The sequence below is a fragment of the Salmo trutta genome, chromosome 7 (genome assembly GCF_901001165.1).
Source record: "Salmo trutta chromosome 7, fSalTru1.1, whole genome shotgun sequence".
In the NCBI taxonomy this organism is placed as follows: Eukaryota; Metazoa; Chordata; class Actinopteri; order Salmoniformes; family Salmonidae; genus Salmo; species Salmo trutta.
This window is the reverse complement of record NC_042963.1, coordinates 49,279,011-49,339,958: the sequence shown is the minus strand read 5'-3', so window position 1 is coordinate 49,339,958 and position 60,948 is coordinate 49,279,011. Positions and strand designations below refer to the sequence as shown.

General features: G+C 44.2%; 2 protein-coding genes and 1 pseudogene across 2 annotated transcripts; 2 read left to right on the top strand and 1 right to left on the bottom strand.

Annotated features, from left to right (window-relative positions):
• Positions 1-464: 464 nt before the first annotated feature.
• On the top strand, positions 465-43,188 carry LOC115197596 (transmembrane protein 263-like). Its single transcript, XM_029759258.1, has 3 exons — positions 465-684; positions 1,412-1,520; positions 39,213-43,188. Exons 1-3 carry the CDS (start codon positions 679-681, stop codon positions 39,491-39,493), a joined length of 396 nt encoding a protein of 131 aa, XP_029615118.1. The 5' UTR covers positions 465-678; the 3' UTR covers positions 39,494-43,188.
• On the top strand, positions 17,222-17,929 carry LOC115197595 (glyoxalase domain-containing protein 4 pseudogene; annotated as a pseudogene).
• A 9,233-nt stretch (positions 43,189-52,421) lies between the features above and the next one.
• Positions 52,422-55,601, bottom strand: LOC115197594 (carbohydrate sulfotransferase 1-like). Its single transcript, XM_029759257.1, has 2 exons — positions 55,309-55,601; positions 52,422-54,085 (listed from the first exon to the last, which is right to left on the bottom strand). The coding sequence occupies exon 2, from the start codon at positions 54,050-54,052 to the stop codon at positions 52,760-52,762; it is 1,293 nt and encodes a 430-aa protein (XP_029615117.1). The 5' UTR covers positions 54,053-54,085; positions 55,309-55,601; the 3' UTR covers positions 52,422-52,759.
• Between the last annotated feature and the right edge of the window lie 5,347 nt (positions 55,602-60,948).

Genomic DNA, 60,948 nt, shown 5'->3' with positions numbered 1-60,948 from the left:
CTGTGTGCTCGATTTTATACACCTGTCAGCAGTGGGTGTGGCTGAAATAACCAAATCCACGAATTTGAAGGGGTGTCCACATACTTTTGGTGATATAGTGTATAGGCCAGTAGGCATTTTGCCTTTTGTGCTTGAGAGGAGTATTGCTATATAAAATTTGGCCAAGTAAGCCTACGTTAACATTCGTTTTTCAAGTATTTAACAACTATCAATTTTCGCCATTTCTTAATTGTGTAAATAACCTACATCTCTGGATCTAGTCTTCTCTATCACCTTCACTGTAAATAGATACCACCTATTTTGCACCTGATACGATTCCTCATTTATTTTTTATTTATTTGTCTTTTCTATAGTCAGTCACCTAAAAGTGCCTAAAGCTGAACCAATATGCTGCTGCTGCTCCTCATTGAATCATTTGACTCGATGCTATCCCCTTCCGACTGAAAATCACCATTACAGCAGGTTACAGAAGAATTCCGTAAACATCCCAAGCGTCACTTCCGGTTACATTTTGACAGCAAAACACTGCACATTTTAGCTAAACGGAACTCTGATTCTCGTTATATGTTTATTTTAACACATTTTGTGTTTCATGCTCCACATTTATTAGCCAATTTTACTTGTGTGGCGGAATTGACAGTGTTCAGAAAGAGATCAGTCTTCTGCTTCTAGCAAAAGATGAAAGTGAGTATATGGGGGGGATTATGTTTTTGTTGTAATCGTACCGTTAGCTACGCTTTTGAAATGCACGTCTTTGGTAGCAATCTCACATTTTCGCATTCAAGAAAAATAAAAAGTGTTTTTATTGCAATTGTATGACAGACGTTTCAGGTAGTGTACAATGCTGGTGTCATACAGGAAAATGAACACCGTGAACATCACTCGTGTTCCTCCCCCTTAATAGCCAGCCCACTGTGATGCTCTTTCAGTGAAAACAAGTTATTGTTTGTTTGCTACGTATGTAGCGACCTCACTGCTGCAGAACATGTTGCTGATTACTTTGTGTTCGTGTGTTACAGACACGTGATACACAGCAGCCACTTTGACATGATACTGTAACAGTATTGCTGCTGTCTTTATTGTCGGGCCAATTATGAGTGTGTCAATGTAATAGGATTAGGATCACAGTTTATATTCTATTATTCTCAATTCTCTAGATCAAACATAACGTTTTCATTTTAAGCTTTTTTGTTTTTGTTTTACTTTCTTTATTCTCAATGTATTTATTTGATCCCTGCACTATTGATCAACATAGGCACACTGCATGAGATTATTATTATGTTATCATGCATGATGTCCTCATTTAAACTACGAAATGCAACTACCTATATGAGATATAATAGCCCAATATGATATTATTTATTCAGTTAGGCCTATGTGGATGCAGTTCTCACACTGACTTGTCCTGTAGGTTCCTGATGAAAATGAGGTGGTGGAGGAAGCCAGTAGCAGTTCAACATCAGTAGACAACTCCAACAACGAGGAGATTCCTCCTTATCTACGTGAAGAACCTCCTGAAGGTACGATCATGCTCTCTAATTAATCAGATATATCGGAGTTTCGATTCAAACTAACTACTGAAAAGGGCTTTAACATTGAAACGTATTTTTTTGTGTTTGTGTCTGATGAGTCCATTGCAATGAACATTAATCAACATGGGATATAATTTATATCCAACGTTCTCTGATGTGGATGTCTTGGTTTCCTTGCACCATGATCTTATAGAAATATAGATTACAAGAATTAATGTCCACTCAGAAACCACTGTAACAGCAGTTTGTATTTGCTCTGAGAGGGCGTGCATCCGTCGTTCAGAAATAGTCAAGTCATTCGCCTCATGATCGTGTCTGATGATGCAGTATATCTGATGATGCAGTACAGCCTAACGGCCAGCAGAGGGGCATATTGGCCAACAGAAGGTTTTGATCATCATTTAACATGCAACAACATAGAAACAGTAGGTGGTAGTGAAGCCATATCCCAAGACCTAGGCTCTATCTGTGATTTGCCGTGCTTAGACAGGCTAAAATGTAAGGTTATTGGACATTACTTCAGAGTAAATGCTACATTTAATTCAACCAATTATTCTGCACTACAACCTTGTATGCCAATTCGCATAAGACGAGGCTGCTCTAAAATAAAATTATATGAGGCGATTGCTATCTGTCTGGTGGGGATAATGAGATATTTCATTTCTTCAAGACACAGGCTTGAATCCCAAAGGGCATCCTATTCCCTATATAGTGCACTACATTTGACCAGAGCCCTATGGGCGCCAGTCAAAAGTAGTGCACTATGTAGGGAATAGGGTTTTATTTGGGACAAACAGAACTGTATGTAAATGAGTGAAATCATGATCAACTAACTGACTCATAATTATTCCAGATCTTCTGATACAGGCTATTGTTGGGTTCAAATACTATTTCAAATCAGAAACTATTCCATATCTTTAGAAACTTTTATCATTGGCTTTAGTCTGCCTGGAGTGCCAGATGGGGTTTGCACTTTTCCAACTATTCTATTAGTTCAATTGTGCCAGGATAGCGCATTCAAGCAGGTGAAGTATACTGCTCAAAAAAATAAAGGGAACACTTAAACAACACAATGTAACTCCAAGTCAATCACACTTCTGTGAAATCAAACTGTCCACTTAGGAAGCAACACTGATTGACAATAAATTTCACATGCTGTTGTGCAAATGGAATAGACAACAGGTGGAAATTATAGGCAATTAGCAAGACACCCCCAATAAAGGAGTGGTTCTGCAGGTGATAACCACAGACCACTTCTCAGTTCCTATGCTTCCTGGCTGATGTTTTGGTCACTTTTGAATGCTGGCGGTGCTTTCACTCTAGTGGTAGCATGAGACGGAGTCTACAACCCACACAAGTGGCTCAGGTAGTGCAGCTCATCCAGGATGGCACATCAATGCGAGCTGTGGCAAGAAGGTTTGCTGTGTCTGTCAGCGTAGTGTCCAGAGCATGGAGGCGCTACCAGGAGACAGGCCAGTACATCAGGAGACGTGGAGGAGGCCGTAGGAGGGCAACAACCCAGCAGCAGGACCGCTACCTCCGCCTTTGTGCAAGGAGGAGCAGGAGGAGCACTGCCAGAGCCCTGCAAAATGACCTCCAGCAGGCCACAAATGTGCATGTGTCTGCTCAAACGGTCAGAAACAGACTCCATGAGGGTGGTATGAGGGCCCGACATCCACAGGCGGGGGTTGTGCTTACAGCCCAACACCGTGCAGGACATTTGGCATTTGCCAGAGAACACAAAGATTGGCAAATTCGCCACTGGCGCCCTGTGCTCTTCACAGATGAAAGCAGGTTCACACTGAGCACATGTGACAGTCTGGAGACGCCGTGGAGAACATTCTGCTGCCTGCAACATCCTCCAGCATGACCAGTTTGGCGGTGGGTCAGTCATGGTGTGGGGTGGCATTTCTTTGGGGGGTCGCACAGCCCTCCATGTGCTCGCCAGAGGTAGCCTGACTGCCATTAGGTACCGAGATGAGATCCTCAGACCCCTTGTGAGACCATATGCTGGTGCGGTTGGACCTGGGTTCCTCCTAATGCAAGACAATGCTAGACCTCATGTGGCTGGAGTGTGTCAGCAGTTCCTGCAAGAGGAAGGCATTGATGGTATGGACTGGCCCGCCCGTTCCCCAGACCTGAATCCAATTGAGCACATCTGGACATCATGTCTCGCTCCATCCACCAACGCCACGTTGCACCACAGACTGTCCAGGAGTTGGCGGATGCTTTAGTCCAGGTCTGGGAGGAGATCCCTCAGGAGACCATACGCCACCTCATCAGGAGCATGCCCAGGCATTGTAGGGAGGTCATACAGGCACATGGAGGCCACACACACTACTGAGCCTCATTTTGACTTGTTTTAAGGACATTATATCAAAGTTGGATCAGCCTGTAGTGTGGTTTTCCACTTTAATTTTGAGTGTGACTCCAAATCCAGACCTCCATGGGTTGATAAATTGGATTTCCATTGATTATTTTTGTGTGATTTTGTTGTCAGCACATTCAACTATGTAAAGAAAAAAGTATTTAATAAGATTATTTCTTTCATTCAGATCTAGGATGTGTTATTTTAGTGTTCCCTTTATTTTTTGAGCAGTGTATTTTAAATAATCAAATAGTATTTCAACCCAGGTCTGCTGTTAAGATGAAGACATTCATACATCTGTCTTTCACGCTAAGGCCTTCCACTTTCCACACTTTCCTCCCAACACATTACATTAATCAGATCTAGGCCTAATTGTGCCTGTCAATATCCAACTTCAGTGGAAAGAAATGTAGGCCTAACTCACCTAACTCCTAGTCCCATGTGTAAAGAAAGCATCAAGTAAAATGTTATTTGTCACATGCGACGAATACAGTGACATGCTTACTTACAAGCCCTTAACCAACAATGTAGTTTTAAGAAAATACCTTAAAAAAAAGGTAAGAGATAAAAATAACAAATAATTAAAGAGCAGCAGTAAATAACAATAGTGGGGTGATATACAGGGGGTACCGGTACAGAGTCAATGTGGAGGCTATATACAGGGTATTACGGTACAGAGTCAATGTGGAGGTTATATACAGGGGGTACCGGTACAGAGTCAATGTGGAGGTTATATACAGGGGGTACCGGTACAGAGTCAATGTGGAGGTTATATACAGGGGTACCGGTACAGAGTCAATGTGGAGGCTATATACAGGGGGTACCGGTACAGAGTCAATGTGGAGGCTATATACAGGGGGTACCGGTACAGAGTCAATGTGGAGGTTATATACAGGGGGTACCAGTACAGAGTCAATGTGGAGGCTATATACAGGGGGTACCGGTACAGAGTCAATGTGCGGGAGCACCAGTGTCGAGGTAATTGAGGTCTGTCAGTACATTTTAGGAAACATGAAACAGAATACAGATATAAACTCTGCCTTCATCTTCTCTTTGAGAAAACTGTTTTTATGCCTCTCTCTTTTTTAATGTCATTTGTGGACACTACAAAGCAACTCATTTATGGTAATTCTCTTTCTGGAAACAAACAAACCCAATTTTTGGTCAAGGACTGGAAATAGCTGCAATCTGATTCACCAAAGTATCACTGCTGTATATTTGAAACAATATGTTGCTATAATTTATAAAGGCATTGCCAGAATGTGAAGTTATTACAGTATATCTGGTGATCAGGCTATATTAGGGCATTGTGCTGCTTTTGGGCTTTTCATCCCACGTTGAAACTATTGTATTGCATGCCAGTTGGTATGAGCTTGGTATGGTTATTTTAATTGCGTGTATCTGATGTCTGGTAAAATAACTAGGTTGCATTTCATCCCTATCCCAATAGTTTCCTCTCTGAATAGCCTATGTGAATGTTAAGTGTTTTACATCCTATAAAATTCTGCTTTTGACAATTTCCCAGCATGGAGTCAGTTGTCGTTATCAGTCTACAAGAGTTTAAATTAATTTATTTTTCATCACCATCTTGTCAGAGAGGTATGTGTAAGTCTTTCATAAGAGGAGAGGAACTTAAAGTAATTTTCTACTTTAGTAGTTCTTCATTTTACCCAGCTGCAGTTGAGAGCTAGTCTAAGACCCAGTACAAATCTGTGTTCTCTGTAACCTAAACAAACAGGATTAAAAGAGAAAATGCCCAAAAGGATATGCTGTGCCCATGTTCACAGAATCAGCATCAGTCAGCCAGTGTACTGTGTCCCTAGAACCCATCTGTTCTACTGGGCATGCCTTCTATGCTTACTTTTCAATCATAGAAAGGTTGATTAGTTCCAGTGGGTGGCCATTGTATTGCATACTGTACCAGATTGAATAGGCCTAGTTGTTGTTTTTTTCTATTCGTTTTTTATTGGATGCGATTGTGAACGATAACCATGTCAGGCATTAAATACATTTAATTGACCAATTATATCGTTCAGTGCAGCTCAAGGACTCCATCCTATAGATAATGTGGGATGTGAAGTTAGGAGATGTCTATTTACTTGCCATTATGTTCACCTGCAGTATGAGTACTGTACCCATCAGAAATAAATCGTCAATTAATTACATAGCTACTTGAAACAGTCATTCAAATGACAGTCACACATCCTCAGTAGAAACCACTACAACACGTCCTTCACATCCCTTCCAAACCACTACAGCACGACCGTCACATCCCTTCCAAACCACTACAACACGACTTTCACATCCCTTCCAAACCACTACAGCACGACCGTCACATCCCTTCCAAACCACTACAACACGTCCTTCACATCCCTTCCAAACCACTACAACACATCCTTCACATCCCTTCCAAACCACTACAACACAACCTTCACATCCCTTCCAAACCACTACAACACAACCTTCACATCCCTTCCAAACCACTACAACACGTCCTTCACATCCCTTCCAAACCACTACAACACGTCCTTCACATCCCTTCCAAACCACTACAACACGTACTTCACATCCCTTCCAAACCACTACAACACGACCTTCACATCCCTTCCAAACCACTACAACACGTCCTTCACATCCCTTCCAAACCACTACAACACGTCCTTCACATCCCTTCCAAACCACTACAACACGTCCTTCACATCCCTTCCAAACCACTACAACACGACCTTCACATCCCTTCCAAACCACTACAACACGACCTTCACATCCCTTCCAAACCACTACAACACGTCCTTCACATCCCTTCCAAACCACTACAACACGTCCTTCACATCCCTTCCAAACCACTACAACACGTCCTTCACATCCCTTCCAAACCACTACAACACGTCCTTCACATCCCTTCCAAACCACTACAACACGTCCTTCACATCCCTTCCAAACCACTACAACACGTCCTTCACATCCCTTCCAAACCACTACAACACGTCCTTCACATCCCTTCCAAACCACTACAACACATCCTTCACATCCCTTCCAAACCACTACAACACGTCTTTCACATCCCTTCCAAACCACTACAACACGTCTTTCACATCCCTTCCAAACCACTACAACATCAGAACAGCCTAAAAGACAGGGCTTGTTTGTTCTTTGTCATAACTTCTTACCAAAGTTTCTCCAGCGGGTATCGGCTAGATTTCCATCTGTTGCGAGTTATTAATAGAACCAAATGAAGTTTGATCGACTTTTCCTCCCTGTTTGTCCTGTTGTGTTTTGTGGCGCGGTGTAGGCTGCTCCATCATGCTGACAGGTCCAGTACACATCAGGGGAAGACGGTGATGTTCAGAGTAACTGTGATGGATGGACTATCACACAGCTGAACTCTCAGCCAGACACTGTGTGTGTGCGTGTGTGTGTGTGTGTGTGTGTGTGCGTGTGCGTGTGCGTGCGTGTGCGTGCTACTCCCCCCAAGTCCTATCCCAACAGCCTGTCCACCTGTGTCTCTGCCTAGCTTTTCATTAGAAGGAGAACACTTCCCAGCTCCAGTCTTCTGTGTGACCCGATCCCAGACATCATGTAAGATCTTCATTTGAGCTAGTTTGCTACAGCAGGAAAATAATCCTGCAGAAACAGGAAAAGTTAATTGTTATGTAGATGATGATTATTAGGGGACATTTCTGTAGGGGTTGATACATCATGTCTGACATTTCAAAGTGGAAATTACAAACTTCAGAAGCCTTTTTAAAACTCAAATATTGTACATAGCAGGAAAGTTATCCTGCTACAGGGTGATCAAATTGTGTGGCTCTGTGAGGTTACACCGTATTAATCAGGGCAGCAGTGTGCTTTAAACGACATCATGCTTTCCATGATTGTCATCAGTATTTTGAAACGATAGAGCCATTAGAGTTTTATCCTACTAATATAATCAAACAGAAGCCTATCACTGTGGCTTGTAATGGAGGGGCTATGAGTTATGTTGTTGTTTATACTTCTCAGGCTGCTGTAAATGTATCCATCTCCAACACCGTGAAGTGTGTGTGTGTGTGTGTGTGTGTGTGTGTGTGTGTGTGTGTGTGTGTGTGTGTGTGTGTGTGTGTGTGTCCGTCCGTCCGTCCATCTCCAGGAAAGCCCTCCTGCGAGGAGTCAGGGGGAAGATGACCATTCTGTGTTTAATGAGCAGGAAACACACACACACACACACCCTATTTCCTACACTGTATGTAGTGCCTGTGTAGGGCCTAGGAAGTGCACTACATACAGTCTAGGGAATAGGGTGCCATTTCAAATTCAGCCCGTGTCTGCCTGCTTCCAGGAAGACCTCGCTTCAAATTTGTGTCACTTCGATGCGTTGTCGGCTCAGTGGAAATGGTCATTTGGCCACAAAATGCACCGTGATTCTGAGGTGCCAAACTGTTGGTTGAGGACAAAGCTCCACAGTCTATCACAGTCCATCAGTCACGATCAACATCACTGGTCTGACTGGGAGAAAGCTCCACAGTCTATCACAGTCCATCAGTCACGATCAACATCACTGGTCTGACTGGGAGAAAGCTCCACAGTCTATCACAGTCCATCAGTCACGATCAACATCACTGGTCTGACTGGGAGAAAGCTCCACAGTCTATCACAGTCCATCAGTCACGATCAACATCACTGGTCTGACTGGGAGAAAGCTCCACAGTCTATCACAGTCCATCAGTCACGATCAACATCACTGGTCTGACAATATCACTCACCCATTCAAGTGTGGATCACACCATTGGCATACAAGCGTATATGATAGGCCTACTAAAGATTTGAGAATATAGATAGTATTATCCCAGGGATGGAACACAACTACGCCATGGTTTGTCATGAAACAGAAATACAGGAGAATATTTGATCAATGTGTGTATATCCCATTTGACTGCATAGATGTATTTTTATTAAAGACATCCCCTGAATGGTTGTTCACATCTCTGTGTTACTGTAAACTAAATCCTCCTCTGGGAGGCTTGCTAGAGGATACATTCAGACAGGAGCAAGCGAGGAGGCATTTGAACAAAATGATGAAAACAACATTTGCTGTCTCTTAGAGAGACAGAGAGAGAGACAGGGAGAGAGAGAGAGACAGAGAGAGAGACAGAGAGAGAGACAGAGAGAGAGGGAGACAGAGAGACAGAGAGAGAGAGAGAGACAGAGAGAGAGAGAGAGAGAATGTCTACTTGTCAAGTATGAGCAATTTAGATGAAGAAAAGTGAGCTGTTTGTGTTGTGGATGTTCATATCCAATTATTTTCCACAGCGTGTTATTTTGCCTTATCAGCACGTTTCTGTCAGAAGGCATACATTGATAATGTGGTAGGGCTGACAGGTTGAGAGAACAACTCTCCTTCCTCACTGCTGCTGTGTTCAAAGGACTGACAGTCTCTCTATAGCAGTCTTTCTGCAAGAACAATGAAAATCAGCAAGGCGCCAAGTCTGCCATCTGTGCTGGCAAATTATGACACTTCATTACTTTATTGGCCCATGTCTGTCCCATCTCTCTCCTACCTCTCTCCTACCTCTCTCCCACCTCTCTCCCATCTCTCTCTCTTGTCTCCTTCTCTCAACCTTATCTCTCTCTGAAACCCACAGTAGTTAGCCTACCTTTTGTAGCACAAGGAATCAGGGGTTAATCTAGCCAAATCTAGATGTAATATTTACCTTCTGTTGCTGGTCTAACACAATGTTTATGACAATACAAGCATCTGCGAGTATTTCCTGTGTTGGGTGGAGAAATGACCGAAACTGGCCTAACTCTGCCTAACTCATCTGTCTGGTCCTAAGCTGGCTCAGCTACTCAGGAATTAAAGTCACATTCCTCGTCTGCCCCGGGTGCATGGATATTGAATAAAATAATTGATGGTTGCAGAGGAAAATGGAACTCAGAGCTTTGTCCCTCTTTGGTTTTCTGGGGACACAAGGGGATGCTAGTCTTCAGAGATACTACAAGCATTACCACCAACCAACGTGTACCAAGTAACTGTTCTGTAGTTGACAATGCCTTCACTTCTGAATCCTGCTGTATCTCCTGCCATCTGGCCAGATCACAAGGACAACCAGTGTAGGAGAGAGAGCCTTGGCTTAGATGAGAGCGGAGCACAGCTTTCACTTTGGTCCTCTTTGGTTTCCAGTGACACAAGGGATTGGTCAGAGAGACACGCTACAAGCATAGTCATCAACCAACCTGTCAAAAGTTGCTTTACTGCTTCACAGTTCACCTTTCCTTTTCAATACTTCCTGTGTCTTCTGTTCTGCCATATGGCCGTAGCACAAGGACAGAGTAGACAGAGGATAGAGAACCTTGGCTCAGATTAAAGCACAGCTTTCGCTGTAAGCTCCCAGGGCTCCAAGACAACCCAACACCACATGCCTTTGTGTGTTGAAGTATTGAAAATAATCTTTACCTGTAACCTCTGACCTCTCACCTTCCCATTGAAACCTCCAGGTGTACCTTACTGCATTATGCAGTGTGCTGCACGTAGTGATTACTTATTGATCATAATTACTTATTGATCAGTTAAATCACCAGATCAGCTTTCATCTCCGACATGATCAAAGGAAGCTGTCTGCCTACTATTGTCTCTGTCTCTGTCTCTCACTCTCTCTTTCTCTGTCACTGTCTCTCTCTCTTTCTCTTGTTCTCGGTCTTTCTCTCTCTCTCTTTCTCTGATTGTCTCGCTCTCTTTCTCTGTGTCTTTCTCTCTCTCTCTTTCTCTCTCTCTGTCTCTCTCTGTCTCTTTCTTTCTCTCTCTCTCTCTGTTTGTCTGTCTGTCTCTCTCTCTCTCTCTTACTTTCTCTCTCTCTCGCTCTTTCTTTCTGTCTTTCTCGGTCTGTTTCTTTCTCTGTCTCTCTCTCTGTCGCTCTCTTTCTCTGTCTCTGTCACTCTCTTTGTCTGTCTCTTTCTGTCTCTGTCTGTCTCTTCTCTGTCTCTCTTTCTCTGTCTGTCTCTCTCTCTCTTTCTGTCTCTCTCGCTGTCTCTCTCTTTCTCTCTCTTTCTCTCTTTTTCGGCCTCTCTCTCTGTCTCTGTCTTTCTCTCTCTTTCCCTGTCTCACTCTCTGTCTCACTCTTTCTGTCTCTCTCTCTCTTCTCTGTCTCTCTCTCTCTTTCTGTCTCTCTCGCTGTCTCTCTCTTTCTCTCTTTTTCGGCCTCTCTGTCTCTGTCTTTCTGTCTCTCTTTCTCTGTCTCTCTCTATCTCTCTCTTTCTTTCTCGGTCTCTCTCTTTCTCTGTCTCTGTTTGTCTCTCTCTTTCTGTCTCTGTTTGTGTCTCTCTCTCTTTGTCTGGCTCTGTCTCTAATTCTGTATCTCTCTCTCTCTCTGACTCTTTCTCTGTCTCTTGCTCTCTTTCTTTGTCTGTCTCTCTCGCTCTCGGTCTCTGTCTCTCTCCGTCTCTCTTTTTGTGTCTCTGTCTCTCTCTCTCAGTGCATGCTGTGAGTTTTTTGGGGGGGTCTGAGTGTTTGATGTGGAGTTAGATTGCCTTCTTTTTTGCTTTCCTTTTCTGTGTGGTTTTCCTTTTTCAAGGCATGATTAAGGTTATCATTATTAAATGTTTTTGTGATAGAACTAGGTATATTGCATTTCTTGTTGGAATTGCCCTGGCTTTGGTGGGGATGGCAACCCACATGGGGACGCCGTCCCTGTCACTTCGGCACGGCTTCAGGTGTGTTACTGAAGCTACTGTCACCGTGGAGGAGTTTCTGGTCGCCGTGGGAGAGAAGGTAGGATATGAGAATGTTGCTTATGCGTCGCGGATGAATAAAGCGGTGTTGGTTTTTCTTAAAGAAGAGAGTCTTGTTGATTGGATGGTTGAGCATGGTGTATTTCTTAAAGAAGAGAGTCTTGTTGATCGTATGGTTGAGCATGGTGTACTTCTTAAAGAAGAGAGTCTTGCTGATCGTATGGTTGAGCATGGTGTTGTCACGCCCTGACCAGGTGAACCCTGCTATTTTGGTCAGGGTGTGGCATTTCTATGCTTTATTTTCTATGTTTTGGTTATAGCCTTTCTTTGTGTTTTATTTCTATGTTGGGCTCGGTGATTTCCCAATCAGACAGCTGTCGCTTGTGAAGTCTGATTGGGAATCACATTTAAGTTCCTTTTCCCCCACGATGTTTGTGGGTTGTTGCCTCTGTTATTTGAGCACGTAACGTATTGGCAGTTCTTACTTGATTTTGTGTACATGTTTAATTCTAGTGTGTTAAATAAACATGTATTCGCTCCCAGCTGCGTTTTGGTCCGCTTCCTCGTCTCCCGACGACAAACGTTACAGAACAACCCACCGAACCAGGACCAAGCAGCGGGAGGAAAAGGAGCGCGAGAGATGGGCTCGCGAGGGAAAGGAGTTCTGGACCTGGGAGGAGATCATGTCGGGGAAAGGACCCTGGCGGACGGACTCCCAGGTCGAGGAGGAAAAGCCAGCCGGTAGACGGAGTCGCAGGCGGCGGTCGAGGAGGCCCGGAAAACAGCCCCAAGAAAATTTTTTGGGGGGGCTAATGGGGTGGTCCGGAAGGGCAGAGGAAGAGCCCAGACCACTGCTCTCGTGGGGGATGACGGCGGAGGAAGAGAAGGAGATGAGGCGTTTGATTGAGGACCTGCAGAGGGAAGATCTGGAGGAGGAGCCATGGTATGCTGAGTTGCGTGCTGTGTCGCCAGTGCGCCCGCACAGCCCGGTGCGTCCGGTGGACATGCCCAGCACATGCCGTGCTAGGATGGGCATCCAGCCAGGACGAGTGGCTAAACCGGCTCCACGCTTCAGGTCACCAGTGCGTGTTCACAGTCCTGTCTGGCCCGTTCCTGTTCCCCGCACCAAGCCCACGGTGCGTGTCCCCAGTCCTGTCCGGCCCGTCCCTGCTCCCCGCACCAAGCCATGGTATGCAGAGTTGCGCGCTGTGTCGCCAGTGCGCCCGCACAGCCCAGTGCGTCCGGTGGACATGCCCAGCACATGCCGTGCTAGGATGGGCATCCAGCCAGGACGAGTGGCTAAACCGGCTCCACGCTTCAGGTCACCAGTACGTGTTCACAGTCCTGTCTGGCCCGTCCCTGCTCCCCGCACCAGGTTAGTGGTGCGTGTCCCCAGTCCTGTCCGGCCCGTCCCTGCTCCCCGCACCAGGTTAGTGGTGCGTGTCCCCAGTCCTGTCCGGCCCGTCCCTGCTCCCCGCACCAGGTTAGTGGTGCGTGTCCCCAGTCCTGTCTGGCCCGTCCCTGCTCCCCGCACCAAGTCAGTGGTGCGTGTCCCCAGTCCTGTCTGGCCCGTACCTGCTCCCCGCACCAGGTCAGTGGTGCGTGTCCCCAGTCCTGTCCGGCCCGTCCCTGCTCCCCGCACCAGGTTAGTGGTGCGTGTCCCCAGTCCTGTCTGGCCCGTCCCTGCTCCCCGCACCAGGTTAGGGGTGCGTGTCCCCAGTCCGGCCCGGCCCGTCCCTGCTCCCCGCACCAGGTTAGTGGTGCGTGTCCCCAGTCCTGTCCGGCCCGTCCCTGCTCCCCGCACCAGGTTAGTGGTGCGTGCCCCCAGTCCTGTCCGGCCCATCCCTGTTCCCCGCACCAAGCCCACGGTGCGTGTCCACAGTCCTGTCCGGCCCGTCCCTGTTCCCCGCACCAAGCCCACGGTGCGTGTCCACAGTCCTGTCCGGCCCGTCCCTGTTCCCCGCACCAAGCCCACGGTGCGTGTCCACAGTCCTGTCCGGCCCGTTCCTGTTCCCCGCACCAAGCCCACGGTGCGTGTCCACAGTCCGGCACGGCCCGTGTCTGGTCCACCGGTGCCCAATCATGTTCCGGTCGACGGCTCCGCTCCGGAGCCTGAGCATGCCGCTCCACAGTGGTCCAGTCCGGGCCAGAGGGGTAGGGCTAGGGTGGAGGCAGGGGGAGAAACACGCCCGGGGCCAGAGCCTCCACCGAGGGTGAGGCGCCCACCCGGGTCCCCCCCCTAATAGACTTTAGTTTGGTGCGCCGGGAGTACGCACCGTTGGAGGGGGGGTACTGTCACGCCCTGACCAGGTGAACCCTGCTATTTTGGTCAGGGTGTGGCATTTCTATGCTTTATTTTCTATGTTTTGGTTATAGCCTTTCTTTGTGTTTTATTTCTATGTTGGGCTCGGTGATTTCCCAATCAGACAGCTGTCGCTTGTGAAGTCTGATTGGGAATCACATTTAAGTTCCTTTTCCCCCACGATGTTTGTGGGTTGTTGCCTCTGTTATTTGAGCACGTAACGTATTGGCAGTTCTTACTTGATTTTGTGTACATGTTTAATTCTAGTGTGTTAAATAAACATGTATTCGCTCCCAGCTGCGTTTTGGTCCGCTTCCTCGTCTCCCGACGACAAACGTTACAGGTGTATTTCTTAAAGAAGAGAGTCTTGTTGATCGTATGGTTGAGCATGGTGTACTTCTTAAAGAAGAGAGTCTTGTTGATCGTATGGTTGAGCATGGTGTACTTCTTAAAGAAGAGAGTCTTGTTAATCGTATGGTTGAGCATGGTGTACTTCTTAAAGAAGAGAGTCTTGTTGATCGTATGGTTGAGCATGGTATATTTCTTAAAGAAGAGAGTCTTGTTGATCGTATGGTTGAGCATGGTGTACTTCTTAAAGAAGAGCGTCTTGTTGATCGTATGGTTGAGCATGGTGTATTTCTTAAAGAAGAGAGTCTTGTTGATTGGATGGTTGAGCATGGTGTATTTCTTAAAGAAGAGAGTCTTGTTGATCGGATGGTTGAGCATGGTGTACTTCTTAAAGAAGAGAGTCTTGTTGATCGGATGGTTGAGCATGGTGTACTTCTTAAAGAAGAGTGTCTTGTTAATCGTATGGTTGAGCATGGCGTACTTCTTAAAGAAGAGAGTCTTGTTGATCGTATGGTTGAGCATGGTGTATTTCTTAAAGAAGAGCGTCTTGTTGATCGTATGGTTGAGCATGGTGTACTTCTTAAAGAAGAGAGTCTTGTTAATCGTATGGTTGAGCATGGTGTACTTCTTAAAGAAGAGCGTCTTGTTGATCGTATGGTTGAGCATGGTGTACTTCTTAAAGAAGAGAGTCTTGTTAATCGTATGGTTGAGCATGGTGTACTTCTTAAAGAAGAGAGTCTTGTTGATCGTATGGTTGAGCATGGTGTATTTCTTAAAGAAGAGTGTCTTGTTGATCGTATGGTTGAGCATGGCGTACTTCTTAAAGAAGAGAGTCTTGTTGATCGTATGGTTGAGCATGGTGTATTTCTTAAAGAAGAGAGTCTTGTTGATCGTATGGTTGAGCATGGTGTACTTCTTAAAGAAGAGCGTCTTGTTGATGGTATGGTTGATGGTGTACTTCTTAAAGAAGAGAGTCTTGTTGATCGTATGGTTGAGCATGGTGTACTTCTTAAAGAAGAGAGTCTTGTTGATCGTATGGTTGAGCATGGTGTATTTCTTAAAGAAGAGAGTCTTGTTGATCGTATGGTTGAGCATGGTGTACTTCTTAAAGAAGAGAGTCTTGTTGATCGTATGGTTGAGCATGGTGTACTTCTTAAAGAAGAGAGTCTTGTTGATCGTATGGTTGAGCATGGTGTACTTCTTAAAGATGAGCGTCTTGTTGATCGTATGGTTGAGCATGGTGTATTTCTTAAAGAAGAGAGTCTTGTTGATCGTATGGTTGAGCATGGTGTATTTCTTAAAGAAGAGCGTCTTGTTAATCGTATGGTTGAGCATGGTGTACTTCTTAAAGAAGAGAGTCTTGTTGATCGTATGGTTGAGCATGGTGTACTTCTTAAAGAAGAGAGTCTTGTTGATCGTATGGTTGAGCATGGTGTACTTCTTAAAGAAGAGAGTCTTGTTGATCGTATGGTTGAGCATGGTGTACTTCTTAAAGATGAGCGTCTTGTTGATCGTATGGTTGAGCATGGTGTATTTCTTAAAGAAGAGCGTCTTGTTAATCGTATGGTTGAGCATGGTGTACTTCTTAAAGGAATGTTTATTCAAGTTACGCCACTTTTTTTCTCCGTCAACAAGGGTAACGATTTAGAATGTATCACCGTTTATTCCCAATGAGCTATTGGAGTGTGAGTTATTGTGGTTTGGGAAGTTTACGAGTTCAATTATGATTGTCCTGTTGTGTTTCAAACACCCGGCGTTGAAACAGGTTATGTCGTTTCAAACACCCGGCGTTGAAACAGGTTATGTCGTTTCAAACACCCGGCGTTGAAACAGGTTATGTCGTTTCAAACACCCGGCGTTGAAACAGGTTATGTCGTTTCAAACACCCGGCGTTGAAACAGGTTATGTCGTTTCAAACACCCGGCGTTGAAACAGGTTATGTCGTTTCAAACACCCGGCGTTGAAACAGGTTATGTCGTTTCAAACACCCGGCGTTGAAACAGGTTATGTCGTTTCAAACACACGCCGTTGAAACAGGTTATGTCGTTTCGGCGACAGTTTTTTATGTTTTTGGACTCAACGCAGCAGACTTTGGCGGTATCGTTTAAAGTCAAGTATGACAACAGACTGTATATGGCTTATGCTAGTACGGGTAGTCAACGGTGTTTTGAGTGTGGGGATGTTGGTCATAAGCGACATGCTTGCCTGAAAAGGGAGAAGGCAGAGGGAGGGGCGCAGGTGGTCCTCGTAACGCCTGGGCCCACTGATTTAGGGAGAGGTGGGCCGACAGTGGTAGAGCAGCCACAAGCACCTGCTGCTGAGGAACAAGTTGTCCGTGTTGAGGGTACTGAGTTGCAGCTTGTACCAGAGGGGAGCATAGCGTCTGATGTGTAGCAGAAAAATATTCTTGTAGGAGGTAAGGTTAGATCTGGGGAGCCACTTCCCCAGACTGGTGAGGAGATGCGCAGCATGATTGATGGGATACAGGAGGGGGTTCAGGTGGGGCTAGTCTCCCAGGTAGTGGAGGAGATGCCTGGTATGAGTGATGGGGTACGGGAGGGGGTTCAGGTGGGGCTAGTCTCCCAGGTAGTGGAGGAGATGCCTGGTATGAGTGATGGGGTGCAAGTGGGGAGTGTTGAGAGGGATGTGGCTGAGGGGAGTCAGGGGTCTGTGGCCTCAGCTGAGGAGGATCAGGAGAAGGATATGGACGTCTCTGTTGATATGATAGCATCTGGTGACGATGCAATTTACAATCTAGAGGAGGTAAATGGGTTCCTGGATCAGGCTTTTGTGAAATCTGTCAAATTATAGGGTGTTTTTTTCTCTTTGTCTGGTTTTTCTGTGTTTTCTTCTGCTTTTTCTGTATCTTTTCTATATGGCAATCAATTTCAAGGATCCTCAATCAACGTAGACAAACTGAGTGTGATATATACTTGTATAGTACATAACAAACTCACTTGGGTTATCATGGCTTTGAGGCGAGCCTTGCAGTTCGTTTTCAAAGTGGCTGACAGAAGCAAAACGGCACCTTTTACCGAGATGTGCTCGGCATGAACATTTCAAAGAGTTTAAAGAGGGATGTAAAGCAACTTGTAATGGCCCTTATGATGGAAAATGGAGCAAGATAATGGTCGGCTTTGGGCCAGAGGATGGTCGCTTTGTGGCTAAACTGATCTACAATTATGGAGTAGGACATCCTGTGTCTGACTCTACAGTCTAGCCAGGCTGTCAGCAATGCTAAGCAGCTTGGTTGGCCCCTCACTGAGGTTGGAAAGGCCCTCTATCTGGCTGAGGCCCCAGGAGGTTATCACTTCTACCTGGTGGACAAAGAACAGCCTCCCAATGATCCCGTGCAGAAGTTGAGTCTGGCAGGGACTGACCTGCAGAAATCAATACACTGCTGCTCCTCCCTTCTGGGGATGAAGGTGAAAGAGAGAAATGAGGAGAAGAAGACTGTGCTGATGGGATTCACAGACACTCAGTGTAAACTAGAGCTTCACAACATTGTTGGGACAGTAGATCATGGGACAGCCTTTGGATGTATAGCATTCTCTTGTCCACGTGAGCAGTTGGCAGATCTTGAAGCACTGATGACAAAAGGAAACCATGAAATCCTTACTATCTTGGTTAGCCTGGACACCCCATGAGATCTGCATTGTTGTTTGAGCCTTTATTGTGCTATGGGTTCCCAGACCCAATAAAGGTTCTTTAAAACTTAAACTCTCTGTCTCTTTCTGTCTCTCTTTATCTCTTTCTCTCTCTCTCTGTCTCGTCCCCTCTTTTACACACGCACTCTGCTACCATTCAAATGTGGCCATACATCCCATAAACAGACTCTGTCTGGCTGCTGTGGCAATGGCTCAGGTGATGGATGGATGTCTCTGTTAGATCCTTCAAAGCACAAACACTGACATGAAATGGTGTGTGTGTGTGTGTGTGTGTGTGTGTGTGTGTGTGTGTGTGTGTGTGTGTGTGTGTGTGTGTGTGTGTGTGTATATATATGAGATGAGATGTAGGAACTGAACAACTTTGATTTTCTTCCATAAATCCCAGCAGATGAGGGATTGGGTCCTGTCAGGGCCAGCAGAAATTCAGCCTTGTTTCTCATCCAGCCTCCCAGTCAGAGTGGGCTGAGGGGAGAGTCTCAGAGAAGGGAGAGCTGGACCTAAAGCGGGCAGTCTGGGATTTGGGAAGCTGTTTAATGGTCATTTCAATGATTGATGTATACCCATTGATTCCTGAAGAATATAATGAGTTTAGCACCACTGTCTGTCTTTATTATGACCCAAAATATATGGTTTTATTACTCTGTTGTTTACAAACGACAAGAAGTTGAATCACAGTCTGTACCTTTCAAAGCAGGCAGTATGGATGTGGAAATGAAATCACATGGAAACACCATACAACAAGGGATATTACAAAAAGAAACAGGACGAATCACACATTTGATATCAATAAGCTACTGTGCTTAAAGGTTGTTGTTGACAAGACGTATTGCATGTTTAACCTTTTTCTCATCGTGAATCTGGAGGCTGCCCTGCTGAGTGGTCACTAGCTGGCACAGCCACAAAGTCCTCAACCCTAATCTTAACCTTAATGTTTAACCCATATCTTAACCCTAATCTTAACCCTAACCTTAACCACACTGCTGACCCTAATTCCTAACCCTAACCTTAAATTAAGACCAAAAAGCATATATTCAAGGCAAAGGGTGGCTATTTGAAGAATCTCAAATAGAAAATATTTTTTATTTATTTATTTTATTTATTTCACCTTTATTTAACCAGGTAGGCAGTTGAGAACAAGTTCTCATTTACAACTGCAACCTGGTCAAGATAAAGATTTCTTTTTTTTTTCTTTTTTTTTTGCAGCTGGCCCATCTAGTGGAAATCGCCTTGCCTCAAGGACAAGATTCATGACTATTGGCTAGATTATAGTTTCAGACCACTCAACAGAGTAGTGGACAGGAAGCATGGAAATGGCTTATTATAGTTTCACACCACTCACTTGTATTTTCAGCCATGCAATAGGACAATTATTCAGACTTTTTTCCCACTACACTACATGTTAATGTTTTAAATGTATGTAAATTGTAAAGATTTTGTCTGTAATGTCTTTCTTGTTATGTGTCGGACAGAGTAGTGGACAGGAGGCATAGGAATTGCTTATACGACAGTACTAGTTTTGTTTACCAGACCATGCTATTTCATATCAAGGAAATCATGTATCCTTTTCTTGAAAAGCTTCTGTGCTGAACAAACCTGGCCTGCTATATGTTGTATTGCATAGTGGTTCTATGGGTCTATTATTAGCATACATTTTCTCAGGTCTTTTACCGAGCCCAATAGTGAAAATAGTTTTTTGTTGAGCAGTGTAGCTAGCTAGGCTTATATGTAGAAGTATTTTCACCAGCAAACTAAATCCTTGCCGCCTTCTCAGCCTCTACTAAACGTTGAGTGCTTGGGACAGGACATGTTTTATGTCTATTATCTGTTCGTCAAGCTGTTTTTAGAAGCATTATAGTTATTTTTCTTTAACGGAGCCTACAACCATTCATCATCAGGGACATGGTTCCTATTGTCCTACTGTAGAACAAGCCTTGTACTAGACTGTATTATATTCTCTCAGTGTAGGCTAGTTTTCATTCCCACCACGTTTGGCTTCAGCATGACTACGCCTTCTATATGAGCACAATGGTTTATTCCTGTCTTCTCTCCTCTTTCTGAAACTTTTTTTATTCATATTTTTTCCTCAATTATGATCATTTTTGTTTGAGTATGCAGTTGTGCTGATGATATATTCCAGTCAGAGATGATATACCCCAGAGTCAGAGATGATATACCCCAGAGTCAGAGATGATGATATACCCCAGAGTCAGAGATGATGATATACCCCAGAGTCAGAGATGATGATATACCCCAGAGTCAGAGATGATGATATACCCCAGAGTCAGAGATGATGATATACCCCAGAGTCAGAGATGATGATATACGCCAGAGTCAGAGATGACATACCCCAGAGTCAGAGAGGATGATATACCCCAGAGTCAGAGAGGATGATATACCCCAGAGTCAGAGAGGATGATATACCCCAGAGTCGGAGAGGATGATATACCCCAGAGTCGGAGAGGATGATATACCCCAGAGTCAGAGCTGATGATATACCCCAGAGTCAGAGCTGAAAATATACCCCAGAGTCAGAGCTGATGATATACCCCAGAGTCAGAGCTGATGATATACCCCAGAGTCAGAGAGGATGATATACCCCAGAGTCAGAGAGGATGATATACCCCAGAGTCATAGCCGATGATATACCCCAGAGTCAGAGCCGATGATATACCCCAGAGTCAGAGAGGATGATATATCCCAAGGTCAGAGATGTTCTGATGATATATCCCAGAGTCAGAGCTGCTGCCGCATCTGGCAGCGATAGATGATGATATATTCCATCAGGTCAGAGAGAGAGAAGACACTGTTGGATGTAATGATGGAAGTAAACTATGCCGAAATATGGTAATTTACTCTGTTCAGGCGAGTATGTGTCTCAAATATCACCCTCTTCTCTACTCCAATTACATTCAGCCGCGGGGCGATTTTTTTCTTGAGCGGATGGTCGGGGGACCAGAACAAAGTTATAAATAATTTTTCCGAATTTTACTTTGGGGACCGATGATATGGGATCTTTTTCTGGTTGAAAATAGTTAGACTAATTACTTTTAACACAGTTTACTATGTAGCTTAGTTTCTCATTCAGGCTTTTGTCATTTCACCAGTCATTAGGCTACATGTTGTTTCCACACACACCACAATGGTACAATCAACCAGGCTGCTAAGGTGCATAAAAATGAGTAAAAGAAACATGCTAAAATGAGAAAATAACTATTACGCTCTTAGTATCAGTGACTGAGAACTACTTACATTGGAAGAACCCCCACCCCCCCTCCTGGTTCCTAGAAAGAGGAACATCTTAATTTAACCTTTTTGGCAGACCCTTGAAATGTCATAGTTCTGTATCAAAATACAAAGTGACATTTTATTCATGACTGTGGAATTGGATTGATCTTTAGCACTCTTGTTGGAAAGTACAAAGAGCTATTATCCCAGAAGAGGGTGAGAGGAAATGGAGAGAGGAGCGAAAGTATTATTATTTAGCATTTTCTTCACAGGATGACAAACGGAAGGTTTCTTTTGAGGTTTGGGTTGAAGAGAAAAAATAATTCAGACTTTCAGGCTTGAATAAGAGGGAAATAACACAGGGAGTATCATTTTAAGTCTAGCATCTTCTGAAAAATGGATGGAAATTCAGCGATGGAACGAGTGATGTTTTGTTGTTGTTTTTTGACACAAGTGGTAGTTGCCTGGTAACGGGGCGATGAAGTGTTGGTCGACGTGATATTTGAAGAAATAAGGTGCTGCATGAAATCAACAACCCACAAGACCAATACTGATTCAGATGTCTGCCGACTGACACACACACACACACACACACACACACACACACACACACACACACACACACACACACACACACACACACACACACACACACACATATATATATATTGGTGAGCTAATTTACCATTGAGCACAGGCACTCCATTTTGTGACAGACTGATGTATTGTTCAGCTGCCTGCCTGGTTTCCCCACTGCTATAGCCTGCTAATTGTTCAACAGAACTCTGTCTTAGACACTTACTTCTACCCAACAACAGCAACTAACAGTGTAATGGCAAATTCCTAGAAGGAACATATGATAGCAGACAGTCTGACAGGTGGGAGATGGGAGGGAAAGGGTCATATATAGCCAGAAGCTGTGTAGATCATAGTGATATTATTCTAGGGAAGGTTGTGTTGTTGGGAGTTAGGTTGAGTTATGCAGCCTTGAGGAGAGGAATGTGTGGGAGAATAATCAGCATTAGTCAATGGGTCGTATGCAGAGTCATGAGGGAAAATACAAAGCTGAGACATGATTGGTTTGCCTGATGTTTGTACATGTCTCCATCACCCTGCTCTGGTTATCCTTAGGACTGACTGGCCTTTACTGGCCCTGCTGTCTGTAGGGACCATGTTCATGCGTTAGCAGTGTAGGCACGGACACCGCCTGTCAGCGAAGCTAGTTGAAGAGCCTCTGCCTGTAGATATTGCAGTTGACTTATGGACCTGTGTATGTGTTGGGGGGTATGTGTTTGTTCGTCCGTGTGTGTTTGCGTGACTGACTGTATGTGTACTTGTATGAAGGCTATGTGATGTGTGTGTATAATGTCTTAGTGCTGGGTAGCTGGGAGAGGTCTGTATTTCCCTATCTTACATAAGGAGCGTACGACCTCAAACCTATAGCTCAGCCTATGACGAGAGTTTGTTATAATATTGAGTGTGCAGGTAGCAAGTCAAATTTGACTGAAGTATAAATAAAGAATGCAATCCGATATAGTCACTGCCAGTAGCAGAAATACAGGATCTGGCCTTGCTGCAAACATCTGAGTCCAGATGATTCAGTGTCCTATTTGAGACCACTGTAGGAAGGTTAAAGCTAAGAAAAACGGAGCTCGGTTTTAATGTTTTAGACTGCTTCTCATATGGCACCCTATTCCCTTTGAAGTGCACTACTTTTGACCAGGGCCCATAGGATGCAGACTTAATGTGTTAATTGAGTGACAAAGACATAATAACCAGTCGTCGGGTCTAGATACTTGCGGCTATCTTTTAATTGCATTGCAGATATTTGTGCTGTGCTGTGGAGGAGGTTTAAGTTCACTGAGACTTGAGTCATCATCACCTCAGTTAACAGCACTGCTGAGCTCAGCATCACCTTGCCTTGTCTTCCTGTAGACAACACTAGTTAAGAAGCACTGAGACAGAAGCTGAGATTGAGGCTGAGTGAGAGACAGATAAAGACAGACGGGCGGGCGGACGGGCAGGCGGGCGGGGCGCTGCCGGGCTGGGCTGTTAGGGTGAAGTATTTTCTTACGCTAATGTGGGGTGACGTGGAGGAGGTTGCATTTTGACAAAAACAGTCGGTAAACAGACATTTTATTTTCAGGTAGTTGAGGAACAGTGTGAAATCAGTCTACAATGTGTGACCAAATGTGTAATTTGGTCACAGACCATGTGATTCAAACTCTGTCTGATATGTAAATAACAGGTTTATTTATTGTCAATTTTTGCCACCATTGCCTTTAGATGAGGTCAATAGTTAAATAAAAGTAATCCTTAAATAATACATGTTTTTTTTCTACAACAGTTATTATCTTACAAGGCATTCAATCTGGAAAACTGTTGGCTATCTAAATGAATGTGTTTGGTGTACACTTAGCAACTATTTCCAGGGTGTGAATACTAACGGGCCCAAAAATATTTTTGGTATCTCAGATTATTCTGTCAATTCTCTCATAGAACCTTCAATGCTTTTTTGCATTTTTATCAGACATGTTTTTTTGATGAAAGTGCTAATTTCAGGCCCTTTTTAGACCTACATGTATACATGCCTTTTGTAAGACCCTATGATCCGTGGACACATGATACAGACATCATTTTGGTGTCATTGTAATCCTTATAGTGTGCTCTAAAATATGGAGTGTCCATTAATTGATTCAACATTAAAACTATTAATATGAATACCTAAAAACTACCCTTTTCAATGTTGCTTATTTTTCGACATATTGTTTGGAAGAATATATTCAGTGTGTTTTCTGCTAATTTTGAAGACATTACCCATTTTATACATAGAAAATGACATTACAGGTCATTAACTAATCACATCACTCCTTTAGGATTCCACATTCAGCAAATCACCAACAGAGGGAGTTCCCTTTGAATCCATTTTCCCATTTCCTGTGTTGGTGGTGCTCATAAAATGTATCAGAACTTAAAAAGTAGAAGAGCACCCACTCTGGAAATGTGATGTAGGCCTACTTGTAGAGTATATTGTTTAAAATAATATGTTTCAAAATGAACAAAATCCAAAGTTCATATTAGTATTTTTAATGCTGAAGAAATGAATGTAATTTTTGTTTTCAGAATCTAGACGTTCTCCATGTTTGAGAGAACATTGTAAGGAGTACAATGACACCAAGATGTTGTCTGTGTCATGTACCTTCACGGATCATAGGTGACTCACCACCTGGATTCGGTCTTATGTAGCGACATTTTCATTTCTGTTTTTTACATTGGATAAAAGTAGAGACTCAGAGCTACAAAATGGTAAATCTTGTCAAATCTGCATTTGAGGAACAATGGGAAAGTAATTCTGCTTTGAAAGTTGATAAACTTGTAAACTCAGTTTTGAGAAAATGCCATTTTAGTGTTTCGGTGAGAGAGCTCTTATTTGTCTACACCCATTCAGCATCGTTTTACCCCCTCTTAAGCTTTAGCGCCACCCATCTCCTTGCGTTCAGAGAACTCACTTGACACTCTGGCCAATGATTTGTTTACCTCTGGATAACATGAAAACAGCCTAACCAGCTCTGCTGGCAACAATTTCATTACGCTTTTTTGCCAACGTTTAATGACACCAGATATATTCAACGGTGTCGTACACTTTAGCTTAAGACATGTAGCTAGCTACCTAGATAAACAATTAACCTAGCTAGGTAAACAACATGTAAGATCACACACACATCACATTAGCTAACAAGCCAGCCACCTAACGTTAGCTAGGGATACACTTTAGCTTGAAATGAAACCACTTTCTGTCAAAATTAGAAATGTGTAATATCTGAAAATGTAGCTAGCTAGACTGTCTTACCCTTATACTTCATCATGCATGATGGATGCATCTCCCTGTCATGGATCCATGCCACAAATAATAATGAAATGATAATGAAAATGGCGCCGGAAGAAATGGCAGCAGTTTTACAAGCACCCAACCAATTGTGCTATTATGTGGGGTTTTTTTTCATGTTATTTGTAACTTATTTTGTACATAATGTTTCTGCCACCGTATTTTACAGCAGAAAAGAGCTTCTGGATATCAGGACAGCGATCACTCACCTCGGATTAGACAAATAATTTTTCTTCAACAAGCAGGAAGCACAGGACATTCTCCTAACACCCGCCAAGGCTAACATCCAAGTTATTTGCAAGAGGATGAAGGATCAGTAGAAGGCGAGTGGGAAAGCTGCCGTTACCGTCAATATTACTCGCCAACATGTAATCATTGGACAATACATTAGACGAAGTACGATCATGAATATCCTACCAACAGGACATCAAAAACTGTAATATCCTGTTTCACGGAATCGTGGCTGAATGATGACATGGATATTCAGCTAGAGGGAAATACGCTGCCATGGCAAGATAGAACAGCACACTCCGGTAAGACGAGGGGGGGCGGTCTGTGCATATTTGTAAACAAAAGCTGGTGCACGAAATCTAAGGAAGTCTCTAGATTTTGCTCGCCTGAAGTAGAGTATAATGTGATAAATTGCAGGCCACACTACTTGCCTAGAGAGTATTCAGCTATACTTTTCGTGGCTGTGTATTTACCACCACAGACAGATGCTGGCACTAAGACCGCACTCAGTCAGCTGTATAAGGAAATAAGCAAACATGAAACCACTCACCCAGAGGCGGCGCTCCTAGTGGCCAGAGACTTTAATACAGGGAAACTTAAATCAGTTTTACCAAATGTTAAATGTGCAACCAGAGGAAAAAAAAATCCAGATCACCTGTACTACACACACAGACGCGTACAAAGCTCTCCCTCGCCCTCCATTTGGTAAATCCGACCTCAACTCTATCCTCTTGATTCCTGCTTACAAGCAAAAATTAAAGCAGGAAGCACCATTGACTCGGTCTATAAAAAAGTGGTCAGATGAAGCAGATGCTAAACTACAGGACTGTTTTGCTATCACAGACTGTTACATGTTCCGGGATTCTTCCGATAGCATTGAGGAGTACACCACATCCGTCACTGGCTTTATCAATAAGTGCATTGAGGACGTCGTCCCCACAGTGACTGTACGTACATACCCCAACCAGAAGCCATGGATTACAGGCAACATTCGCACTGAGCTAAAGGGTAGAGCTGCCACTTTCATGGTGCGGGACTCTAACCCGGAAGCTTATAAGAAATCCTGCTATGCCCTGCGACGAACCATCAAACAGGCAAAGCGTCAATACACGGCTAAGATTGAATCATACTACACTGACTCCGACGCTCGTCTTATGTGGCAGGGCTTGCAAACTATTACAGACTACAAAGGGAAGCACAGCCGAGAGCTGCCCAGTGTCACAAGCTTACCAGACGAGCTAAACCACTTCTATGCTCGCTTCGAGGCAAGCAACACTGAGGCATGCATGAGAGCATCAGCTGTTCCGGACGACTGTGTGATCACGCTCTCTGTGGCCAACGTGAGTAAGATCTTTAAACAGGTCAACATTCACAAGGCTGCGGGGCCAGACGGATTACCAGGACGTGTGCTCTGGGCATGTGCTGACCAACTGGCAGGTGTCTTCACTGACATTTTCAACATGTCCTGATTAAGTCTGTAATGCCAACATATTTCAAGCAGACCACCATAGTCCCTGTGCCCAAGAACACAAAGGCAACCTGCCTAAATGACTACACACCCGTAGCACTCACATCCGTAGCCATGAAGTGCTTTGAAAGGCTGGTAATGGCTCACATCAATATCATTATCCCAGAAACCCTAGACCCGCTCAATTTGCATACTGCCCAAACAGATCCACAGATGCAATCTCTATTGCACTCCACACTGCCCTTTCCCACCTGGACAATAGGAACACATATGTGAGAATGCTATTAATTGACTACAGCTCAGCGTTCAACACCATAGTCCCTCAAAGCTCATCACTAAGCTAAGGATCCTGGGACTAAACATCTCCCTCTGCAACTGGATCCTGGACTTCCTGACGGGCCGCCCTCAGGTGGTGAGGGAAGATAGCAATACATCTGCCATGCTGATCCTCAACACTGGAGCCCCCAGGGGTGCGTGCTCAGTCCTCTCATGTACTCCCTGTTCACCAACGACTGCATAGCCAGGCACGACTCCAACACCATCATTAAGTTTGCAGATGACACAACAGTGGTAGGCCTGATCACCGACAACGACGAGACAGCCTATAGGGAGGAGGCCAGAGACCTGGCCGGGTGGTGCCAGAATGACAACCTATCCCTCAACGTAGCCAAGACTAAGGAGATGATTGTGGACTACAGGAAAAGGAGGACCGAGCACGCCCCCATTCTCATCGACGGGGCTGTAGTGGAACAGGTTGAGAGCTTCAAGTTCCTTGGTGTCCACATCACCAACAAACTAGAATGGTCCAAACACACCAAGACAGTCGTGAAGAGGGTACGAAAAAACCTATTCCCCCTCAGGAAACTATAAAGATTTGGCATGGATCCTGAGATCCTCCAAAGGCTCTACAGCTGCAACATCGAGAGCATCCTGACTGGTTGCATCACTGCCTGGTACGGCAATTGCTCGGCCTCCGACCACAAGGTACTACAGAGGGTAGTGAGTACGGCCCAGTACATCACTGGGGCTAAGCAACCTGCCATCCAGGACCTCTACACCAGGCTGTGTCAGAGGAAAGCCCTAAAAATTGTCAAAGACCCCAGCCACCCCAGTCAAGCGGTACCGGAGTGGCAAGTCTAGGACAAAAAGGCTTCTCAACAATTTTTACCCCCAAGCCATAAGACTCCTGAACAGGTAATCAAATGGCTTCCCGGACTATCTGCATTGTGTCCCCCCAACCCCTCTTTTACGCTGCTGCTACTCTCTGTTTATCATATATGCATACAGTGAGGGAAAAAAGTATTTGATCCCCTGCTGATTTTGTACGTTTGCCCACTGACAAAGAAATGATCAGTCTATAATTTTAATGGTTGGTTTATTTGAACAGTGAGAGACAGAATAACAACAAAAATATCCAGAAAAACGCATGTCAAAAATGTTATAAAATGATTAGCATTTTAATGAGGGAAATATGTATTTGACCCCTCTGCAAAACATGACTTAGTACTTGGTGGCAAATCCCTTGTTGGCAATCACAGATGTCAGATGTTTCTTGTAGTTGGCCACCAGGTTTGCACACATCTCAGGACGGATTGTGTCCCATTTCTCTTTGCAGATCTTCTCCAAGTCATTAAGGTTTCGAGGCTGACGTTTGGCAACTCGAACCTTCAGCTCCCTCCACAGATTTTCTATGGGATTAAGGTCTGGAGACTGGCTAGGCCACTCCAGGACCTTAATGTGCTTCTTCTTGAGCCACTCCTTTGTTGCCTTGGCCGTGTGTTTTGGGTCATTGTCATGCTGGAATACCCATCCCCGACCCATTTTCAATGCCCTGGCTGAGGGAAGGAGATTCTCACCCAAGATTTGATGGTACATGGCCCCGTCCATCGTCACTTTGATGCGGTGAAGTTGTCCTGTCCCTTAGCAGTAAAACACTCCCAAAGCATAATGTTTCCACCTCCATGTTTGACGGTGGGGATGGTGTTCTTGGGATCATAGGCAGCATTCCTCCTCCTCCAAACACGGCGAGTTGAGTTGATGCCAAAGAGCTCCATTTTGGTCTCATCTGACCACAACACTTTCACCCAGTTGTCTTCTGAATCATTCAGATGTTCATTGGCAAACTTCAGACGGGCATGTATATGTACTTTCTTGAGCAGGGGGACCTTGTGGGCGCTGCAGGATTTCAGTCCTTCACGGTGTAGTGTGTTACCAATTGTTTTCTTGGTGACTATGGTCCCAGCTGCCTTGAGATCATTGACAAGATCCTTCGCACCAACTGTTGTCACCTTCTCACCAAGCTGCTTGGCGATGGTCTTGTAGCCCATTCCAGCCTTGTGTAGGTCTACAATCTTGTCCCTGACATCCTTGGAGAGCTCTTTGGTCTTGGCCATGGTGGAGAGTTTGGAATCTGATTGATTGATTGCTTCTGTGGACAGGTGTCTTTTATACAGGTAACAAGCTGAGATTAGGAGCACTCCCTTTAAGAGTGTGCTCCTAATCTCAGCTCGTTACCTGTATAAAAGACACCTGGGAGCCAGAAATCTTTCTGATTGAGAGGGGGTCAAATACTTATTTCCCTCATTAAAATGCAGATCAATTTATAACATTTGACATGCGTTTTTCTGGATCTTTTTGTTGTTATTCTGTCTCTCACTGTTCATGTCACAGCGCAGTGTGTAAAGTACTCATCTTTTTTTATTAACGTGAACACTTAACCAAAATAAACAATACGACAAAACAGTTCCGTAAGGTGCACAGATGATACGGAAAACAACCACCCACAAACCCACAGGATAAAACAGGCTGCCTGTTTGGCTTCCAATCAGAGACAACGAAAAACACCTGCCTCTGATTGGAAACCATACTCGGCCACACATGGAAAAATGAAACATAGAAAATGACAACTAGAACAAACCCCTATGAAACAAACCAACCCCAAAACACACAAAAACAACACCCCTTGCCACGCCCTGACCATACTACAACGGCCTTTTTACTGGTCAGGACGTGACAGTTCAAATAAACCTACCATTAAAATTATAGACTGATCATTTCTTTGTCTGTGGGCAAACGTACAAAATCAGCAGGGGATCAAATACTTTTTTTCCTCACTATAGTCACTTTAACTATACATTCATGTACATACTACCTCAATTAGCCCGACCAACCAGTGCTCAAGCACATTGGCTAGCCGGGCTATCTACATTGTGTCCCTCCACCCACCACCCGCCAACCCCTCTTTTACGCTACTGCTACTCTCTGTTCATCATATATGCATAGTCACTTTAACCATATCTACATGTATAAACTACCTCAATCAGCCCGACTAACCGGTGCCTGTATGCAGCCTTGCTACTGTATACAGCCTCGCTATTGTTATTTGTCACTATCTTTTTACTGTTGTTTTTATTTCTTTACTTACCTATTGTTCACATAATACCTTTTTTGCACTATTGGTTAGAGCCTGTAAGTTAGCATTTCACTGTAAGGTTGTTGTATTCGGCGCACGTGACAAATAAACTTTGATTTGATTTTTGATTTGAAATGCCCTTAGTTTGAAGATGTGATAAGGGAACAGGTGTTTTCCCATCTCTTTAGCTATCATACTCTAATTCCACTGATTTCAAAACTCCATCCTCCAGAAAGTGGAGAGCAATACTTATGCAGCTCCATTACGCGATACATTAAAAAAAGCCGCGTTCGACAGGTTTACCAACACAGACTAAACAGCTCAAATAGACAGAAGCCTTCTATATGGCAGACCAATCTGAACTCATCTCTCGGCATGTCCAGCCCACTCATCTCAGCCAATCATGGCTAGTGGGAAGGTTGCTGTCTTTTCATGTGGCTTAACCAACAAGGCTCGCAATTTAACAATTTTAATCATATTTATAGATGGCATACAAGTTTGTTATTAAGGCACATGAAAGTTCACATGTTCAAGAAGGCATTTCTTCCAAAAAATGCATTTTGATAAAAAATATTTTTTACGTTCAAACTGCTCTCCTGTGATGTCGTGACTTGTGACATATGCCTAGTCTCCTGAATCGGGTCAGGGTTCTTACAGGAGGCATGTATAGGTCTAAAAATGGAGTCAAATGGCCACCTTCATCATGATTTTCTCAAAAATTGTTTGTGATACAAATGTAAAAAGCATATCAAACATCCTTCCTCTCAATTAGCTTTCTATGTGAGAATTGCCAGAACAATCTGAGATACCAAAAATATTTTCAGGCTACACCTTATCAGATGGCATGTTGTTTATCTTTGTTTCCTGTTTTCTCCCTCCACTAAGACACTGAGGTGGTGGTGGTAGTCTCGACTGCTCTCCTTGTTTACATAGACCTGTGGTTTGTCTTTACCCGGAGGCCATCCTGCCTGTCTCCATTCGATCTAAGGGAGAGGTTCAGCTCTTATTCCCCTCTTTGCACTTTGTCCCAAATACTCTGAGGTATCGATTGAGAGAGCAGTATGGTATTGATATCATTCTCTAGTTCCCAACCTGTGTGTAATGCAGAATAGTTTGATCACTAAACTGTGTTGGAGAAGTAGGAAAAATCTAACAAAAGTGTGTGGAGGACTCGCGCTGATCTGATGATTTTATTATGGGTCGGTCAAGTGTGAAGTCATACTTACCTAAACACAAGGATATTAAAGGTTTAGAGAGGCTAGCCGTATTTCGCACAAAGCTCTCAAATAAATAAACACAAAGTCCTGGTTAAATTTAGAATCCTTCGTTGAAACAATAACAAAGCGGACACCCCACCTCTGTTTAGGTAAAAAGCTGATTGATGAACCTGGAGAAATTCAACCACTTTTAAATTCATAAACTATGGATGCGAGGACTGACCATCCACAATATCCAAATTATAGTTGTAATCATGTTTTGAGGCGATACAGTGATTTGTTTACATTGACATTGTTTACAAACAAGTAAAACAAGCTTATATTTGGGGTTCTGATTGGGTACGACTGTTGAACTAAGCTCATGAGGCATTTATAAGTTATATTCATCAACAATTAATGGGTATATGTCATTAATTTATAAGTCCAAAAAATGTATGTAGCAACTAAGGATTCTAGCTTTATTTAACTTGTTAAGCTACAATGCAGGCCTAGGATGAATACCATCTGCTGTCGGTATATAGCCAAAAACATAGTTGGCAAGACGACACTAAAGATCTGCTAGAGATATGGTACAGTAGGTAGATCTGGTCTGTTATAGCAGCGTGGAGCTCTTGGTTGTGTAATCAGTATTCCCATTAAGATGTTATGAGGTAGTTACTATGCAGGAGGAGAAGGAATGGTCTGAGTGAGGATCTGCATATTGTACAGGAGAGGTATCCTGGGTTTCTTATTCACCAGGGTTCACTGTAAAATACACAGACGCATACAGAGTAGAGGAGAGAGATGATGCCGTGGCAGCAGCAGCTCCCAGCTCCCTGTAAAGCTCATTGGTTCACATTAAAGCTAGTCTCTAATTGTCTTGTGTGTGTGTGTGTCAGTCTCTAATAGACCGTCTGGGACTCAGTGAGTCGCCACACTGCAGTATCTGGATTCTCTTCCTCCTTGCGTCGCATCCCAAATGGTACCCTAATTTCTATATAGTGGACTACTTTTGAGCAGAGCCTATGAGGCCTATGGTCAATAGTAGTACACTGTAAAGGGAATAGGGTTTCATTTGGGACGTAACCTCATCCCCTCAGACTCAGCAGAGGCTGAATTAGCCTGCAGGCTGCTAAAGCTTGCTCTCCTGGTAGAATTGAACTAGCCTACCATACAGGTATGATACCCTCAACAGGTTGATTGGCTGGTCCCTAATATCAGGAAATGCTCTATGTAGTGCACTACTTTTGAGTAGAGCCCTGGTCAAAAGCAGTGCACTACATAGGGAATAGGGTGCGATTTTGGACACAGACATTGTCTTTGTTTTATGGGATTATTATTTATGGCAAGCATTACGGCAGGCATACCTTACCTCTGCAATTTACTGGCCTCCTGAGAGAGGTTCCTCACTAAGAAGAGACAAGGGTTTCATCCCAAATGGCACCTTATTCCCTATATAGTGCACTACCTTAGACAAAAGTAGTACATTAAATAGGGAATAGAGATTCGTTTGGGACGCAGACAAGGATGGTTTTAAAGGTTGTTCCAGAACACAGACGGTGAGGGAATATTTGGCTCCATCAGCATCTGGGTTTATTATCGGCCCGTGACATTAGGTTGTATGGACCAATCAGAAGCAGAGAACATGGTATATATGGTGTTTCATGCTCACTGTAGAGGATGCAAAGAAAGGCTGCTGTTTAGAGACTAAATGAATGTCAAAGCGTAGTTTTCTTTACCCTATGTCATTTATAAATTACATATAATTAATCATTCGATTGTTTTCTACATTATTATAGCCTTAATAGACTTGTACTTGACAGTGTTGATGAAATAAGAATGTTCATTTGCTGTGACCGTAAAGGCCTGAATAGTGGAGTGCTGCAGAGATGGTTTTCCTTCTCGAACTCAAGAGCTCTGTCAGAGTGACCATCGGGTTCTTGGTCACCTCCCTGACCAAGGCCCTTCTCCCCCGATTGCTCAGTTTGGCCGGGGGGACAGCTCTAGGAAGAGTCTTGGTGGTTCCGAACTTCTTCCATTTAAGAATGATGGAGGCCACTGTGTTCTTGGAGACCTTCAATGCTACAGACATTTTTTGGTAACCTTCCCCAGATCTGTGCCTCAACGCAATCCTGTCTTGGACCTCTACGGACAATTCCTTCGACCTTGTGGCTTTGTTTTTGCTCTGACATGCACTGTCAACTGTGGGACCTTATATAGACAGGTGTGTGCCTTTCCAAACCTTGTCCAATCAATTCAATTTACCACAGGTGAACTCCAATCAAATTGTAGAAACATATCAAGGATGATCAATGGAAACAGGATTCACCTGAGCTCAATTTCGAGTCTCATAGCAAAGGGTCTGAATACTTATGTAAATAAGGTATTTCTGTTTTTACATTTCAATACATTTGCAAAAAATTCTAAAAACCTATTTTCACTTCGTCATTATTGGATATTATGTGTAGATGGCTGAGGATGTTTATTTTTTTTTATCCATTTTAGAATAAGGCTGTAACATAACAAAATGTGGAAAAAGTCAAGGGGTCTGAATACTGCCTTCTTAAAACCTTTAGGTCCCAAACCACTGATACGTGTTCCTACAGACCAACATCAGGCTAATGTTTTGGGAATTTATATCTACTTCCTACAGACCAACATCAGGCTAATGTTTTGGGAATTTATTTCTACTTCCTACAGACCAACATCAGGCTAATGTTTTGGGAATTTATGTCTACTTCCTACAGACCAACATCAGGCTAATGTTTTGGGAATTTATATCTACTTCCTACAGACCAACATCAGGCTAATGTTTTGGGAATTTATTTCTACTTCCTACAGACCAACATCAGGCTAATGTTTTGGGAATTTATATCTACTTCCTACAGACCAACATCAGGCTAATGTTTTGGGAATTTATATCTACTTCCTACAGACCAACATCAGGCTAATGTTTTGGGAATTTATTTCTACTTCCTACAGACCAACATCAAGCTAATGTTGGTCTGTTTTGGGAGTTTGTTCCCAACAATGTTTTGGGAGTTTGTCGTACATACGAAGACGTTCCAGAACGTGTCATCTGTGTTGTCTGAAGCCCTGTTTAGAGCCATAGTCATATTAGATATTAATAGACATGACAACCGCAGTGTTGTTGATGTTTTGTGTTTGATGGCAACATGATGTACATCTCCAGAGAATTCATACAGAATTCCTTGTACTCTTAACAATGTAGCACGTTATGGTGTTGCTTAGGAGGTGTAAGGTTGTTACATTCTACTAATTGTTTTTGTATTTAATATGAATCCCCATTCGTTCCTGCCAAGGCAGCAGCAACTCTTCCTGGGGTTTATTATGGATCCCCATTCGTTCCTGCCAAGGCAGCAGCAACTCTTCCTGGGGTTTATTATAGATCCCCATTCGTTCCTGCCAAGGCAGCAGCAACTCTTCCTGGGGTTTATTATGGATCCCCATTCGTTCCTGCCAAGGCAGCAGCAACTCTTCCTGGGGTTTATTATGGATCCCCATTCGTTCCTGCCAAGGCAGCAGCAACTCTTCCTGGGGTTTATTATGGATCCCCATTCGTTCCTGCCAAGGCAGCAGCAACTCTTCCTGGGGTTTATTATGGATCCCCATTCGTTCCTGCCAAGGCAGCAGCAACTCTTCCTGGGGTTTATTATGGATCCCCATTAGTTCCTGCCAAGGCAGCAGCTACTCTTCCTGGGGTTTATTATGGATCCCCATTAGTTCCTGTCAAGGCAGCAGATACACTTCCCTGGGTCCAGCAACATTAAGGCAGTTATATACATATATTACATTTCGCAACACTTTGTTTTCCCTCAGGCCACTACTCTACTACCACGTATCTGCAATGCAAAATCCATGTGTACGTGTGTGTGTGTGTGTTATCATGTGTATGTGTATGCGTGTGTCTGTGCCTGAGTGTCTGTGCCTGAGTGTGTCTCTTCACGGTCCCCGCTGTTCCATAAGGTGTATTTTGATCAGTTTTTCCTATATACACTATAGCTCACAGCTCAGGGATGAGAAGATACTGAGTGTTAGTGACAGTTGGTGTTGGTGTCTTGGCCTCCAGTATTGTTCATGAGAAGCCTCTGTTTGAGGGTTGACAGCAAAAAAGAGATCTAGGGCACACTTCCCAAATGGCACCCTATTTCCTATATAGTGTGTTACTTTTAACCAGGGCCCTTTGCGGTGCAGACCAACCCTCTGCTGTGGCTATGAATACAGGCTACTACAGATCTACCCCCATTCAGAGACGCAGGTTGCCGTGGTAAAGATGGTGACATCGTGTAGGAGGTGCTGTATGGATGTGCTTCTTTCAGCCACAGATAAAGATGTCTAAAATAGCATAATGGTAACAGCCCTGCCAACACACTTGTATTTGTTTATTTGTATTATTATTTTTACCTTGACAGGGAGTCATACTGAGACCAAGGTCTCTTTTATAGATGAGCCCTGTATCAAACATACACATCAATATACACTATATGGGTGGCATGTGGCCTAGTGGTTAAGAGCGTTGGGCCAGTAACCGAAAGCTCGGTGGTTAGAATCCCCGAGCCGGCAATTTGGAACAATCTGCCGCTCTGCTCTTAAGCAAGGCAGTTAACCCCTGAACAACAACTGCTCCCCGGGCGCCGATGCTGTGGACGTGGATTAAGGCAGCACCCTGCACCTCTCTGATAGAGGTTAAATGCGGAAGACACATTTCAGTTGAATGCATTCAGTTGTGCAAATGATGAGGTATCTCCCTTCTCTACACACATCAATTTACAACTCAATATACACAGACACATCAATACACGAAAAGCAACACAATCATATAAAACAAACCCATTCTTTAGTAAAAAGGTCATCAATCAGCCGTCTGAATTACCCTAGAGGCACCAACTCTTCCAATTTTAGAGAGCTTTGGAGATTATTCCACAAGTAAGGTGCAAAAAAACTAAAAGCAGATTTAACTAACTCAGTGGAGATGGAAGGAATCTCCAGATCCCTGAAAGCGAGTCTGGTAGCTCATACATCTGCAGGTTAACAATGAAGTAAGGCATGGTGGAAGTGTACTGTATGCTGGAGGGCTTTAGAAACAAAAAGAGTACAATGCATCGATCTAGGAGACTTCAAGGAGGGATGATGTGTAAAGAACATATCACCCGTAATAAAGCGTTGTGTGCCATGATAAACTGCGTCCAGTGGCTTCAATACAGTGGCACCTGTATTCATATAAACAATATCACCATAGTCAATAGCAGTAATGAATGTTTACTGAATGATTTGTTTTCCGCTGTTTCACAATAGGCCCGATTCCTATAAAGGAAGCCCATTTCATTCTTAACTTCTTAACTAACTCATCAATATGTTTTCTGAAAGACAGCTTCTCGTCAATCCAGACACCCATATATTTAAAGAGACAGAATTTGTTGTCGTGCCTACAAATTAATACGCTGTTGGTTTTATATATATTTTTTAAATGTAACCTTTATTTAACTAGGCAAGTCAGTTAAGAACAAATTCTTGGCCTACCCCGGCCAAACCCTAACCTGGACGACGCTGGGCCAATTGTGCGCCGCCCTATGGGACTCCCAATCCCGGCCGGTTGTGATACAACCTGGAATCGAACCAGGGTCTGTAGTGGCGCCTCTAGCACTGAGATATAGTGCCTTAGACCGCTGCTCCACTCAGGATCCCCTTATATCTGTACCTCATGTAGATAGGAAGCTATTGAACATTTGGCCTATATGCTATTGTAGTAGGCTTATTCCAGGTAGCTATTGAATAGTAGGCCTATTGAATATTATTTGTTAAGAAGGGAGGAGGAGCAGGAGGGCTAATCTTAAGTTTTTTTTATAAAGACATTGTCAGTGTAAAAAGGCATGACATGAACAGCTCACTCTGGCTGAGTGTCTCTCTCCCACTCACCCCTCGCTAGTTACCACAGTACATTAGTTAATGCATGTTTTATTAAGCCAAAAGGGGGTGGGAGGGGAAATGGAGCTGGAAGACATACAGAACTGTCACCTCAATGTTCTGCTTGGATTGAGAGGGGGAAATAAACAGAACTGTGTCAAATCATGCAAAGATGTGACAGGGACTACTTTATCTGCTAGGGTGGAGTGGTATATGATTTCTGGGCTATGGGGAGATTGGGTGATGTGGCCGTAAAGGCCTTTTTACTGCGCAGTGCAGCCAATGGACTAGATTCACCCAAAAATGACGATGCACTAATCAGGGAATGATAATGACTTCACTAGACATTTATTAGTGTGGTACACTTTGGAGAGTACCATTACAAGTTCATGGACCTCTCTCGCTCTCTCTCTCTCTCGCTTTCTCTCACTCTCACTCTCGCTCTCTCTCTCTCTCTCTCTCTCTCTCGCTCTCTCTCTCGCTCTCTGTTGCTCTCTCATAAAGTTTATTTTAAAAGCTTTTTCTGTCCATATTTTATGCCACATTTTAAAGCCTTGGCCTATGACTCAGACAACCACTTTAGTGCCATTCACTTTGAAAGTCTGTGAGCTGTAAGCAGTGAAAACAACCATGGCCATGCGTTGTGGTTCACTACAGCCACACACCATACATAGACCATACATAGACCATACATAGACCATACATAGACCATACATAGACCATAAACACCATAACCCATTTTACATGTGCCTTTATTTTCCCCGAGCTGTAGAGCCAAGTTTCCACTAATAAGCCTTTTATATAAACAGGCTTGTATTCCACTGTGAAGGAAAACTGTCCCTATTATTAGTGACCAGGTGGTAAACCCTAGCAATTATATTATGACATAAATAGGAGATGTTAACAGAATGAGAGATAATAATAATAATAAACTCTTGAGTCATCAGCCAGTTCGTGTAGACCTTGTTTGTGGACCTGAGGCTTTAGAGCAGACAAGAACATGCTCCTCCATCCCTAGGTACATTTCACATTTGAGTCATTTAGCAGAAGCTCTTATGCAGAGCGACTTACAGGAGCAATTAGGATTGCGTGCCTTGCTCAAGGGCACATCGACAGATTTTTCACTTAGCCGGCTCGGGGATTTGAAACGGCAACCTTTCGGTTACTGGCCCAATGCTCTAACCGCTAGGCTACATGCAGATATAAATATCAGATATGTGACATTAATCTTCGTATTGAGATGTTGTACTTTAGGGATGACCACTGACTACAATAACTCCAATAAATCAATCTTACATTTCTCAGCGTCCCTTTGCATCCCAAATGGCACCCTATTCCCTACATAGTGCACTACTTTTGACCAGAGCCTCATTAGGCCCAAGTCTAAAGTTGTCCGCTATGTAGGGAATAAGGTGCCATTTGGGATTGATGGATTGGCATTATTGTAGTCAGTGGTCCTGTTTGTTCCTCTGAGGGACTGGAATGTTAATCTACTTTGTTTTCCTCAGTTTAATGTCTACCGCTATAAACACCATTGAGAAAACTCATGGAAAGCTTTCACCTGGAACTTTCTTTCAGGCACCTAGACACAAATGATGAATCTATAAATTATGTTTTTTTTTACGCTCTCTTTGTCTTTCTTTCTCAATCTCTTTCTCTCTGCCTCTCCCTTTCCCTGCCTCTCTCTTTCTTTCTCTATCTATATCTCTCTTTCTCTCTCCCTCTCCCTTTCCCTGCCTCTCTCTTTCTTTCTCTATCTATATCTCTCTTTCTCTCTGCCTCTCCCTTTCCCTGCCTCTCTCTTTCTTTCTCTATCTAAATCTCTCTTTCTCTCTCCCTCTCCCTTTCCCTGCCTCTCTCTTTCTTTCTCTATCTATATCTCTCTTTCTCTCTGCCTCTCCCTTTCCCTGCCTCTCTCTTTCTCTCTCCCACCCCTCCCCCCTGCAGATGGAGAGAAGGACCACCCTAAGACCGAGGCGGGGGTCATCTGGAGGGTGACCGGTGGTCTCTTCAACATGACCAGAGGGGCAGTCGGAGCGACATGGGGAGGCGTGGCCTGGGTGGGCTGTAAGAGCTATGACATCACCAAGACGGTGGTGACCAGCGTGCCGGCCGCCGGCGTGGGATTGGTCAAGGGCAGCGTTTCCATGGTGACGGGAGGAGTGGGGGCGGTAGGGTCTGCTGTAGCCAGTAAAGTTACACCAAAGAAAAAGGACAAGTCTGATTAGACCTAGACCCAACTACCACCCCATTGCTACAGTATAGTTTATAAATGTCTCCCTGTCTCTCTGCTGTGTTTAGGTTCCTTCTGGTTACTATGGGGAACCATTCAGAGTTGAAAAAGGCACAAGTAACTGGGATTTCTGTGTAAATCATTCGTTGATGTCAGTGTGCGATTTGCGCGGAAATCTGAGTTAAGGTTGCGGATCTCAAGTCAGAATACTTCCCTAAGGAAGCATTACAGAGGAGGATTATGGGAACGTTGATTTGGTATGATATAAGAATTGACCAGAATGTTGAACTTACTGCCGAGATACTCTTGAGAGGGATGTCATGTATTTTTGGTTGATCTGGATCTGGGCGGGGAAGGGCATGATAATATGAAGACAATCCACCATCCACAACAATTTGGTAGCGATTCAGCAAGCATACATCTACTCATTTCTCAAAAGCTTGAGGTTATTTAAATTCTTCCAGTTTTACTATGAAAAGGTATCTTTACATTGCCAAGTATTAAAACAAAGTGAAAGGTACTTTACACAACTTCATTTCATCAGTTTGACATCAGTGATTGGGGAATACACACCAAACAATGTGTGTATGTGAATATGCTACAATAGTCATTTACAACATTAGCCATGTCTACACTGTATTTCTGAACAATTTGATGTTATTTTAATAGACAAAACATTAGCTTTTTTTCAAAAACAGGGACATTTCTAAGTGACCCCAAACTTTTGGACGGTAGTGTATGTGTTATAAAATATATATGTGAAGAATAGGCATATGATTCCTATTGATGCAGACGAAGAAGGTTAGAGGAACCTAGCAGTCTTGCAGTAAATATTTTCATTGTACTGGAGGTGTTTTTTTATGCTTGATGAGTTGGAGATGTGGTCAACAAAGCGTGTTATTGCATAGAAACGGACAGAAGAAGTCGTGTAAAGGACATTTTTACGAACATGTTACATATACCAGCAGATGTCCTGAGCTGTTAAAATAAATAAAGCACCATTTCACCAAAAAACACACATAAAAAAAAATATATATATATATTTAACCTGGAAATTCAGTTAAGAACAAATTCTTATTTACAATGACGGCCTACCCCAGCCAAACCCGGACGACGCTGGGCCAATTGTGCGCCGCCCTATGGGACTCCTATTCACAGCCTGGAATCGAACCAGGGTCTGTAGTGACGCCTCTAGCACTGCAATGCAATGCCTTAAACCGCTGCGCCACTCGGGAGGCCTTAACATTAAGAGATGGCTGAGTTATTGATAAATCAGGAAATCCGTGTCCATTTAAATATTTTGTAAATCCGCTCCACAATGGCCTATCAAAGACGATGATGAACCTTGTTAAGTTTCAAGCATCATGCCTACGTCTCAAATGGCACCCTATTCCCTTTATAGTGCACTACTTTTGACCAGCACCCATAAGGCTGTAATCCAAAGTAGTGCACTGTATAGTATAGGGAGTAACGTGCTATTTGGGACATAACCCATTTCATTCACTTGTATGTACTTTACTCAAATGTATGTTTATGTCCCTACATTTGCATTCGATCAGGGACCACGGCCCCCCTTTTGTAGGCCCGGGGATTTATTTCCAAAAACGGAAAAATTAATAAATAATAAGACATTTAAATATGTGAACTCAGTCGGGGTCTCAACTTACTGTTGAGAGTTAGAATAGTAGAATACACAAGGTGCATTTTTTACATGTGGTTGTGCATCAGCAGTTTGTCTCTTATGTCAGTCACTGACAGTCACTCAATTAGCCCATGTCAATTTACATTTTTTAGATTGGTAAATTAGTCTATCCAGCTATCTAAACTTGTAGGAGTCATGGTCAAATTACAGACTGCGGGTGCCCATGGGTATTAACAAAATGTGTAGAATTGCAGGAAATTAGCTTAAAAACTGCAAATCTTTCTCCCAGCCCCACAGCAAAATGAGTAGAATTGCATGGAATGAGTTATAAAATTGCAAAATCTTTTCTACTCCACATGGCAAGAAGTGTAGAATTGCATCAAACTTGCTTTAAAACTGCAACATTTTCTCTATGACTCATGGCAAAATATGTATAATTGCAGGAAATGAATAATAAAAAAAGATCTATATAGATTATCTCCACTGTCAAGATGGGGGCCACTAACAACAAAATGTAGCTCTGACTACATGTGTGTGTATGGATGTGGGTACGCAGACCCGCGAGCCACTGCAGCCTCTCATGATGATTTCAGATTCGTTGTGGCCCCCACCCCCCATCAAAGGTGTCCATCCCTGCATTATCTTTATAAATACTGGTAGATAGTTGACCCCGACATTCCCAGAGTAGGAGTGACAGTTGAAAACAAACATGTTTTTTCTTTCTATGCATTCCAATCACTTCTAGCCTTGGTCCCAGTCTGTTTGAGTTCACAAGATGATTTAAACCGATCTGGGACTAGCTAATTCACCTCCACATTGTTACGTGTAATCCTGAATTACTGTCCATTCTGATAAGAGAATAAAAGTAGATGACCAATTTCTTCCCACTGGACAAATACTGGTTGAATCAACGTTGTTTCCACATCATTTCAACCAAATAATTCAATGTGATGACGTTATCAACACAGAAAACTGATTGGATTTGAAAAAAGTCATCAACGTAAAGCAATTTCGTATTTTTCTTTCCAGCCAACTTTTAACTTAAATCAAATGACATGGTGAATTGTTTTGTTAATCTCACGTTGAATTCACATTATTTGACAACTTGACCACATGTAAATCGAAACGAGACGTCTGTTCCCAGTGTGCTGTTTGTTCTCCTTTTCGGTTTGGTTTCTTACATTTTCAGTTGAACATTCACTGTGAGGACATTTTTATTTGAACATAAATAAAGAGAAAACACTTGGCATGGTATTTCCACACCCTCACATTATGCATCGCATGTTTCAAGAGGTCGTTTTTCCTTCTTCCTGAACACAATATGCTGTTTATTATTATGACAAGTCTCGCCTATTTCATTTTCATGCTGTTTCATCTTGTCCTGTCTTTTTACTATTTTCATCGGGACACTTCTGCTAGTTAATGTATGTCTTGGAGACTCTGTTACTATAAACTGGGATGGGGCCCTGGTCAAATATAGTGCACTATACACTAAGTGTACAAAACATTAAGAACACCTGCCTAATATTGAGTTGCGCCCCCTTTTGCCCTCAGAACAGCCTCAATTCGTTGGGGCATGGACACTCCAAGGTATCAAAAGCGTTCCACAGGGATGCTGGCCCATGTTGACTCCAATTCTTCCCACAGTTTTTAATCCTCTCAATCCGGTGTGCCTGGCACCTATACCAATACCGCGCTCAAAGGCACTTAAATCTGTTGTCTTGCCCATTCACCCTCTGAATGGCACACATACATAATCCATGTCTCAATTGTCTCAACGCTTACAAATCCTTCTTTAACCTGTCTCCTCCTCTTCATCTATAATGATTGAAGTAGATTTAACAGGTGACATCAATAAGGGATCATAGCTTTCACCTGGATTCACCTGGTCAGTCTATGTTATGGAAAGATCTGGTGTTCCTAATGTTTTGTACACTCAGTGTATAGTGAATAGTGTGTCATTGGGGTCGCAGTTTTTTGTCTATGATAGAACTATTTTTGCAAAAACTGATGCTGTCTTCTATAAATAAAGCTACTCTGTATTTTAATTGCAATTTGTTACATTTTGTTCGGTTGCTCAAAAAGAGAATACTGCTTTATGTTTCAGTCATTTAGCAGATTATCCAGTGGTTACATTTCTGTACTTTTTCCCCCTCGTGGGAATCGAACCCACAACCCTGGCGTTGCAAGCGCCATGCTCTGCCAACTGAACCACACGAGACCCCTCTGCCCTCTCTCTGCCCTCTCTCTGCCCTCTCTCTGCCCTCTCTCTGCCCTCTCTCTGCCCTCTCTCTGCCCTCTCTCTGCCCTCTCTCTGCCCTCTCTCTGCCCTCTCTCTGCCCTCTCTCTGCCCTCTCTCTGCCCTCTCTCTACCCTCTCTCTGCCCTCTCTCTGCCCTCTCTCTGCTCTCTCTCTACCCTCTCTCTGCCCTCTCTCTGCTCTCTCTCTGCCCTCTCTCTGCCCTCTCTCTGCCCTCAGAGGAAGTTATGGGTCCAGCTGATGGGAAGGTATCATGTATTGGAAAAAATGCATATTCCAATATTCCAATATTAGTCTCCAATATTTTGCATTATGTGATAATAGTAATGCTGGTGATGCTACCTCGTTGACTTCTCCCTCTACTCACCTACCTTCTCCTGTGGAGTCAGTCTGTGTCTGCTGTGGTGGCTGTCTGCTGTGGTGGCTGTCTGCTGTGGTGGTTGTCTCCTGTGGTGGCTGTCTGCTGTGGTGGCTGGCTGTCTGCTGTGGTCGCTGGCTGTCTGCTGTGGTGGCTGGCTGTCTGCTGTGGTGGCTATCTGCTGTGGTGGCTGTCTGTCTCCTGTGGTGGCTGTCTGTCTCCTGTGGTGGCTGTCTGCTGTGGTGGCTGTCTGCTGTGGTGGCTGGCTGTCTGCTGTGGTGGCTGTCTGTCTGCTGTGGTGGCTGTCTCCTGTGGTGGCTGTCTCCTGTGGTGGCTGTCTCCTGTGGTGGCTGTCTGCTGTGGTGGCTGGCTGTCTGCTGTGGTGGCTGTCTGTCTGCTGTGGTGGCTGTATCCTGTGGTGGCTGTCTGCTGTGCTGTCTGTCTGCTGTGGTGGCTGGCTGTCTCCTGTGATGGCTGTCTGCTGTGGTGGCTGGCTGGCTGTCTGCTGTGGTGGCTGGCTGTCTGCTGTGGTGGCTATCTGTCTCCTGTGGTGGCTGTCTGTCTCCTGTGGTGGCTGTCTGCTGTGGTGGCTGTCTGTCTGCTGTGGTGGCTGTCTGTCTGCTGTGGTGGCTGTCTCCTGTGGTGGCTGTCTCCTGTGGTGGCTGTCTCCTGTGGTGGCTGGCTGTCTGCTGTGGTCGCTGGCTGTCTGCTGTGGTGGCTGGCTGTCTGCTGTGGTGGCTATCTGCTGTGGTGGCTGTCTGTCTCCTGTGGTGGCTGTCTGCTGTGGTGGCTGTCTGCTGTGGTGGCTGTCTGTCTGCTGTGGTGGCTGTCTGTCTGCTGTGGTGGCTGTCTCCTGTGGTGGCTGTCTCCTGTGGTGGCTGTCTGCTGTGGTGGCTGGCTGTCTGCTGTGGTGGCTGTCTGTCTGCTGTGGTGGCTGTATCCTGTGGTGGCTGTCTGCTGTGCTGTCTGTCTGCTGTGGTGGCTGGCTGTCTCCTGTGATGGCTGTCTGCTGTGGTGGCTGGCTGGCTGTCTGCTGTGGTGGCTGGCTGTCTGCTGTGGTGGCTATCTGTCTCCTGTGGTGGCTGTCTGTCTCCTGTGGTGGCTGTCTGCTGTGGTGGCTGTCTGTCTGCTGTGGTGGCTGTCTGTCTCCTGTGGTGGCTGTCTCCTGTGGTGGCTGTCTCCTGTGGTGGCTGTCTGCTGTGGTGGCTGGCTGTCTGCTGTGGTGGCTGTCTGTCTGCTGTGGTGGCTGTATCCTGTGGTGGCTGTCTGCTGTGCTGTCTGTCTGCTGTGGTGGCTGGCTGTCTCCTGTGATGGCTGTCTGCTGTGGTGGCTGGCTGGCTGTCTGCTGTGGTGGCTGGCTGTCTGCTGTGGTGGCTATCTGTCTCCTGTGGTGGCTGTCTGTCTCCTGTGGTGGCTGTCTGCTGTGGTGGCTGTCTGTCTGCTGTGGTGGCTGTCTGCTGTGGTGGCTGTCTGTCTGCTGTGGTGGCTGGCTGTCTGCTGTGGTGGCTGGCTGTCTGCTGTGGTGGCTGGCTGGCTGTCTGCTGTGGTGACTGTCTGTCTCCTGTGGTGGCTGTCTGTCTCCTGTGGTGGCTGTCTGTCTCCTGTGGTGGCTGTCTGTCTCCTGTGGTGGCTGTCTGTCTCCTGTGGTGGCTGGCTGTCTGCTGTGGTGGCTGGCTGTCTGCTGTGGTGGCTGGCTGTCTGCTGTGGTGGCTGTCTGCTGTGGTGGCTGTCTCCTGTGGTGGCTGTCTCCTGTGGTGGCTGTCTGCTGTGGTGGCTGTCTGCTGTGGTGGCTGGCTGTCTGCTGTGGTGGCTGGCTGTCTGCTGTGGTGGATGTCTGTCTGCTGTGGTGGCTGTCTGTCTGCTGTGGTGGCTGTCTGTCTGCTGTGGTGGCTGTCTGTCTGCTGTGGTGGCTGCCTCCTGTGGTGGCTGTCTGGCTGCTGTGGTGGCTGTCTGCTGTGGTGGCTGTCTGCTGTGGTGGCTGTCTGCTGTGGTGGCTGTCTCCTGTGGTGGTGGCTGTGTCCTGTGGTGGCTGTCTGCTGTGGTGGCTGTCTCCTGTTGTGGCTGTCTCCTGTGGTGGCTGTCTCCTGTGGTGGCTGTCTCCTGTGGTGGCTGTCTGCTGTGGTGGCTGTCTCCTGTGGTGGCTGTCTCCTGTGGTGGCTGTCTCCTGTGGTGGCTGTCTCCTGTGGTGTGTGGTGGCAGTCTCCTGTGGTGGCAGTCTCCTGTGGTGGCTGGCTGTCTGCTGTGGTGGCTGTCTGCTGTGGTGGCTGTCTGCTGTGGTGGCTGTCTGCTGGTGTGGCTGTCTCCTGTGGTGGCTGTCTCCTGTTGTGGCTGTCTCCTGTGGTGTCTGTCTCCTGTGGTGTCTGTCTCCTGTGGTGTCTGTCTCCTGTGGTGGCTGTCTCCTGTGGTGGCTGTCTGCTCTGGTGGCTGTCTGCTGTGGTGGCTGTCTCCTGTGGTGGCTGTCTGCTGTGGTGGCTGTCTCCTGTGGTGGCTGTCTGCTGTGGTGGCTGTCTCCTGTGGTGGCTGACTCCTGTGGTGGCTGTCTCCTGTGGTGGCTGTCTCCTGTGGTGGCTGTCTCCTGTGGTGGCTGTCTCCTGTGGTGGCTGACTCCTGTGGTGGCTGACTCCTGTGGTGGCTGTCTCCTGTGGTGGCTGTCTCCTGTGGTGGCTGTCTCCTGTGGTGGCTGTCTCCTGTGGTAGCTGACTCCTGTGGTAGCTGACTCCTGTGGTGGCTGACTCCTGTGGTGGCTGTCTCCTGTGGTGGCTGTCTGCTGTGTACTAAGAAGAGTGATAGTAGAGGAGATGAGAATAGAGGTTCAGGGTGGGTTGTTTTCAACTATTCCAATGGTGTGAAATAATGTACTTTCCAGTTTCTATTCCATCCGGCTGTGGATGTGTGGTTGACTTCAGCATCGGTCATGAATCTATAATCTGTTCAGTGACACATTGCAACACAGTCAGCACCACACCTTCTATCACTGAGGATGAAACCCAGATGGCGCCCTATTACCTATTGCGCCCTATTACCTATAGTCTTCCCTGTGGCTCAGTTGGTAGAGCATGGTGTGTGCAACGCCAGGGTTGTGGGTTCGATTCCCACGGGGGGCCAGTACAAAAAAATGCATGAAATGGTATGAAATGTATGTATTCACTACTGTAAGTTGCTCTGGATAAGAGCGTCTGCTAAATGACGAAAATGTAAAAATGTATACAAAGGCCCTATTACCTATGGTGCCCTATTACCTATGGTGCCCTATTACCTACACAGAGGCCTTATTTCCTATGGCACCCTATTACCTATACAGAGGCCCTATTACCTATGGCGCCCTATTACCTATACAGAGGCCCTATTACCTATACAGAGGCCTTGTTACCTATGGCACCTTATTACCTACAGTATGGCGACCTATGACCTATGGCGCCCTATTACCTACACAGAGGCCTTATTTCCTATGGCACCTTATTACCTATGGCGCCCTATTACCTATGATACCCTATTACCTATACAGAGGCCTTATTTCCTATGGCACCTTATTACCTATGGCACCTATTACCTATGGCGCCCTATTACCTATGGCACCCTATTACCTATACAGAGGCCCTATTACCTATGGCACCCTATTACCTATGGCGCCCTATTACCTATGGCACCCTATTACCTATACAGAGGCCCTATTACCTATGGCGCCCTATTACCTATACAGAGGCCCTATTACCTATGGCGCCCTATTACCTATACAGAGGCCCTATTACCTATGGTGCCCATTACCTATACAGAGGCCCTATTACCTATGGCACCCTATTACCTATACAGAGGCCTTATTTCCAATGGCACCTTATTATCTATGGCACCTATTACCTATGGCGCCCTATTACCTATGGCACCCTATTACCTATACAGAGGCCCTATTACCTATGGTGCCCTATTACCTATACAGAGGCCTTGTTACCTATGGCACCTCATTACCTACAGTAAGGCGACCTATGGCGCCCCATTACCTATGGAACCCTATTGTGCCGTATTAGCTATGGCACCCTAACACCTATACAGAGGCCCTATGGGCTCTGGTCAAAAATAGGGCGCTCTAAAGGGAATAGGGTGTCTTTTGGGACTCTGCCTGAATGTGAATTTCTCCAGCATCTCTCTCCTCTCCTGTGTTGTGCTGTGCACTGTACCAAATCACCACGTCAGCCAGACGACAGGTGGAGTTGGATCTCTTGGTGTTACTGCCAGCCCTCGTCTAGCAGCTGTGTCTCTTACTGACATGGTCTCCGTTCTTGTCCGTGGTGACGTACTCGTGATGGGATATCCCTTGTAATGGACAACATGAAATGGGCATAATCGGATCCTGCAAATATGCATACAGAACCACAGTATGCAATGCTTGCTGTCGCCCCCTCACAGCCAATCACGTTGACTTGATAAGTCTTATCAGTGCAGAAGCATTGCATAAGGTCACACTGTATCCCTATAGTTGTCAATTATGCCAATTTATAAAATGGGTGGGTCTAATCCTGATTGCTGATTGGTTATTTAAAAAAAGGGAAGTGTAAGTAAACCTTGGTTTGAGATCAGTGTTCAGTGTATAAAAGACCAGTGTTACTCTATACACTAGCTTTTGTTGAAGTATCAGACTTCCTTGACAATGACTTCTGTACCAGGTAGGTATGATAGGCTCCTTTTGGGCATCTCGTTTTCCTCAAGAGTCTAACCGCGACACAAAACTAAGAACAGAACTGTACTCCTGTACCTAACAACTGTACCTCTGCCAACCTACAAAGAACTGTAATAAAATCATTGTGAGAACAGATTGTTCTCCTCCATTCATATTGTAGTACAGTTCTCTCGCTCTCTCCCTCTCTCACACTCCCTCTCGCTCTCCCCCTCCCCCCCTCTCTCTCTGCCGCTCTCGCTCTCTCCCTCTCTTTCTCCCTCTCTCCCCCTCTCTCTCGCTCTCCCTCTCTCTGTTTCTCTCTCTCTCCCTCTCCCCCTCTCCCCCTCACTGTCTCTCTCCCTCCCCTCCTCTCTCCCCCCCTCTCTCTCCCCCTCTCTCTCTCCGCCTCTCTCTCTCTCCCTGCATCTCTCTCTCTCTGCTGTCTCTTTCTCTGCCTCTCTCTCTGCCTCTTAGTCATCTTGAGGAGTGGGTTTTGGTGTTTTGGCAGGAATATACACAGATAATTAGAGACGTGCCTCGTTTTGTGTCACATTCCAATGATTAAACTGGGGGAGACAAAAATGCAATTTCAGAATGTGGGGGGGACATGTCCCCGTCCCCAGTGGAAGTTGTGCCCCTGCTCACTATTCATATCCCAAAATAAATAAATGATCTCACAACAATACATTTTCATAGAAAGTTATTAAAAATAGATGAGATCTTGGAAAATACCTGATTAAAATACCTAAATCACCCTGATTAACTCTTTATTAATGTCACAGTTTACCTATTTTCTTAAGGCCTTGCCTACACCTAGCAACTTGTTTTTTAAATTGCACGAGCAACAAATATTACATTTTATTTGGAAAGACAAGTCAGACAAAATTAAACTGGCTTATGTATATAATTAATATGAATTCGAAGGGCAGAAATGATTAAATATTAAAACATTGGACCTCTCACTAAAGTCTTCAGTCATACAAAAGTTATACTTCAATCCAAACTGGTTCTCTAGCAGATTATTAATAATGTCTGACCCCATGTTCAAGAATGGCCTTTTTCCCTTTATTGAGATCACAACCTCTCACTTAAATTTTTTTAATGAAATCAACTCCAAAATATTGCTATTTTAAAACAAGCCATAGAAAGTTGGTTGCAATTTCACTTTAATCCACCAGAAAAGACAGAACAAATATTACAACAAATATTAAACCCAAATATACTAATTGATAATAAAATAAAAATGATATAATCTTTGTAAATGATATCATAAATAGGATTGGTGGAGTTATGTCACACATGCAGTTAACAAAAAGAAATGGGATTGTCTGCTCTACCCAAAATTACAACTAACTAATTGTAGCATTACCGCAAAAATGGAAGAGGCAAGTAGAAGGGGGAGAACGTAAGGAACTTGTCTGTCGGCCCTGCATTAAAGACCAAAATTGGTTATAGAAAATTGCGATGAATAAAAAACGCATACCACTTTAATTTAAGGGAAAAAAATGACAGCTGTGCTGTGTAGATTGCAAAATAGTTGGGAAGAGATTTTCTATGTACCGATTCCATGGCACATGGTTTATGAACTGAAACACAAAACGACGCTGGATTCAAAACCTTTTTCATTTAAATGATTATACAAAATGATTGCAACCAACAGAATGTTATATATATGGTGGATACAAACATCCCAGCTCTGCAGATTTTGCTGCGAAGAGACAGAATCATTAGATCATTTGTTTTGGTACTGTCCATATGTAGCTTTGGTCGCAGGTTCAGGAATGGCTGAAGAATTGCAACATTTACCAGGAGCTAAATCTGCAAAGAGCACTGCTGGGTGATTTAAAAAGTCATAGTCAATCGATCAATAATATAATAATACTCTTGGCAAAAACAATTTAGCTTTAATTTACAATCTGTAGAAACTATGAGAATAGAAAAGTTCAGAACTTTTGTGAAACATCACAGTGGGAAAATGGCAGCTAGAAATGAAAACTGGATGGTGTTAAGAGATAGATGGGAGGGGTTGAGTGGAGCTGAAGGGTGGGACTAATAACAACAAGATAACAACTCATGGAAAATATACTGTGTCTGTAAAATGTACGCTACCGTTCAAAAGTTTGGCGTCACTTAGAAATGTCCTTGTTTTTGAAAGAAAAGCACATTTTTTTGTCCATTAAAATAACATCAAATTGATCAGACATACAGTGTAGACATTGTTAATGTTTTAAATGACTATTGTAGCTGGAAATTGCTGATTTTGAATGGAATATCTACATAGGCGTACAGAGGCCCATTATCAACAACCATCCCTCCAACCATCACTCCTTGTTATTGAATAGAAAGAGGAGTGGGCGGCCCCGGTGCACAACTGAGCAAGAGGAGAAGTACATTGAAGTATCTAGTTTGAGAAACAGACACCTCACAAGTCCTCGACTGGCAGCTTCATTAAATAGTACCTGCAAAACACCAGTCTCAACGTCAACAGTGAAGAGGCGACTCCGGGATGTTGGCCTTCTAGGCACAAATGCTGATGCACCAGATACTCAACTAGTCTTAGGATGGACAGTTTTATTGCTTCTTTAATCAATCAGCACAACAGTTTTCAGCTGTGCTAACATAATTGCAAAAGGGTTTTCTAATGATCAATTAGTCATTTGAAAATATAAACTTGGATTAGCTACCACAACATGCCATTGGAACACAGGAGTGATGGTTGCTGATAATGGGCCTCTGTACGCCTATGAAGATATTCCATAAAAAATCTGCCGTTTCCAGCTACAATAGTCATTTACAACATTAACAGTGTCTACACTGTATTTCTGATCAATTTTATGTTATTTTAATGGACTAAAAAAATGTGCTTTTCTTTCAAAAACAAGGACATTTCTAAGTGACCCCAAACTTTTGAAAGTTAGTGTATATAGGTTCAGAACTTTTGTGAAACAGCACAGTTGAAAAATATATGGCAAATAGAAATCAAAACTGGATGGTCTTCAGAGATAGATGGGAGGGGTTGAGGGTAGCTGAAGGATGAGACAAAAAACAAACATCAGGTAACTATTGTAATATACTGTGTCTGTAAGATGTAAATAGTATGTATAAGCGAGAAGTAGAAGCCTAAGTGTTGTTGTCCATTACTTTACTCCAATAAGGGGAGGGACGGTAGGGTTTAGGGAAAATAATAAAGGAAAATATGTTTGAAAACAGTGTCTTTGAGGAGTAAAGAACTCAACTTGATGAACATCACCCACTCAATATTTCAGAGGATTCCAAGGGGATTGGGTAAGGTCATTTCCCAGCCTGTCACTGTTTCATGGAAGTTATTTTAGTACATGTTTGTAAAGTAATAACTCAAAATAAATAAATAAATAGATAACAACAAAGGCCTTCCTTACTTATTGTGACAGCATAATGGTCAGTTTCTGTTGACAAATGGAACATAAAATACTGTATTCTATTCAATTGAATTCTATTCCTTCCAGAGATTGAAAACTCCACTACCCGGATAATGTTGTGAAGACCAGAGCTAGCTTACCTGTATAAGACTAATCAGCCACTGCAGCTGTCTCTGATTGCTTGCCTGCTCCACATCGTCAGTAGTCGAACTAAACATTTCCAACACCTCGCTGACACTTGGATGATCAGGGTAAACTATGCTTGCGTCTGCAATGGCACCCTATTCCCTACACAGTGCACTACTTTTGACCAAAGCCCTATGGGCCCTGATCAAAAGTAGTGCACTAGATAGGGAAAGGGTGCCATTTGGTGTGAAGCCTCTGTAAAATCACTGTTGTCCGGCACTCATTACCCTTTGGTGAGGGTGGATTTGACAACCCTCAGTTAAACTATATCAACACGATTAAAGCGCCACTCCTTAATTCTTACCCTCGGTAACATTTAAACAACACCATTTAAATTGACTGCAACATTCAAATGTATATTGCATGGTTTTATCATAGGCCTACACCTCAGCATTTATCAGTTAAGGTATGATTAGGTACATTCCCTAACAACATTGTACAGTAGGTCCAGTTCTTGATGTACAAATATTAACATTCACTTTTGTCAATGCAACTGTCAGCATTCAGGGATCTTAAGTAGGATGGTGCTTCACTGTAGGTTGTTCATGTCAATTAACCTGGTGTCCCTTCAATATCGATAAAACATTGGTACTGAAATCTCTAAAACAGCATTCCCAAATGATTTTTCTTGTGCTGTTCTAAATGTCTTAAATCTTACCACAGGAGTCGTCAAGGTTTCTGAGGTTTAGTGCAAATCTGAGAGGAAATGAAGGCAACAATGTAAATATAACAAAAATAGTTGTGCGTTGTGATTGGCCCTTGCTTTTCTACAAAAAAGGTACAAAAGTTTTGTCCTCGATGAGAGTGAGAGACAGATTTTTCAGCTCCTCAGGCGAACTGACAGTCTTATAACCAAGCTCCTGTAGAACTTGCTGACACACAGTCTGTGTGTAATCAACCATGTCATAAGACAATTTGAGCCTCCAGCTTTCTGCGTTGGCTGCTGAGTCCCGAACAGTGCCGTATTTATGCTTGGCTGACAGATCATTGCTTCCCCTAGTGTTGTTCTGGATCCAGTCTCCTACGTTCTTGTCCATGACCAGACCTAGGTAATCATAGATCTTCTTGGTCTTCTGGAGAGGGTTCTTGGCCAGGTCCTCATACCTGACCAGCATATACCTCCCTTTGAGCCAGGGGGGCTTGCTGAGCCCAGTGGTTACAGATCCCAGGAAGTCCTCACAGACCATGGTAAGCTGGGTGAGGTCCAGGTTGTAGGGCCTCCTCCCAGTGGCCCTCCAGATCCTCCAGAGGCGGTAGGTGTCCCTGAAGGTCTCAATGCGGGAGGCCAGGATCCCTCGGGGGTCCCTAACCAGCTGGATCACCTTGAGATTGAGCCTAGGGTCCTCCACCAGAGCCCTGAGGTCACTCACCTCCGGTATCCGTACGGTCTTGATGGCCACATGGCGCCGCTCCCGGCAAGCGTCCGACGCCAGCGTCATGTTGAGAACCCCACACCTCTTGACGCACTCTCCTTCATCGATGTTCAGCTCTCCAGGACTGAAGGCATCGCAGACAGGCAGGGAGCACAGAGCCTTGCTGGCTCCCCTCCGGAACAGCTTATCTGTACTGTGATTGGCCGGCTGGGGTTTGATGTAGCTCTCCAGGAAGTAAAGGTCACAGTCGTAGAGGCTCCGGAGCAGGTCCCTGCTAGCCCCCAGCATCACCCTGGTGTCACCTGCCGTCCTGCTGTGGGACAGGCGGGGGAGCAGGGTGGTCTGGACGTGGTAGAGCGGCTCAAACAGATAAAACACATCCTGGTGCTGGTTAAACAGCTGACCCACAAAGGAGCTGCCGCTGCGGGTCGTGGCCAGGATGAGAACATGGGTCTTCCTGGAGACATTGGAGGAGAAGTAAAGAAAGTCGTCACAGATCCGCTTGTCAAAAGACAAGTCCACCACATCCTGCCCCAGCATGCCACAGTTCAGAGGGTTGGAGACTGTCACTGGACACATCTGGAATGGCTTGGCTGTGAAAGTCCTGATGGCTGTGTACTGGATCGCTATGGACGCTAAGGCTAGCAGAATCACAGCCTTCCAGGAACATTGCATGGCTGAATTCATTCATTTAGATAGATGATGCAGTCTGTTCAGATCCTGGTGGAGCAAAAAATCAAAATAATTGGGATACACTCATGCTGTATGGAATCCACAAACACTGACAGAAAGGAGCAGCAAAACGGCTTATACAGCAGTCTCACTATGAAACAAAAAAGTTAGTGTTTTGAATCCCATACTTTTTCTTCCTAGATAGTTACTTTGTTGATCTTACAATTTGTTTTATTGTTGTTTTATTGAACTGTAATAAAGGCCTTACACTCATATAATACTGTAAAATACAATAAACCAGACCCAGTTTGGATGTTTAGTTGTTATTGTTTTTTTTGGTCCATAGCATTTCTGTTCTTTGAGCTGTAGGCAACCCCACATTACAGAACGCAATTAAATACTACATCAACGCCTATAGGATTCCTAGGACCTAAGATTCCATAATGTAGATTCTAATTTCGATAATGGATATATTTTTGTAGATCCCGTTTATATAAAATAGCTTCACCATGTTCAGATCTCCAGTGGCAGTAATACAATCAATAAAACATAATTGATTAAAATACAATCAATTGTTTATGTGAAGGATACATTTGAGCCTATATTTTATATACTTATACTGTATGGTATTCTCTATTCGACTAATATTATCTATACTCCACAGATAAGAAAAATGGCTTTCAAGTTAAAAATGTTGTGATCTAAAATACATATAAACCTAACTAGCAGTTGTTCGTCAATACAGGTGGCTTTCTTCTGATGAGAATATAAGATACACAACATCCAAAATCCGAAAATGTGTCCAAAATAGATATTTTATGCTACTTTGTAAATGTTTGCTATTTTATTTTTCCCTTGAATAAAAACTAAGGAATTCAGTGATTGAAATCAGACTAATGCAAAAACCTGTCTGAATTTCTTTCAGTCACTCATCGTGACAAAAGGCTGGCGGCACCTGTAGAAAAGCGTCTTGTAATTTCTCTGGCAACGCTACAGCTACATCTGGCAAGGGATAGATGTGACAACGAACAATTGACGACAGACAGCGCGATGAGATCTGTGATTTACCGCAGTGCAACAGAATACGCTTTCATTCGAAGATGATTAGCCCACATAAACGGGCTAGACGTCTAGGCATAGCCTCAATAACACTTTTCATGTTTCAAATGACCAAATAACGGTCATGTTATTCTTCTTAATACACACAAAACACATTTTAAACATACATAAAATGCACAAACCCCGAAGAATCCAATAAACTACTTTCTTACCACATAAATTCATAGTGGGTAAATAAAAAGGTATCCGTGAAAAACAATAGAAAAGCAATGTGACGGTTCAAAACGTGTCGTCACAAAAATCTGATTTTTTCGGACTAAACATTATCGAACGGCAGCTGTCCCGTCTTCTTCCCTCGTGCGTCTGAATAGCAAAACGACAGGAACTGCTCCCACATGTAGAATAATCAGAATCATTCCGTGTTTTACAAGGATGAGATCGTGATAAGATAAATAAGTCAAAGTTGCAAGGCAGAAGAACATGAAACTCCAAAACACTGGGCAGAACAGATTAGAGAATGATGCTGCAGCCGCAGCCTTCGCAAAACCCGCCGCCGCCGCACCGAAGTGTATGCTATTCCAGATTGCCTTGACTAATGCGCATGTTGTAGTTTAGGCTATAGGTTGGTGGTTTGGCTGTGTGTGAGGTGTGCCAATAAGAGCCCGCGCGTTCTGGACCACCCTAAACCTCTACATCCTCTATCAACCCTCCCACCCACAGCCCCTGGCAAGCACATGTTGCAGTCTGAGATGCGTACAGTCATATGGATTAAGTGAGCAGACCTGTGTTCAAATACATGCCTATTTAAGTATTTGTATTTTCTTTAAACATATTTTGAGTGTTTTCTATAAATGCTAGGCTATTTGAAACTTTTCTAATACATTTGTAAAATGCTGAGAGTTACAATCTCTATGAAGACAGGTATTTTATGCAAGGCATTGGTAAGGTGTAATGAGAGAGAGAGATAAATAAATACAATTACTATCCTATATAGCAGAGACTAAAGGGACAGAATAATAATTCATTTTCCGTCTAAATCACCAGTCAACTGGATATGAATGAATATTCTGTTCTTCTGGCTGCCTTTCTGTACAAAAAATGAACATCTGATTGATATTTGCTCTGCAAAGAATGTTCGCGCTTTAGTAACAACTGAGTGAATACCACAAGGTATAAATACAATATCTTCTGTAACCTCTGCCTTTTTTCTTTCTGTCACTCTTGCTCTCTCTCTGTCTCTCTCTTTCTCTCTCTCTCTCCCCCTCTCTTTTTTTCTCATTTCTTTCTCTTGCTCGCTCTCTCTCAACCACTAACAACAACGCAAAACTGAAACTTAGTATGCCTAAGTAAGTATTGTATTAGATGAGCATGGTCTGGCTGGAAACATCATTGAGCTAATGCAGCCTGAATGAGAAGAGATATTATCAGCACCACTCCATCAGTCTGGCTGCATTTAAAAAAACGAGAGATGTCAAAATTTGTCCCAACAGTTGAGGTTAGATCTGATCTCAGAGCTCAATACGTCCTAAATGGCACCCTATTCCTTAAATAGTGCACTACATAAGGCATGTGGTGCCATTTAGGATGCAGTCCTAGACTGCAGCTGAATGGCTGCGAGCCAGAACAGACAGACAGTTCAGAACACAAAGCCAGTTGTCATAGAGAACAGAAAAATAATGTAATAGTGCCTACTGTATAGCTAATAAATGTGTATGCTCATAGGTCAAAACCCATAGCTCATAGGTCAAAACTCATAGGTCAAAACTCATAGCTCATAGGTCAAAACTCATAGCTCATAAAACTCATAGTTCAAACTCAAAACTCATAGCTCATAGGTCAAAACTCATAGCTCATAGGTCAAAACCTGTAGCTCATAGGTCAAAACTCATAGCTCATAGGTCAAAACTCATAGCTCATAAAACTCATAGTTTAAACTCAAAAAACTCAGCTCAAAACTCATAGCTCAACTCAAAATGCATAGCTCAAAGCTCATAGGTCAAAACTCATAGCTCATAGGTCAAAACTCATAGCTCATAAAACTCATAGTTCAAACTCAAAACTCATAGCTCATAGGTCAAAACTCATAGCTCATAGGTCAAAACTCATAGGTCAAAACTCATAGCTCATAGGTCAAAACTCATAGCTCATAAAACTCATAGTTTAAACTCAAAAAACTCATAGCTCAAAACTCATAGCTCAACTCAAAATGCATAGCTCAAAGCTCATAGGTCAAAACTCATAGCTCATAAAACTCATAGTTTAAACTCAAAAAACTCATAGCTCAAAACTCATAGCTCAACTCAAAATGCATAGCTCAAAGCTCATAGGTCAAAACTCATAGCTCATAAAACTCATAGTTTAAACTCAAAACGCATAGCTCAAAGCTCATAAAACTCATAGCTCAAAACTCATAGCTCAAAACTCATAGCTCAAAGCTCAAACTCAAAACGCATAGCTCAAAACAAAAAACTCATAGCTCAAACTCAAACTTCATAGCAACTAATAGCTGAAGAAAGTGTACCTATTCTAGTATCTTATTATTATTTGGACCTTATAGCACCGAGTCTGAAAACAAAAAGAAAATACCTTCACCCATTGTCTCTCATGGCCTCTCTACCTGTACCTATCTACCTGTACCTCCCTACCTGTACCTCCCTACTTGTACCTCTCAACCTGTACCTCTCTACACGTACCTCTCTACCTGTACCTTTTTCCTATTCTCATCCCCCTCTTCTCACTCCTCTCCTCCCCCTTTCCTCTCTCCTCTGATCCCCTCTCCTCTCAGTCCCCCGGCCTCAACGCTTCTGTTTTTTCTCTCTTGCTCAATTTGCTTGAACCCAGACTTCTGCATTTGGAATAGGATTTTCTCTCACTCGCCCCCTCCAAGCAATTTCATCCTAACTCCTATACTGCCAAAAGTGAGATTATGGTTGGCTTTAGCTAAATCAGTTTCATCTTTGTGTGTTCAACGCAACTTCGGTTTCAATCAGCATGTGTGCTCAAGCATCGGAAAATGTCTGCGGGGTTAGAGTGTGGTTGAGCGGAGATGGGCCTGTGCTCTTTAATCCACCCTGGTGAGCATTAGTAATAAGCTCTCCTTATGTGTCGAGGAGACACACATACAGGACGGTCCAGTCTCCTCTATGCTAAATCATTCTTTGTCTTCAGTAATGCAGAGCGACTCCACAACTGACTATTTCTGAAAATGACTAGCTAAGCCTAGGAGCTGGAGTAGTGCCTTGGCTCAGCTATATGCAAAGACTACAAATTATTAAGCAGAGATAGACAAAAACACTATGTCTTGGTCCATGGCACCCTATTCCCTATATAGTGCACTGCATTTGACCATGGCCCATAGGGTGCCCTACTGATAGCCCAAGGTATGCCATTGAGTATAAACATTTCACATCTGCACTAGCGTGCCAATTCACATTTTAGTAGACAGTGTTATCCAGAGCCACTTACAGGAGCAATTAGAGTTAAGTGCCTTGCTCAAGGGCACATCAATAGATGTTTCATCTTGTCAGCTCAGGGATTTGACCCAGCAACCATTTGGTTAACCACTCAATGCTCTTAACCGCTAGGCTACCTGCTGCCCTGCGAAAGACAATCATTAAACGGAAGCCTAGGCAGTAAGCATTGCTGCAGAGCACATACCGTCTAGCTGTTCATAATTGAATGTAAACACAAGTTGTAGCTACAATAACATGCGGGGGAAAACATCAACATCTGTGTCTGCATAGTCAATAAGTCACACCGGATAGAGAGGATACAGTTGGAATAGGATCAAGACAATCTCCCTGGGGAATTACTGGGAATTACTGAGAATTGCTGGGTATTGCAGAGAATTGCTGGGAATTGATGGGAATTGCCGGGAATTGATGGGAATTGCTGGGAATTGCTGAGAATTGCTGGGAATTGCTGGGAATTGATGGGTATTGCTGAGAATTGCTGAGAATTGCTGTGATAATTAACCTTCCAAATGGTTTACACCTCCACACCCCACAGACATTGTGAGAGTGAAATATGAACAAGTGAGACATGAATAGCTCACCTTGTGTGTGTGTGGGTGTGTGTGGGTGGGTGTGGGTGTGTGTGTGGGTGTGCGTGCGTGCGGGTGGGTGATTGAGTGTGTGCATGCATGCGGGTGGGTGTGCGTGCATGCGGGTGGGTGTGTGTGTGCGTGCGAGCAGGTGGGTGTGCGTGGATGTATGTGTGTAGGTGGGTGTGCGTGCGGGTGGGTGGGTGTGTGCGCATGGGCGTGGGTGCATGCGAGCGGGTGTGTGTGCGTGCGTGCGGGTGTGGATGTGTGTGTGCATGCGGGTGCGGGTGGTTGTATGCCTCCCATAGCTGATCATTTGAATGGAACAGGAGCCAAGAACATGCCACACAGTTAGCCAAGGTTGTTCCCCCAGCTGTCTGCGGATGCTTCCAGGGGCAGACTGGGACCAGAAATTAGCCTAGGCATTTCTAACACACTGGCCCATTTTTTTTTCTTATTAGTAGCCAAATAATGGTCATTCTGTACACAACGCATATCAATTTAGATGGGTCCACAGGGCTAAAGATGGAGCGGCCCATCTGGCATTTGCCCAAACTTCCCTATGGCTGTTTCCTCATCCCTCCATCCCTCCAGTCGAGACAGATGACTCGATTTGGAATAATTGGAATGAGTTAGTCTAGAGGAGAGAAGAGTGAAGTGCTTGGAAAACAGTCTGCTGTCAGGTTCAACTCTAATTAAGACAAGCACAGGCCACGGCAGTCTGGGGATGCATCCCAAATGGAATCCTATTAAATACATAGTGTACTACCTTTGACCAGGGGGCTCTAGTCAAAAGTAGTGCACTATATAGGAAATAGTGTGTCATTTAGGACGCAACATATGTTTTCCATTATTCAGAGAAGCTGTTGACAGAGGCCACCTCTATTAGCAGGAAGGGAATGAGCTTTTTTGGCACCAGTTTTTAGTTTCAAGGAACAGCTCAGAGTTTTACTGAAAGTGGTACTCCGTAGTAGGCTGTCTGATCAAAACAGTCTAAATAGTTTTGAGAGGTTAGCCTACATTTTCCTGTGCATTGTAGATTAGCCAGCAGCATACCACCCTGCATCCCGCTGCTGGCTTGCCTCTGAAGCTAAGCAGGATTGATCCTGGATGGGAGACCAGATAATGCTGGAGGGTCAGTAAGAAGCAATCTTTTGGCCTCCCGGGTGGCGCTGTGGTCTAAGGCACTGCATTGCAGTGCTAGCTGTGCCACCAGAGATTCTGGGTTCGAGCCCAGGATATCCTTGTCTCATCCCGCACTAGCGACTCCTGTGTCGGGCCGGGCGCAGTGCACGCTGACCAGGTCGCCAGGTGTACGGTGTTTCCTCCGACACATTGGTGCGGCTGGCTTCCGGGTTGGATGTGCATTGTGTCAAGAAGCAGTGCGGCTAGGTTGGGTTGTGTTTTGGAGGACGCGTGGCTCTCGACCTTCGCCTCTCCCGAGTGCGTATGGAAGTTGCAGCGATGAGACAAGACTGTAACTACTACCAATTGGATACCACGAAATTGGGGAGAAAAAAGGTGGTAAAAAAATAAAAAAATAAATAAAGAGAATGTGTTCTCAGTCAACTTATATTTTGTAAAGAAAGTTCATACTATTATCACATTACCAATCTTATTTCCAAGCACTTCTGGACATCAGATTGACAGTTACTAACCTCGATTTTGACTTAAAATCCAACGTCAACTCCGACGAAGCTGTTCCCTTGTTCACACCGGACGCTATTCCTTTGTTTCATTGGCTAGCAAAACACAGCAGTCTTAGACAACCTGGCATCCTTGTATGACTGAGCCGTAAGAGAACATCGAG

Bases quoted from the DNA above. Each gene is read 5' to 3' on its own strand.
- LOC115197594 (XM_029759257.1), bottom strand. From the start codon at position 54,052: ATGAATTCAGCCATGCAATGTTCCTGGAAGGCTGTGATTCTGCTAGCC.
- LOC115197596 (XM_029759258.1), top strand. The intron at 1,521-39,212 runs GTACGATCATGC...TCCCCCCTGCAG, and splicing joins ACGTGAAGAACCTCCTGAAG to ATGGAGAGAAGGACCACCCT.